The sequence below is a fragment of the Onychomys torridus genome, chromosome 5 (genome assembly GCF_903995425.1).
Source record: "Onychomys torridus chromosome 5, mOncTor1.1, whole genome shotgun sequence".
In the NCBI taxonomy this organism is placed as follows: domain Eukaryota; kingdom Metazoa; phylum Chordata; class Mammalia; order Rodentia; family Cricetidae; genus Onychomys; species Onychomys torridus.
In genome coordinates, this window is record NC_050447.1 from 84,790,637 (window position 1) to 84,862,725 (window position 72,089).

The following is a 72,089-nucleotide window of genomic DNA, read 5'->3' on the forward strand; positions in this document are numbered from 1 at the left end:
CTTTGGTTAAAGCACTTTTCCCATTTGTGAAGGATGTTCTCAAACTCATATTGGAGTATTGAATTGAATGTGTTCCGTGTGGAGACCTGTGGAGTATAATTTGAGGGACCCTCTGCCCCTGGAAATATCTGGATAGAGATGTTTGTGTTCACCCACTGCACAAACATTTTTAAAGCACCTACTGTATGCAGGTGAACTAATAATTCAGAGAGCAGACATAACTGTATTCTATTCCACTCCAGGAATGATCCTGACCCCTAGATGTCTTTTGACTGGGGGACTTGGGACTTTACAGGTGACATCATTCCTGGTCTCCTCTAGGTCTCCATACTTCCACCCTTATTGTGAAGAGGATGAACAAGTAAAGAAATAAGTGGTCTTTGCAACAGGAGGAAGGCCTTGGCTCTCCAAAGTGGGGTCATTTGGGTGTCAAGGGTTAGGGATGGCCAATGCTTGGGTCTCACACTTCTTCTGGTTTCTACTCATATACTGATGTCTAAGCATTGCCTGCAGGATGAGAAGAATTGCATGGGCCGGGTTCTTCCTAGTGGGGAGATGGGGGAAACCTTCAGCCTCAAGTGCCCCCGTGAGACTCTAACCTCATCTCAGCCTATGCCAGGCTGGTTTGCTCAGCTGTCCTTCATTAGAGCCCAAGAAAGGCTGTGTGGAGCTCCCTGTTCATATAGACCTCACAGCCCTACTCACTGTACTCATGTGCACAAGGGCTGAACACCTTCTGCCAGGAGCAATCCCCGAGGGTGGATGGGTCCTGCAGAGGGTGTAAGGAGTCGGTGGTAAAGGAAGTGAGCCAGGCTATGGTGGTTGGAAGAATCTTGCAGCTTGACTGACTAGCAGCCAGAGTGTTTCTTATTTATACAGATTTTAGTTAGCAGGGATACATTCATGATGTTCCAAAACATAGATCATATCATTTTTGGCTTTGGACATGTGGTATCAGTAAAATAGTACAATTTTTTTTATTTAAAATGTACACAGTAAAAACCAGAACATTTCCAAAATACTTAGCACTATCTAACATGTAGGAAAGAGATACTTTATTACCCTGTTGATGGGTTGAAAGGCTCTACACTCTCCCCAAATTGTCAGTATTGTTTTAGTTGAAAATGGAAATATCACAAAATTGATATCAGTAAATTAATACAAAAGATTATATTTTAAATGTACACAGTAAAAACAAGACATTTCCAAGACAAACTTTGGATGATATAATCTCTAGTAAAGAGATCCTGTATTACTTGGTTCACAGATTGAAATGCTCAATAATCTCTCCAAATGGTTGACATTGTTGTAGCTGACATCATTGCTGTGACTAAGTACTTCCCAGCAGCACAGGGAGGAAAACTGAGCTGTCTGTCAGCTTCAGAGGCCTTGGTCCATCATGATAAGGAGGGCAAGGTGCAGCTGAGAGGTTCACACCACACTTGGTCAGGAAGCAGAAGAGAATCAGGGTGCTCGGCTGGCTTTGTTCTGTGATTTTGTCCAGACCTCACACCGATGGGATAATGCTGTGCACCTCCAGTGTGGGAGTTCCCTCATCACTGAATCCTCCTCAGAAAGGCCCCCACAGGACACAAACTCACTTGCACTTCACCAATCTCCTGATGTTTTCTAAATCCACAAAAATCTACAGTATGTATTATCACACTTACATGTATCAGTCTAAACATTTAATGTGGAATTCTTGTAGTCAAACCTGACCCCTGTGGTTTCTCCTTCCCAAATACTCAGAATCAAAGCAGCAAAATAGAGCAAAGAGCCTGTTTGACAGCTGGAAAGGGAAGGGACCTTGGAGACTTGGCTCTGAATGACCGAGGGGGCATCCTTGCTGTTCTTCAGCAGCAGCCTAGCACAGGGCTGCCTACTCACTTTCAAAAAGAGGCTCCATGTTGCAGCCCTTGCCTAACATGTGCAAGAACCTGCCATTAATCCCCATCATCTCAAGAAGAAATCTAGTTTTCAGACATGTGTCTGTCACTTCCTACTTTTAGGACTTATCTGTGGTAGATTCGCAGGCTAGAGACACTGGCATTTACAATTCTATGTTTCCATTTAAAAGCTTGAAATGGGAAAAGCACATGGTGAGTCATGTGGAGGGCCTCTCTACAGTAAGAGTTTCCCCTGGGATTTTGATGTTGTGGTTGTGCTTATAATGGACTTAGCATATTACACAGGAATTTATTGTACCAAGAAGGTAGTTAGGAAAGAACCGTAACAGAATTGACATGTAAATGATACATTCACACTAAGCAGAGTTCATTGCGTTTCATACTTTTCTGTTGCTTTGATAAAACATCAGGACCAAGGCAATGTATAGAAGGAAGAGTCTACCTGGGTTTAGTTTCCAGAGGGAGATGAGTCCATCCTGGTGTAGCTGAGGCGTGGCAGCAGGAACAGGAAGCTGAGAGAGCAAACTGCAAGTGGTGGAAGCCTTTTAAGCCCAAAGTCCTCTCCAGTGACCCCCTTCTTCCAGCAAGGCTGTACAGCTTGAGATTCCTCAAACAGCATCACCTGGGCAGGTAGTCAACACCTGAGACTCTGGGGACAGTCAACCACAGCTAGATAATGGTACAAGTTGTATGAGTGAACAGATGAGAATCATCTCAACCAGTAAGTGTTAGGGAATTGTCATCTCAGTCTGGTAGAAACCTGGCTGTAACTGAATCTAACTCATGCTACCATGATCACGGTGAAGAATGCTATGTGTAATACCATCATCATAATCACTGACATTGTCATCACCAACATCATGATCATACATCTAGTTGAAGTTTGATTGAATTCAGTTCATACATTGGTCTTTAACATATAATCCTGGCTCTCTAAGTGTTAATCTCTGGTTGAATAAGGCTTCTGGATTGTAGAATGTGGAATCAGGGAGCAGGTTCTTTGATGGGCATCAACCTTTGTTCCTCCCCCTCCCTAGCAGCTTAGTCAGTACCAAGTTGAAGCAAGGGAGAACCAGAACATGAAGCTGAAATTCAATCCTAGCAGACCAAACTACATCTAACATTTGTGTTTTTTTTTTTTTCCAAATCATGTTCCCATATTTAGCTATAAACATGACACACACACAGCTCAGGTTCTTTATTTCCCAGTTAATCTTGTCATAGTCATTTTGCTCAAGTGCCATGTAGTTGTCCAAATGGTGATACTATTTTGTTGTCTCAGTTTATGCTTTTAATTGTTGAAGATGTTTTCCATGTTTCTTTACAAATTGTGCATCTGTTATATGAATGAGCTATTCACCCTTGATCTAGTTAACTAATAAAGCCTTAACTTTTGGCAAATTTGGTTTTCGCCTTATGTTACAATGCATCATATTTTGTGCCCTTAGCCATAAGACATTATTCTTATTTATGTGGCTTTTGCAGCATGTAAACTCCCAGGACAATAGACTTCTTGTTTCTCTCAAAGACAGATTTATTTATTTTCATTTATGTGTATGAGTGCCTGCATGCATGCCTTTGCATTATGTGAGAGCCTGGTGTCCACAGAGGCTAGAAATGGTATCAGGGCCCCTGGACCTGGAGGTACAGATGCTTGTGAGCTGCCATGTGCATCTGGAAATTAAACCTTGGTCCTCTAGCAGAGCAGTCAGTGGGCTTCACTGCCGAGCTCTCTCCAGAACTGACTATTTAAGGGAGTTGCAGATCAGAATCACACTCTCCACTTCTGCAGCTAAAGTTCTTCAGCAGTGTCATTGAGGTGAGTCTCATCCCCTTTGTTCTTAATCTCTCCAAATGATAGAAATGACAGGATGGGATTCAGAAGCCGAATGTGGCAGTCTGAAGATCTGCCTTATAAGCCAGAGACTGTCCATCTGGAGGCGTCAAGGGAGAGGAGCAAGATATGTAGCCCTTGTCTGACTGGCAGGTGGTGCTCCTGAGGTCTGACATGCAGCATACCAGGCTCCTCCTTCCCATGGCTAGATCTTTAGGGTGTTCTCATGGCTGTGTGGTCCCCTGTAGTTCCTCTTGAGTCTGCACATGGACACCCTCTCATTCACATGCTCACTCAGTGAGCTGACTTCCATAGTGGGAGGCTTCCATCTGTCAGGGTGTGGATCCTAGGAGCAGAGATGGGGATGATGGAGATGCAGAGTGACGTCAGAATGGGCTGTAGAGGGCGGGGGATGAGGACACTGTTTCCAGGAGTCCTGAGATTTGGGGTTGTGGGAGCTTGGGCTGGAGACTGCTTCAGAGATATCAGTGAAAGGAGGGGAGCAGGGTGACAAGGCAAGGAGGAGGAGTCCTTGCCTGGACCATGCTCAGGCTCTGATGCTGCCATTTGGCCTCTCAAAGCAACATTTTCACACAGGAAACTGATTTTCTGGGCAAATGGATGCTTAGGAAATTATCTTACATCATTGTCCAAATTGAACAGCAGAAAATAAATGTCAATTGAACATGTATTCAGGCTGAGGAGAGGGGAGGCCAGGAGGCAGGCACAGTGTTCTTGCCAGTGTCCTGGGAGGCTGAGTATAGTTTCTCTAAAGCTTAAAGCTTGAGACAACAGTTCTTGTTACTGCAGCTCCAGTCAGTGAGACCTGCTCCAGCTGCTGCACCCATAGGGTCGAGGGGCACCAGCTAGAGAAGCTTTAGGGCATCAGGAGAGATATATTCGGAACTTCAGTGCCCTGAGGTGCCCTCTAGGTCAAGCCCCGTGCTGTCCAAAATCTGCTTCCCGTTGTGGTGTGAGTCTGCTTTGAACAAAGTACATGATCTGTGTTCTACTGCCACCGGGATCTGACACTGTAAGAGGTCCCCAGCGTCCCCGTGAGCTCATGTGACTGGTGGAATGTTTCACGTGTACAGCAAGCGCTGTCAGCTAACGGTCCTGATCACGTGAGCGGAGGTATTGCGGCTATCAGGCTCTCCGTATTGTGGCTTTCAGACCCCGCACAAGAGAGCAATCCTGTGGGACTTACCCTAAACTACAATGGTCCGGCACTTGGGGCGGGGCTTATTCTAAGGCTTATGTTGGATAGGGAGAGGGGAGGGGCCATGTGGCCCTAGGCCTCCAGTTTGAGGTAGACCTGAGGCTTGAGGCATCAGGGCAGGTAATCTGCAGACTCCTTGGCTTCCCACAGTGACCCTAGTGGGAAGCAAGGTAGCAGCATCCTTACTGCTCAGACTGGTCCAGACTCTCAAAGGATACAGAGTCTTCAGAAAGTTCTAAGGCTGCCATCATGGGAAATGTCACCAGAGTTCAGGGCCAATTTGCACTCTGGAGAATTTGTGTGAGGGATAACAAGCACCACAGGTCAGGAGACCTGCGAATTGAGGGGCGCTATGTGTCATGAGGGGGAATGACCGCCTTCCATGGCTTTAGATCAAGAGAGCCCAGAGATCGCTGGCTCTGCCTTCATCCAGGATGATGGTTCTTGGGCATCTGGGACCTCCACAGGTGGGCGGGGAGCCCATCCAAACACTGTGAACAGCAACATAGTACCAGAGCTTCAATGGTTTCTGCTTCCTTTTGAGGACGAGTTTGTTACCATGTAAAAGTGATTACAGGGCTCAAGAAATTTTCCCAGTGGTTAGGAGCACTCTCCGCTCTTTCAGAGGACCTCAGGTTGCTCTAAGCACCCTGATGTGGGTGGTGCACCACTGCATACATAATGCTGGCTGCAGATCCTGTGGCTTTTCTGGCTTTGAGGGGACCAGCACTAGCAAGCGCACAGGCACAGACAAATAATTTAAAAATAATTCAAAATGACATTTTATTTCTTGTGTGTGTGCTTGCGTGGAAGTCAGAGGACAATTTAAAGGATTCAGGTCTCTCCTACCATGTAGATCTCCATGAACTTGTGTGGCTTGGTGGGAACACCTTACTCACTGATCCAGTCACAGGCTGTTCTTTACTGAGGTACTTTCAGGAAACAATGGAGTGGTGGGGTGGAGTGTCAGATGGCTGTGAGTTTTTCCCCCTCCTTATTTCACAGCATTTAATGCAGGGTCCCCCCCCCCCTTTTTTTTTTTTTGCTTTTCAGTCTGTTTTTTTTTTTTCCTCACATGCCTTTCACCCAATATTTTGTCTGCTTCTGTGGGTTTACTCAGAAAGCACTTGACCTAATAACTCTCTTCATCATATGATTTGTTCACAAGACCCGGAGCCTCCTTAAATTCAGTAACTTCCAATGGAGAAGAGAACCCATGGCTCCCATTTACCAAGTTCCAAACACCTCGCCTTTCCATTCCTTTCTCAACCTCAGGCAGACTATTGTCACTAATAGCTCTCAAAGCTCAGGAAACTGGAGATTCCTGTGGTTGCCACACGCCTGTCTGTTGCTCTCCATTCATATGTTTTTGTTGAATTTTCGCAGGAGAGCATTACAAGTTCACACCACCTGCAGGCTCTGCCCTCAAGCCCAGAGGGCTGTGGGGAGATGGAGCCACAGTTGGGTTTAGACCATTGACATTGACCATCTGCTCTTGGCCAACGTCTCTTAGCCTTGGCTCCATGTTTCTGAAAGAGGAGACTCCCTGTTTTCTGAACTCAGCTTTTCTATACTGACTGATTGGACATAAATGAAAGTGGCTTTTACAGTAGCCCCTTTGTAGTTCTTCAGTGAACTGTCAGGGAGAAAACACTTGTAATGAGCACACACTCGCTCCTAAAGGCACTAGAATATGCCTTTATTTCGTCATCACAGGTTAATTGCTTACTCACAGACAGACAACTGTGTGAGACATACTAGAAAACCCAAATATACATAAGAGTTTATACCTCAAGGCTGAGGACATTTCCTATTCAGTAGGGAAAAAAAAGAATTATTAAAGAAAGAAATGCCTTTTTAATTCTTCCTAGAAAAGCTACCTTTACATTTTTTTTACACAACAAAATCAGTGCTGGATGGAATTTTTAATAACATAAAAGTGAGAAATATGCCAGAAGAAAAAACAAATTCTTTTAAAAATGATTTATTTTTTATTTATGTGCATGTCTTTCTCTGTGTGTGCCATGTGTATGCAGGTGCCTGTGGAGACCAGAGAGGGTGTTGGGTCCTATGGAGCTAGAGTTACTATTGGTTGTAAGCTGCCTAGTGTGAGCTCTGAGGACGGAATTAACATCCTCTGTAAGAGCTTTAAGCTGCTGAGCCATCACTCCAGGCCCAGAAAAATCAAATACTTAATCATATAGTTTTCATTTTCAAATAATTTTCTAAGAATGACCTCAAAAGAACTTGTAGATTTTTAAAAATTGTGGTAATATTATTTATTTTGTTTAGATATTCTACCACAGTGAAATGAATAAATCTAAACAAAATCAAAACTAAAAGAAGGATGTTGAGAATTTCAACCTAACAATCTGCTCTGACAGATAAAGTAAGCAAATACATTCATGTATAAAGATCTTAAAGGTGATTATAATGTAGATGAACTAACAGTTATCTATCATCCATCCATCCATCTATCATCTATCTATCTATCTATCTATCTATCTATCTATCTATCTATCTATCCATCTATCCATCCATCTCTATTATTTTTGTTTTTAAACCCTGACTGCAGTTTTCCTTCCCTCCTCTCCCCCCAGCCCCCTCCCCATCCATTCCCCCTCCTCTGTATCTCTTTAGAAAAGGGCAGACTTCCCATAGATATCAGCCAGCCATGGTATATCAAGTTGCAGTGAGACTAAGCACCTCCTCTTCTATTAGAGCTGGGCAAGGCAACCTAGTATAAGGAATAGGGTCCTAAAAGCAGGTAACAGAGTCAGAGACAGCCCCTGCTCTTACTGCTAGAAGTTCTACAAGAAAACCAAGCTACACAACTGTAACATGTGCAGAGGGCCTAGGTCAGTGTCATGTGACCTTTTGTGCCTTTGCAGGTGGCACCACAGATGACAGTACATGAGGCTCCCTTCCCCTCTGTGTCTTTATGCTAATTATGGTCAGACTTTACCTATGCATGTACAGAATATATTTTAGGCTTTCCAAAATTACATTAATTTATGATAATTATATATTCAATCTATATTATGTATTTTGATTCATCCTGTTAGACATTTTCGAATGCCAAGAGTTGGGATTTCTTTGGGGGGTAGTGTTCTGAGACAGGGTTTCTCTGTGTAACAGTTCTGGCTGGCCTGGAACTTGCTTTGTAGACCAGGCTGGTCTCAAACTCACAGAGGTCTGTCTGCCTCTGCCTCCCTGAGTGCTGGGATTAAAAGTGTGCACCACCATGCCCGGCTAAGAGGTGGGATTTTTAAAAGCATTTCCTTTAGTACTATTAACTAGTCATATTCCCATTAGAGTGCCTGGAAGCCTAATTGGATTAATTGTGGTTTTCACTGGGGGGAGGGGAGGAGTTATGTATTTCTTTTCAGCATTGTTTTAACAATGCAAGTGATTTAGTGGCTTTCATTTTGCTCAAATTAATCTATAAAGAGGTGTATTAGAATTTTTGATGGCCTATTGTATTTTTATTTCTTATATACTTTACCTAACATGAAAGATAGCATGTTGTAACTAAAATAGAAACAGAAGAAACACTAGTTTGAAATGGTGCATGTGTACTAGGGTCACAGGATTATCCTTCTATGTGTAAATACAATTCTGTACTGAGCATTCACACAACTGAAATACAAACCTTTCATCTTCTGTAGAAGAAATGGTCATTTAGTGAGAAGCAACCACAGCTGCTTTGCTGTATGTCCTTTAACTCATGTCCCACTCTCTTAGTGACCCACTCTGAACTGGAGTGTCTTCCATTGGTATCTGGGTTCCTGACATCATCAATAGAAGAGAATCAAGTCTCTTCAGAATCCGGAGGAAGCATCCACATTCTTGGATACTACGTGCTGTATCCCCACAACTTGACTTCCTTAAATGTGAGTCTTTCCCACTACTTCCCCACCCTGCCCTGCTGAATAGGAACTGAACAGAGTTAAAAGCATTCCTTCATCTTGGACCTGTAGCACCTAGTTTTCTCCATTCCATCTTTCAATCAGGTCAGCTGCTTCAGCGTGATGGGGAACATGGATACAACCAGAGGGTTCCACAATCGTGGGTCCACTGTTGCACTTCCTTGGCAATGAAGTGAGATCCTTTGTCAGAAGCAATAGTATGTGGAATACCATGACAGTGGATAAGGCATTCTGAATGTCCACACATGGTAGTTTTGGCAAAAGCATTACATGTAGAAAAGGCACATTCATAACCAGAGTAAGTTCTACTCCAGTAAGGACAAAGTGTTTTTTACATGGAGGATGTAGTCCAGTGTAGTCAATCTGCCACCAGGTCCCTGGCTGGTCACCCTGGGGAATGATGCCATGTAGGCTTAGTGCTGTTGGCAGACCTGGGACTCAGAAGCCGCTGTAGCCAGGTCAGCCTTGGTGAGTGGCAGTCTACATCCATGTATAACTTTCATCTCTGCCACTATGGTTGCTTTGATCATTGGTCCATGGGACAGTGACAGGGATGGCTGGGGAAAGAGGCTGACTGTCCACAGAATGGGTCATCTTCTCTACTTGATTATTGAACTCCTCCCTCAGCTGACGTCACTTTTTAGTGAGCACTTACATGGGACACAAGAACCTCCATATCCTTTGCCCATTTTGAGTGATCTATCCACATAGTTCTTCTCCAGATGTCTTTCTCACTAACTTTCCAATCATATTCTTCCCAAGTTCTTGACCATCTAGCCAGCTCATTGGCTACAGCCCATGAAGCAGTGATCAATTGCACATCTGGCCATTTCTCCTTCCATATGAAAAGTGTGACCATGTGTACTGTTCAAAGTTCTGCCTGCTGTGAAGATTTCCTTCGACAGTATCTTCTAGGGTTCTCCTAGAGAGTTGTTATAATGCTGTGGCTGACCCCCTCTGAGCAGTGCCTATACAATGTGCAGAAACACCAGTAAAACAGACCCTTGTCTCTTCCTCAGTCAACAGTGAATAGGGCACACCTCATGAAGCTACGGGTACATGCTTGACAGAAGACACTATTGTAATAGTAGAAACCACAGGCATTTGGGCAACTTCTTCATGTGACTTGCCTGTGCCTTCAGGACCTGCTCAGGCTTTATCACCCATTTGCCACTTCCATTAGTTAATAGATTGCTGCTGTGAATGTCCTACTTAATGAGTTAGATAACACTCAACTCATGATGGGCAGCTCAGATTGCATGGTGGCTTTGTGGCCTGTTATCAAACTCTAGGTTTCCACTAACGACCACTAAACACTGCTTTTTTCTTGGTGGTGTGAGGGGCCATGTTCAATAACCCACCCTTCACCTTAGAAGGAAAATCTCTGCATGCCCCACACCACTGGACTTCTAAGAATTTCACTGAGGGAGAAGGCTACCCTAAAGTCTTCCATTTAGCCTTTCCAAACATTAGAGCCCTCCCTCCACAGATCAGGGAACCTGAGAATTCTGCCCACTTCTAAGTAGATCTATCTCAATTATATATCTGGAACTGGGGAGATAACCACAGGATGAGTTCAGGGACCCACTGGATCTACTGGGAGTCAGACTTCAGCCACAACTCCATTAATCACCTGAGCTCTGTAAGCCCCTACTTTAACTGGAGCGCTACAATGTGTTTTGGGGTCTCCTGGAATCAGTGTCAATTCAGAACCAGTATCCAATAGGCCCCCCAAAGTCTTATTGTTTCATCCCCCCATTGTACAGTTACCCTTGTAAAAGGCTGTAGGTCCCTCTGGGGAAGAACTGGAGAAAGGCCTTGGCTTAACTCTACACTCTACTCATCCAAATATCACACTGTAAACTTCTATCATAGCCATCATTATGTTTTACTTCTCAAGCATCTATGTTAGGATATGTGAAATTTAGTCCCCCAAAAGGGGGGGAAAGGCCCTACTTCCTATTTTGAGTGTAGAAGAAAAGATTTTAAACATGACTTTTTAGTTGTAGCATTTTGAGATCTTGCATTGAGAACATTGAGTATGAACTGGTAAGCCAAGATACAAAATAAATAAAATAAAATAAAATAAAATAAAATAAAACCCCACAGACTGGCAAAGACACCTGTTAAACCACATTCTTAAGCAAAATGGCTTTAAGTAAATGAACACTCCTGGCAACCCCTAAAACATGCCAGGGCTTTATCTGCAGGACTTAGGAACTTGGTGTATGCTGGCACAGTTATGACTTAGTAGATATGAAAATGGACTCCCCACTACACGCATGTGACTTTAGAAATATGTTTTCTTCTTAATGTAGATCTGGAAACCTTTTGGAAATGGAGGTTGTAGCCGACTCAAAGGAAGGAGTAATGGAACTGGAACATCACCGTGATCTAGTTACAGAAAAAACCAAAACCGTGGGCTATAAACTTTGTGGTCTTCAGGAGGAGCTTTCAGAAAAGAGAAATGCAAGACCCCAGTCACAGCAGGAAAAAGCGAAGAGGGAAAAGTATTCCTACAACTTAAAGTATGCAGTGCCAGCTCTCCTGCAGAAACATAGGGCGTCTCGCCATTGTAGTCTTAGTGTACAGAAGTCTTCACGGGAGAGCACAGTCTTTTAGGTGTGGAATTCTTAGAAATAACCCAACAGTCTGTCAACCATGTGTAATTAGAACGTAAAAGGTGCTCTTCCAAATCCCAGCTTAATGGGTGCATAGACACTCATTAGACTTTTCTAATAACCACATTCAGTGGTTTGAGGGCTTTTCATTTTAATTAATGCTGCAAGGAGCATCACTTTTAAAAATCTTTGTTCTCTCCTGTGGATTTTTAGTGTGTGTCCATAGAATGTTATGCTATTTTTTCATCCATCCACAGCCATTTCATCCATTGTATGTCTTTTCTTCAGTCACACAACAAACAAACAAAAAAAGAGCTATATTAAACTAACTCCAAGGAGTCATATTTTATTCATCATTTTTAATTTTTTCTTTTAAAAAGTGTTTATTTTTAAAAATTAGCTTACAAAGTAGTGGTCTCCATGTGTGACTTACTTCATCTTGACTGACTTCCCCCTCTCCTCACCTCCCTGCTCTCCCTTCCTTGTGTCTTTGGCCTCCAGTACCCTCCCTTCACTTTCTTCTGTTCCCCACCCCATTTTCTAAAGCCTCTTTCCCCCCTGTCTCATGGACCCCTTTCTGTTTTCTGTCTTTATATGTACTCCCACCTGAATCCACAGAGGCTAGGATCGACATGTAAGGTGGAATACACAGTATTTGTCTTTATGAGTCTAGGTTTCCTTAATATTATGTTTTCCAGTTCCATCTATTTTCTTGCAGATTTCACTTTTCTTCAGGGCTGACTAATATTCCATTGCATGTATGTACATTTTCATTGTCGGTCATCTGTTGATGTGCATCTGGGTTGATTTGATTTTTTTAGCTATTGTGCCTAGAGCAGCAATGAACATGGATGGGCAGATATCTTTGCGGTAGGATACCTTGGGTTGATGCCTGGATTCTGCTGTATTTTTAGTGTTTTGAGAAGCTTCCACACTGGTTTCCCCATCTAGTCTTCTACTGTGTTCCATTAGTGTGCATGTCTGTTTTGAAGCGGATATCCTGATGTTTCTATCGCAGAGGCTCTGTAGAATAGTTTGAGGTCAAAGCCTCCAGCTGAGTTTGTTTGGCCAGGAGTTTCTTTGGGTATCTGTGGTCTTTTGTGTTCCCACAGGAATTTTAGAATTTTTTCCCCTAGGTCTGTAAGAATATTACTGGCATTTTGCCAAGGATTGCTTTGATCTGTAGTTTGCCTTTGGTAGCACAGACTTTTTTTTTTTTTTTTTTTTTTTTGACAGCTTCCCAATATAAGTTCTGTCACCCCGGAGTCCAGACTCTTTCCAGCCTCTAGTCCCTTCTTCATGTTCTTGTTTCAGTGTCCTGAAGATTTCATTGTGGAAGTCTTCACCTGCCTGGTTAGGTCTATTCTTCTTTGTTTCTTTTAGTTTAGTTTTTTTTTTTTTTTTTTTTTTTTGAGACAAGAGTTTTTCTGTACACTCCTGGCTGTCCTGGAACTTACTCTGTAGACCAGGCTAGCCTTGAACTCAGAGAGAGCCTCTTGCCTCTGCCTTCTGAGTGCTGGGATTAAAGGCGTGCACCACCACTGCCCAGCAGTTGGGTTTATACTTTGTATAAGAACTTACTAAAAAAATAAATAACAAAATAAAACATTTTATTAGTTATTTGATAAATTCAAGTTTTATACCTTGTGTTTTGATCACATTAGACCCCTAACTCTCTCAGTTCTGCTCCGCACCCTCACTCACTTGTGCTAGGGTCACTATTGCTGTGATGGAACACCATGACCAAAAGCAAGTTGGGGAACAAAGGGTTTATTTGGCTTACACATCTGTAGTACTGTTCATCAGCAAAGGGAGTCTGGACAGGAACTCAGACAGGGCCGGAGCCTGGAGACAGAAGCTGACGCGGAGGCCGTGGAGGGGTCTTACATACTGGCTTGCTCCTTACAGCTTTCTCAGCCCGCTTTCTGTAGAACCCAGGACTACCAGCCAGGGGGTGGCCCTACCCACAAGGGGCCGGGGCCTCCGCCATGAATCACTAATTAAGAAAATGCCTTACACCTGGACTATGAGGAGGCATTTTCTCAGTTGAGGCCCCTCCTCTCTGATGACTGTAGTTTGTGTTAAGTTGACACAAAGCTAGCCAGTACACCACTCAACTTTGTGTCTGTTTAAACAAAACCAACCAACCAAAAACAAAACAAAACACCAAACCCCAAACTTTCAAGGCAAATTTGTGCTAACCAAATATTCTTGGATGTGTGGGATTCCACTGGAGAGAGGTCCTCTTCTTACCAGGGGCTACACCCTTAGAGAAAATGCACTCTTCCTCTCCCAGCAGCTAACAATTAGCAGTTGTTGCAAGGCTTGTGGTGGGAATTACATGCTCCCCTCCCCTCCCCGTGCTGGGATTTGGTCTCGGCTTGGGCTTGCACAGGCCCTGTACCTGCTGTCACAGCCTCTGTGAGTTCCTATGTGCAGCTGCCTCACTGCGTCCAGAAGGTGCTTGTCATCACCCACCACCTCTGGCGCTAAGACACTTTCTGCCTCCTCTCAAGTCTTGGGAGGGGTGAGGATGTGGTGCACATGTTCCTTTGGGGGCTGAGCAGTCTACAGTCTCTTATTATCTCCATTGACCACTTGTGCTTCTCTGTGTAATCACCATCTACCACAAGTAGAAGCTTCTCAGATGAGGGTTAAAAGATGCATTGATCTGTGCCTATAATAATAAATCATTGTGAGACAATTTAATACCATGTCAGTTTAGCAGCATAATAACAGTAGGTTCTCCACAGGGGTTGTGAGCTCTCTAGACTCAGGTGCTTGGCCTGATAATGGTGCTAGGTGTGGGTTTCATATTGTGGAGTGGTATTTTGATCTAATCAGTAAGTGGTGGTGATCCAGTCAGTAAGACTTCCATGATGTCTGTACCTCTGTTGCAGCAGTGGGCATGTGCTGCCGGGACAGTCCTTACTGTAGCTTGCTCTGAGGATACTGTGCATGGCATATTTTTCCAGATTTTTCTTCTTAGTAAGTTTGTTTTTAGTGTATATAAAAGCTACTGATTTTGTACTCTGCTACTTTACTGAAGGTGTTTATCAGATCCAGCGTGTTTTAGCATTAGGGTCCTTTAAGTATAGAATAGTATAGTTTGCAAGCAGGGATAGTTTAACATCTTCTTTTCTGTGTTCTATCCCATTTATTGCTTTCTCTTATTGCGTTGCTCCATCAAAACTTAAGGACTATATTTAATAAGAGTAGAGAAAATGAGTACCCTTGTAGTTCCAGATTGAGAGAAAATGATCTCTATTTTGCCCATTTAGTATTATGCTGGCTAGGTTTACATTCTTTATTGTGTTGTGAAATGAAGGAACATTAGTTTTGTAACTTTCTAGATTTTTATTTACTTTGAATGAGTTCTTCAGCATAGAACTAAATGGTTAAGGGACTTAGAAAGGGTGTTTAATCCAGATATGGTGCCTCATGTCTTTTATCCCAGCACTCATGAAGCAGAGTCAGGTAGTGGATCTCTGTGAGTTCAAGGCTAGCCTGGTCTACATAGTGAGTTACAGGTCAATCAAGGCTATATAATGAGATCTTGTCTCCCCAAATTAAAAACAAACAATACAAAACAAACTTTTACCTTTCTTTCTGTCTTTCTTTCTTTTTTTTTTGTTTTTTGTTTTTTGTTTTTGTTTTTGTTTTGTTTTGAGACAGGGTTTCTCTGTATAGCTTTGGAGCCTGCCCTGGAACTCACTCTGTAGACCAGGCTGGCCTCGAACTCACAAAGATCCGCCTGCTTCTGCCTCCCAAGTGCTGGGATTAAAGGCTTGTGTCACTACTGCCTGGCCCTACATTTCTAAATATCAAGAAAATGTTTCTTAATCCCAGTTTCACAAACAAATTATAAACTGAGTATTTTTCTTGAGCTAGAAAATGTTTTAAGTGTATGCATGTCTCTGGTACTGCTGTGGGTTCATCCCAGGCCTTTCACCAGCTTACAGGCCCAGTCTTACCCAAGAGGTAGTTTTAGTCTTTATTAGTTATTATGTGGTACAATGTTATTTATTAGGCAACACTGTTTGTCATGCGAGAGAAGCCATGAGGTACAACAAAACCCCTGTAAGAGTTTATTAGGAGAAGGAACAGAAGCAGGTGCTTAGGCCTACGGAATGACCACACAGGGAGAGAGAGAAGGGTAAGATGGAACCCACTTTTTATAGGTTCCCTCGAACATGCGCATATGGGTTTATGTAGCTATGCCAAGCATGCACATAGATTACATGATCACACTGCGTGCAAATTACGTGACCATGCAGTGCGTGGATTACGTAGGACATAAGTCCCTGGAATGAGTAAGCCTCTTACTTGGCTACTGGACAGTGCATGTGTGGTCATGTAGCTGGCAGAGCAGCCAGGAATTCTATTAGTCTTAACAAGCCAGAAATAAAAAGTAAACTGGAAACTCATCACTGTGTCCATAGCACCTCTCCCTCACACATAGATATAAGTAATTCAAATTTCTATGCTGAAAATTATTATTTTTATTAAGTTAATTAGTAATCCCTAGTGTCTAAAATGGTATTTAAAAATGTTTATAAAGTCTATAATCATCCACAAGATGAACTGAAAATGTCATAGAAAACATGTTTAACAAAGCAATAGCATCCAGGTGTGGAGGAACATACTGTATTCTCAGCACTTGAAGGGTAGAGGCAGGAGGCCCCATCACAACTTAGAGGCCAGTCTGAGCTATTGATTGAAATTCTGTCTCAAATACTATGTGGTAACAGACTTCATGGCCCACTCTTAGAGCTAGCAATGCCTGGTATTTGGAAAGTCTCAAGGGGTCAACATAATGTTTTGTGAAGATGGAATTTTATTTCTAGTAAATTTATAAACTAGCTCACAATTTTATAAACTAGTCTACAAACCTGTAAACAGTAACTTATTGTAGTTTTTTGTTTTGTTTTGTTTTGTTTTTTGGGATAATATCTCTACATAGCCCTGGCAGTCCTAGCCTAGAACTCACTACATAGAACAGGCTATCCTTGAACTTCTAGAGACCTGCTTGATTCTGCCTTCTGAGTGGGATTAAAGGCATGTACTACTATATCCAGCTAACAGTAACTTTTTCAAAATTATTTAATTTTAAATTATCTGGACTGATTAAGGAGACTGTGGGGCCCAGGGCAGCTTGGCTACAGCACTGCCATGACAGGCTCAGTAGAAACCAGCCAGAGAGTAGGCCTGAGTTTTGGTTTACTGGCAGGCAACATAGGCTTCCAGGAAAAGTCATAAACTGGCACCACCCAAGAATGGGCCAATCAGTATTCAGGATGGAAAATACCTAACATTCCAACCATTACAGATATCACCAGATGTCCCTTAGCCCAGCACACACCTATCCCCTTTTGCCAAGACACAAATGTCAGCCAATCAGGGGTCCTGAAATTTGGAAATCCTCTCACTCCAACCTCTACTATGATAAAAACCCAACCCCAACTGGGCTCAGAGCTCTCTGATTGTACCTCTGCATTGGACAGGCGTAGGGGCCACACACAGGCTTGAATAAAGCCTCTTTACTTTTGCATGCGGGTTTGGTCTCCATGGTGATCTTTTAGGGGTTTTCTCAATCTGGACATAACAGAATGTGTAAAAAAGAACTTTCAAGTTGCCACTTTACTGGGAAATCCATAAGATTAAGTAGAATTAGTTAGAAGAGAAACTTAGCCATTGGCAGAATGCTTATATCTTTACCTCCCAAGTGTTAAGTCTTTTGGAAAAGTTCTAAGTGAGAAATGAACAAAATTGTACCGGGTAGTAATTAACATATGAATACACAGATGACTTCAATAAAAGCATTTTTAATTGCAGATTTGCCTCACAAGAACAGAAGACTATGATAAATGCACAGTTGCCCGATGGCACATACATGGAAAACTTGAGAACCAAAGGACAGCAACACCTTGAGAAACTTGACGTAACACACCCTGGAATGTGTCCTTGGGCAGAAACTGAGGAAAAGACTTGGAATGAGGTGACTTAGTCTTTGGTAAAAATCTCCTATTTCTGACTTTGTTTCATCAATATAACATATGACATTCTCTCCCTTTGACACATATAGTTGTATTTTGCCTACGGACAGAGATACAACCTGAGAAACATGTTCGGCAGTTTCACTTGTAGAAACACCACAGTCCTGTGCTCACTCACACAAGCCCTGTGCTTATATCATCCCTGTGTGCTACCACAGCACTATGTCCAGCAGTCTTGTGGGACTACTGTGTACAAGTGGTCCATGGTGGACTGGAACATTCTGTGGCATGTGACATTTATTTAGACTTGAAACAAAATGTCATCTCATCCTAAAAGGAAATGACAAAGGTTTTGATTTTTCTTCATTGTAAATCTTGGCATATAGTAGATGCTCAGCATACATTTTCTAAATAATAGCATGAAAGGTAAGCCAAGGGCAACCCCTAGGATAAATGTCAGTTTAGGCATTTCTTATGCTAAAATAAGGCTTACTTAGCTTTGAAATTATGATGATGTTAGTTAAATGTTTTGTAATATAATGTTAATTCTTGGTACTGTCTCTGCCTGAGTTAAAGAACTTCTTTTGTTCTTTGATAAACTCAGCTGTCATTCAAACAACTGGAATCTGAGTAATTGTTTTAGGGTTTCTATTGCTATGACCATGGTGGGACATGACAGCATGCAGGCAGACATGGTACTGCAGAAGAAACTGAGAGTCCTACATCTGGGAGGCAACAGGAAGTGCTTTGAGACACTGGGTGGTATCTTGAGCATATATGAGAACTCAGAGCCCACCTCCACAGTGACACACTTCCTCCAATAAGATCAAATCTACTCCAAAAAGGCCATACCTCCTAACAGTGCCACTCTCTTTGGGGGCCATTTTCTACTCCCTGGCCCCAAAGGCTTGTAGCCATATCATAATGCAAAAAATGCATTCAGTCCAACTTCAAAGCCCCCATATCCTACAACAGTCTCAAACTTATTTAAAAGTCTAAAGTGCAAAGTCTCTTCTGAGATTCATGCAATCTCTTAACTGTAATCCTCTGTAAAGCTAAAATAAAAAAGCAGATCATATACTTCCAACATATAATGGCACAGGATATATATTACCATTCCAAAACACAGAGAGGGAGCATAGTGAAGAAATTCTGAACCAATGCAAGACTGAAAACCAGCTGGACAAACTCCAAACTCTGCATCTCCATGTCTGATGTCCAAGTGCTCTTCACATCTCCAGTTCCCTTCAGCTTTGTTGACTGCAACACCCTTCTTTCTCTTGGGCTGCTTCTACTCCCTGTGAGCACCTTTCCTTGGGAGATATCCCAGGGCTCTAGCATCACTATCATCTTGGGGTCTCCAAGGCAATCCAGGCTTCAACTTCATAGCTTCATGCAATGGCCTCTCTAGACCTCCATTCAGGGACACCTCTATAGACTGAAGTTTCTAGGTCCGGCATGGTCCCGCCTAGTCGTGCCCAGGCAGAACCGTTTTTATAAAGTAATTACTCAGAGGCTTAATATTAATTACAAACTGTTTCGTCTATGGCACAAGCTTATTGCTAGCTAGCTCTAACATATTAAATTAGCCCATTTCTATTAATCTGTGTATTGCCATGTGTTTTGTGGCTTTACCCGTGTTCTGTTACCTCTTGCTCCCCTGGCAGCTCTCAGCATCTCCCCTGACTCTGCCTTTCTTCTTCCTGTATCTCTGCTTGGATTTCCTGCCTGGTGTAGCTGGAGAGCTTCTCTACAGGTGCCACCAAGCCCCTGTGGTCCCATAACCCATTTATAAAATAAACATACAGACATTTATATTATTTAAACTGCTTGGCCATTAGCTCAGGCCTGACATTGTTTAGCTCTTACTCTTATATTTAGCCCATTTCTATTAATCTATACCTTGCCACGTGGCTTGTGACTTACCAGTGCTTTACATCTTTCTTGTCATGGTAGCAGCTGGCAGCTCTCTCCCCCCATCCTTCCACTTCCCACAATTTTCCTCCTACCCTGTCCTTCCTGCCTGGCTACTGGCCAATCAGCACTTTATTTATTTTAACCAATCAGAGCAACACATTTGACATACTTGAACATCCCACAGCAGCCTGGTGTTCCTTTTTTCCTCAAATATTTTTCTTTGGTCAGCTTGCTCCTTTTCATTATATGTCTTCATCATTAGCACCAGCAACCACACAACAGAGTCTGTACTAGGCTATTTTGAGATTTCTTCTGCTAAGGGAACGAATCCAAAACTCTTCACTTTAGTTTCAGGCAAACTTTTTGGACAAGGTCAAAAAGCAGCCACATTCCTCACCAAAATACCACAAGAATGATCCTTAAGCAATATACTAAAATTCTTCTCTGGAACCTCTTGAGCCAGCTCCCCACAGTTCAGATCACTCTTAGCACCACTGTTGTTGAGAACAAAGAGCCTTGTGCACACAGATAAGCACTAGAGAAGCCAGGAAAGTTAGACACGCAGCTCACTGCTTCAAAGGAATGAGTGTGGAGCTGCTCTTCTTGGAATGCTAGGAATGGTGTCCTTTACACCCTAGGGAACCTTTGCTGTCTGAGGAGACAGGCTCTGCCTTATCTCACAGAATTTGGGTTTTTCCTTATCTAAGATCTTTCCCCTAAATCTTGGGCACTGCTCTCTTAGGAGTGAGGTCACTTGTGCCTTACAACAGCCTAAGTGACTTCTGTGTCATCTTAGGACCAGGCCAACCCTGACACCCACAGGCATTATGTTTACTTCAGTCAAACTCCCTAGACCCTAAATCTTGGGCACTATCTCTGAGTCAACAGTACCCCTTTTTGTGAAAGAAGCCAGAAGTACTTTGTAAGGAATCTCAATGTAAACATGTCTTAATTTGTTGTGCACTTGGGACTGAGTTAATTGTTATCTGAATACTTTTTTTCCAAAATTGTACTTTGCTTAAATTCGGCTAAAGTAAAATGATCTGGGCCAGATCTAGAAGTCCTGGTCCAGGACCGGTTACAATAAAATTGGGCTTAGCTGAGATTCATTCTTTTTTTTTTTTTTTTTAGCTGAGGATCGAACCCAGGGCCTTGTGCTTGCTAGGAAAGTGCTCTACCACTGAGCTAAATCCCCAACTGCTGAGATTCATTCTTGTCTCTTTGTGAATCATTTTTCCTCCCTGGCTGCTGCAAAAAGCCTGTAGGGGAATCACCACACACTGTCTTCCATGTCCCTACTTTAGTAGGGCCCATTAAGCCGTGCTTAAAGCCTACTGCTTTCCTCATCCAAAGTACCAAAGTCCAAATTCCTCCAAACAAAAACATGATCAGGCCTATCACACTAATGTCTTATTCCTGGTATCAACTTCTGTCTTAGTTAGGGTTTCTCTTGCTGTGAAGAGACACCATGACCATGGTAATTTTTATAAAGGAAAAACATTTAATTGGGGGTGGCTTGCTTACGGTTCAGTCCATTATCATGATGCGACATGGCAGTGTGCAGTCAGACGTGGTGCTAGGAGAAGCAGCTGAGAGTCCTACATCTTGTATGAAACAGGAAGTGGTCTGTTACACTGGGCAATATCTTGAGTATACATGAGAACTCAGAGCAAACCTCCATAGTGACACACTTCCTCCAATAAGATCACACCCACTCCAATAAGGCCACACCTCCCAATAGTGCCACTCCCTTTGGGGGCTATTCTTTTTTGAAACCACCACAATAATATATGTGAGACTGTACTTGCTACTTAGTTTCAGCAAGGTTTTGTTTTTGTAGGTTGTTCTTGGTTACATATTTAGACTCCATTAGCCCCTTGGCCTCTCAACCTTCTTTATTCTTTGAAAATCACCGATCTATATATTGTGAATTTAATTCCAATGTTCTAAATGTTTCAGGTGGACAGAGTCATAAAATATGGAGACCATTACTCCTTTTAGTTAGCACAGTATTTTTGGGATTCATCTTCATTTCTTTATGTCACTGTGTAGCATCTCTTGTATGGCCAGGCACAGTGCCTTATATCTTTAATCCTAGCACTTAGGAGTCAGTAGAAGGAAGATAGGTCAAGTTCAAAGCCAGCCTGGCATGCTTAGTGAGTTCCTGGCCAGGACTACCTAATGAGATCCTGTCTCAACACACAGACACAGACAGACACAGACACACAGACCATTGTGTGGATGCACCGTGTGCCTGTTCCTTGATTGAGGGATATTGGTTTGCTCCATTGTTTGGCTCCTGCTAATAATTGGGCTGTGAGCGTTGCTCCACCGGTTCTGTAGACCTCTTCTTGTTTCCTTGCTACAGGGTTTTGCCCTCCCAGCCAGCTGAATTCGTGGTGCCATCTAGCTGCCTCTCCTCATGCTGTTCTTTCTGTCTTCTGCATTTACTCATCTGGCCTCACTTATTTAGGAGTGGCTCATCATTTTCTCTTCCACGAAGCCTTCTACAACTGGACTGATTGTCCAAAGTCCATCTAGAACTTGTCTGTTCAGAGCAGCTTATCCTTCAACTTTACATTGATTTAATTATTTCTGCATGAGAGAAAATGTTGTCGAAGTATAAATTATCTTGGGAGGAATATCAGATGATATATGATACTTTTCCTTAAATAAATTAAAAACATATGTGTTTAAATTATAGGATAAGATCCATATCATACCTCTGTATCATACCAATAATTTTCTCCGGAGAACAGGATATAGGGAAGCTTTTACTTTCAATATATTCTGAGAAGTGTAACATAAAATCAAATGCACTTAATGAGTAGGACACTGTTTAATGAAATGTCCTGTTTACCTCACAATGGGAAAATGTATACCTGCACTCCTGCCTTATGCAGCCAGAACTGGAGACTGTAGATGCTTAGCATGTAACTGGCGGGAAGGCCCCTGCAGAAGCTTCTTTTATGCACTATTCTGCAACACCGCAATACCCATGGGGTGTGGCTAGGCAGCCTCACATGGCAGTGGCTGGACAGACTGATGAGGACCTTGGATTGCACAATATCGTCCATCAGGCTTTAGCTTACCTCTGGGTCATGTCACTTCCATGTCCCTTATTCCGGCAGGTGCCATTGGCACTGCCCTGCACTATCACAGCCTGCTGAGCAGTCCTAAGATCCAGGAGGCATGGGCTAGTCTAAGCAAGCAGGAGTACTACTGTCCAGTTGCTGTGTGGCTTTTTCTGTGGAGCTGTGACGAAATGTCTATTCACACCAGAAACAACAACAATGGTATACCCAAAGAACAGTGCTGCCCAAGATGGGTTGTAATCAACATTGAGTTTTGGTGATCGCTGAAGAAGCACAGGGGACTTGGACAGCTGCATCACTGAAAATCCCACCCCAGCATAGTGACAGCTCAGATGTTCCCTGCACAGCATACAGGCAACTCTGTGGAAGAGTCTCGTCTCCCCGCCAGGTATTGTTTGATCTCCTGGAGGGGCCCCCATGGGTCCTGTAAGTTTTGTGGGCATCCTGAGCCTAGTAATTTTCATGAGTCTCTAGAGTCTTGTGATCCCCATTCTCCTCCAGGAAGGAATGTTGCCATCCAGAAGAAACCGCTGCACAACACTGGTATAATTGGCCAAATTTCAAGAAGTGCTAAGGATGCATTAGGGGTCTCATTCTTCATATGCTGCCACTGTCACTAAAGTGAGAAAGGACTCACCAGGAAGAGCTCTCCCCTTGCATAGTAGAATATAAAATGTAATCTTGATGCTAATGCCAGCATCAGATGTTATATGTAGCTTATAATATGCCATCTGTATATTTCTCAACAATATCCTCCATAATCCAATGTAGTGGTTCCTATCAATATCTCCATATCACAGATGAAGCAACCAAGACAAAACATTAACTTTCTCAGGATCCCTCACCTCATAACTGTCGAGTTGAAATGGAGACCCAGGCATTGTGGCATCTGTGTAGCTACTACCCCTGGAAATGATCCCATGAGGCATTGTGGCATCTGTGTAGCTACTACCCCTGGAAATGATCCCATGAGGCATTGTGGCATCTGTGTAGCTACTACCCCTGGAAATGATCCCATGAGACATTGTGGCATCTGTGTAGCTACTACCCCTGGAAATGATCCCATGAGGCATTGTGGCATCTGTGTAGCTACTACCCCTGGAAATGATCCCATGAGGCATTGTGGCATCTGTGTAGCTACTACCCCTGGAAATGATCCCATGAGACATTGTGGTAGTTTAAATGAGAATGCCCCCACAGGTTCACATATTTGAACGCTCAGTCATCAGAGAGTTCACTTTTTGAGAAGGATTAGGAGGTGTGGCCTTGTTGGAGGAAGTGTGATATTGGGAGCAGGCTTTGAGGTTCCCAAAGCCCATGCTAGGCCCAGTCTCTCATGCCTGCCATCATGTTCACCACTGTGAGAATGGACTAAACTGCTGAAAGTGTAAATGTTCTCAGTTAAATGCTTTCTTTTGTAAGAGTTGCTGTGGTCACGGTCTCTTCCCAGCAATAGAACACTGACTAAGATGTCATCTAAGGAAGGCATCATGTTAGTTTTTATCATCACTGATATGGCTGCTCAAATTGTAGGTCAGTGAGGAGATGTTTGGAAGGAATATATATTTACTCTATTTTACTAATAGTTTCAACTTGAGCATCTGATAAAACATAATTCAAAACTATTGATGTGTTTCAACATTAGTTCCAGGGTCATAACTATTTCTGGGTAAAGCCAGATAGTGTGATATTGGGCTTTACAGATCACCAGATCCATGTAGCAGCAGTTCTGCTGGCTCGTCAATTATAGCACAGAGTGACTGTGGACGACATGCAGAGGAAGGGTCTGTCTGTGCTCTGATGAAATCTGAGAAGGACCAGAATGTACGTGTCTAATTGTAACTTCTCCCTGTTCTTTGTTCTAGTTGCAAGAAGCCCTGGAGATACTAAAAGCTGCCAAGATGATCTGCCATAGGATTCAGAGGTATGACTGCATGCAGCTTGCAAAGACAGCTGGAGCGTTTATGAGGCACACAGGCAGAGTAGTGTGATCAACACATCCACGCAAGCAGAGGTGCATGTGTGGAAGGCCAGGGTAAACTTTCTGCTTCTAGTCACTTGACTTGCATTACACAGTTGCGTGGGGTGGAAGGTAACTGAGTGGCCGAATGTGTATTTGCATGCATAAGGCCCTTGTTTCATCCACATCCACAGAAACAAAAGGAGAAAGCAGTTATCCACAAGATCTCTAAACTTCACAGCACAGCTAGGAAAATGATTCATCTACCACGTATCTTGTTTTTCAAAGAATTTGCAAAATTGCTTTTACAACAATTATTTAGAAATTATGTCGTATTTCAAATGCACTTGTGAGAACAATTCCTTTCAAATATTTAGGATTGAACTTGAAAATTCCGACTTAATTGTCACAACTGAAAAGCAAGCCAAAGAAATGGAAGCTCTCTGGGAAAAACTGTTAAGTGCGGGAGCCCAAGCGGTGAGTCAGTTTCACTGGTTTCTCGTTAGTGTCATTAGGATGGAAAGAGATGCTGTTCTTTCTTGAGTAGTTTTCCATAGGAGCATGTTATCTGGTATGAAAAGGCATATTGATAAAAAATTTGTTTTAATTATGTTGCTACTATTATTAGTAGAGGTGTAAGACCTCTGGCTTTATAGTCATTGACCGAATTAATAAAAGTAATGATCTTGGTGTAATTTTTAATAAGAACTAGTGATGGTCCTGTTTCATATATCCAACCATTGATGGGCACACCCGCTGATTTCTGCATTTCGGCTGTCATCAACAGTGCTGTTTTGGACATTGTTGTGAATATGGCTGAGCTTCTGATAAAAGTTGTAAATAACTCTTACATTTTGTAGTGGCTAGGAAGGGCTCCTGCGTTTCTCTTATTGCCAGCCTCGCACAGTTAGCTCCTGCACGGGTTCTGCTTGCTGTTGCTGATAAAACACGGACCGTGCTGGCTGGTGTTGTGTGTGTCAACTTGACACAAGCTAGAGTCATAGGAGGAAGGAGCCTCAGTTGAGGAAATGCTTTCATGAGATCCAGCTGTAAGGCATTTTCTCCATTAGTGATCAGTGGGGGAGGGCCCTGGCCACGGTGGGTGCTGCCATCCCTAGGCTGGTGGTCCTGGGTTCTATAAGAAAGCAGGCTGAGCAAGCCATGTTAAGCAAGTTAGTGAGCAGCATCCTTCCGAGGCTTCTGCTCCTGTCCTCAGGTTCCTGCCCTCAGGTTCCAGCCCTGCTTGAATTCCTGTTCTGACTTCATCCAATCTGGAAGGATAGGCCAAATTAACCCTTTCCTCCCCAGCTTGCTTTGGGTCATGGTGTTTTGTCGCAGCAATAGAAACCCTCACGGAGACAAGGACCAAAGCCAACCCAGGGGGAAAGCGTTTATTTCACCATAGAACTCCCCAGTCACAGTCATCACGGAGGGAAGTCAGGGCCAGAATTTAAGGCAGGAGCCTAAAGGCAGGAACTGAAGCAGAGGCGTGGAGGAATGCTGCTTACTGATTGGCTCCCATGACTTGCTCAGCTACATTTCTTAAGCAGCCCGGGCCCACATGTCTAAGGGTGCTACACCCTCAGTTGGATGGGCCCACTTATGTCAATCAGCAATCAAGAAAATGCCCCACAGACCTACCCCAAGTTTCCCCTTTCCAGCTATATCAAGGTGCTGACCGAAGCTAACTGTGACAGCTTTGGGGAATAAGTGACTTACAATTTTTACTCCTCACCAAGAACAAATACTAGGTCTTATAGAAGCCCTTTTTTTGTGCCAGAGAATTGCCCTTCCCTTCCCTCCCCTCCTCCTTTTGGGGTTTTCAAAAGGAAAGTTATGTCAGTAAAATAAAAAATAGACATGGTTTCTTGGCTGACTTGGACCTCATAGAGTAACCTAGTACTGCTAACACTGAAAGGTGGATGTATTGCTAATCCCACCAGTTGAGACTAAGAACACTACCACAATTTAAAGCCAAATTTGAAGCAAGCTTTCATTAAATACTGGCCAGGTGGATGGACTTGGACCAAGTCCTTTTCCGGTTTCCCAGAAAAACATGGCCCCATGTCACAGTTTGCAGCTGCTTAAGTATTTCCCATCAGGTCCAAGCAGGGGCAAGCATACATCCTGATGTGCCTCCAGCTTACGTCCAAGCAGGGGCAAGTGTATATCCTGATGTATTTCCTGCCTGTGACCCTCTACCCACATGTGATTAAGCACATCTGGTGCAGATGGGTTGAACAAACTTGTTTAGGGGAATGACAACATGTGCCTTGTTATCTCCCATAAACAACAGCCTCCAACATTTCAGGAACTATCTGTCCTTAGGCAAGCGGCTTACAAATCAGAGGCATTTTTGTTTCATGGATCTCTTAGGCATAGTAATTAAAATGTAAAATGTAAAATTGGTTTCCACAGCATCACTAGGATTGAAATATGATTGCTATAAAATGAAAACTGTATCTAAACACCAAGCTGAGCGGCATCCTGGCATCTGAGTTTTCCTTCCTGGAAGTTGACCCCTGTTGCATTGTGAGCGCTGAGAAGGCCAGGCAAACATCATAATAGCCTGCCCTAATAACTCAGTTAAGAACTAGGCCTCGGTCCCTGCTTTTTGGAACTGAACAAGCAGTTTCTAAAGAAGAACCACGAACGAAGTGTAATATGGTGCAGGGGAGGGTTTGGCGGGTAGAGCCAAGATGCCCTGCAGTGGGTGAGGCAGATACGCCATGCAGATGGTGGTGACTGGAGTGGAAAGTCACTCACACCCCAAGCACTGCATCCACGTGGAGAGAGGGTTTATTACAATAAAAAGATAGACAGGGAAAGAGGGAGAGAGAGAAAGAGAGGGGAGGGAGGGAAAGTGGAGGTGTGCACACCTCATGGTGGGGGAGGAAGGGAGGGGCAGAGAGAGAGAAGAGGGGGGAGTTTTCCTCTTAAAGGGGGTCAGGAGGACTGGGCAGATCCCCAAGGGGTGGGTCAGAGTACTCACACAATCCCTGGTGCCCATGACACAGAGACAAGGGAGACAGGATGTAACAGCCTGGGCCACTGAGCCAGCCCCCACAATCAACAGCTCCAGGTAATAACCAAATAAGGACAAAGTCTGGGACTTATCCAGACCTGCTCAAATGTGGAAAACTGTGGCCCTGACCAACTCCCAACTAACCCTACCCAATTAGCAGTTACTACACAATTGCCACTCGCATAAACCAATCATAGCTAAGATGAGCTTGCTTCCTTGGACACTCCCCTAGTTAGGCTTAAAAGGAGCCCTCACTTCCCTCTCAGGGTTGTTGCCAGTTTGTCTTTGCATGGGATGGTATGATGGCAGTGCAGACTCCATCTTAGGGAAGGGCCATCATCTTAGACCACCTGCTGGACTCAGTTCCAGGAAGGACCTCAGGAATGCGCCATGACAACTGGAACAGATACAGGACAGTATGCTGCTGCAGCCATTCTGTCTGCCGTTTATGGCCCTCGAAGATATCCAGACAATCCTGCTGAGCAGCCCTGATAATTCTGCTCAGTAAGTTGTCATTCCCCTCCAAAAGTCCAACCCAAGAGTTTCAAATGTGGTTTTGCTGAAAGTCTAGACCAACAGTTTAAAAAAAAAAAAATCACCTTGACCCATATCCCTTCTACCTGACCCCAAGATGCCAAAGCATGTAATTCCCGGCTTGTGGTTTTTCCCTATAAAAACTCTCTACCTGGGCCCCGCTGCCACTGCCGTATTTCCCTCCATCTGCTGTGTGGTGGCCCAGGTTCGAACCCAGAAAATAAAAGGACTCTTATGTGCTTGCATCGGAAACTGGCTCCTTGGTGGTCTCTAGGGTGGGATAAGAAACACTCTTGCTGATTGTATAATAGATGGTGGTCTTTTGTGGGGCTTCTCCAGGACCTTAACAAGCACCACATTGGACTAATGAAGTAGTTGCTCTCTGTAATGGTTAACATTGGTCACCAACTTGATAGGATCTTTAATGCCCTAAGAGACACATCTCTATACATCCTGTGATGCATTATGTTGATTAGGTTAATTGAAGTGGGAAGTCCTGTCCTAAAAGGCAACAGCACCCTTCCCAGGGCTGGGATCCTAGATTATATACAAAGGAGAGAGTGAGCTGGGCAACATTCTTACTCTCTGCTTCCTAACTATGGATACAATGTGACCAGCTGCCTCAGGATCCTTCCCCTGTCTTCTCTGACATGGTGGCTGAACATTCAGAATGTAAGCTAGTCCTTTCTCCCTTAAGTTGCCTTTGTCAGGACACTTTATAATAGCAAGGGGGAAAGTAACTAATACATCCTAACTATTTTATTTAAGTTTTAATAGCTAGAAATATGCAGACCCATTATACAGACACATCAGTGGAGGGACATTGGTATTGACTGTTCTTGATGTTCTTGTGGGGTTCCTGGGCTGGATTCAGGTCATCAGGTTTAGGAGCAAACACTTACCTGCTGAGCCATCTCTTCAGCTGTTTTCTTTTCTTCCCCTCCCTTCAATCTCCCCCCTCCCCCAACACTTCCAAGACAATAGCCCATTTTTGTATCTGAGTTCTTTTCTCGGCCAACTCCTGACATGGAGAACTCCCAACACCCAAAGCCCTCTCTTATTTTTCTGGGTTTCTCTCAACCTAGACCAGCAGGCGGTATGCTTGCTAAGCTGGTTCTTTTAAGAACTTTGTCCCATGGAAATCATCAGGTTCTGTGCAACTTGAAAAGCTACCTCTGCAGATCCTTTAGAGGTGAACTTTGCCTCTTGGGCTTCCTAGGAAGTGGTTCTAGAACATTGCCGTGAGAATTCTGAAACCCCAGAACCTGTCTTGGATTAAGGAACACTCTAAATCCTTAGGATTTAGCTATGAGCGGTTTTACAGTCACCATCACGGTGTCATCTTTAGACCCTGTGTTCCCTGGATTGAGTGTTATCTCAGAAGCCATTTATTTTAGCTTTGTGTGCCAGTTGACACGTGGGAGGACAAACAAGAAACAGGTATTGGACTCAGCAAATCCAGGCTCTTCGCTCAATCATCTCTCTTCAGCTCAGCTTGCATGTGGATTTGCTCTCAGTGCTGTGTAGCAAGATCATCCCTTAGTCAGTCTCCAAGCCCTTCTAGTCAATCTCCTGATGCACCAGCCAGCATCTGCTATCATCATCCCTGAAACCCCTGTGGTTTCCATCTTTCTTTTGTCCCAAGGTATATACCACACTTAGCTTGTTTTTTTTTTTTTTAATTTTTAATTTTCTAAAATTATTTTTGTAATTTCTCACATGTATATTGCATAATGACCACTCTGACCCTCAACTCTCTCCCCATCCACTCTTTCCCCTCCCTACAAATCTCCTTCTCACATTTCTGTATATCCATTTGTTTTATGACTCTGTAAGATTAATTAGGGCCATTTGTGACCATGAGTTGGAGCCTGGTGGGCTCAGCAGGTTGCAGTGTTTGTGATTAAAATTTCTGGATTGATAGACTGCAACCCACAGAAACAGGGAGGCTATATAGCAGGGGTGTCGCGCCCGCCTTGACCAGCAAGGATGACGCAACACCGGGATCCTTCTTATCACAGTTTAATCAGGCCCTTGATTAATTGCATTGTCTTTCTCTCTCTCTCTCCGGGGCAAGCCTCTCCCAGCACCTAAGTAGGGCTGGGCTGCCAACCCCAAGCAGCCACGTGGGCACTGTCCACAGGTTCACGCATATGCCAGCAGCACACGAATCCAGCCATAGCCAAATAAGGAGCTGTTTACCCTAAAGAGTGTTTGCCATCGGGAAGGCAGAGGGTAGAAGCCAGAGCCATCTTTAGGGTGCGGCTACACGCAGCTCTCTACACAGGGGGGACCCTACGATAACTGTGGCTTATAATAAGTTTTGGTTTTATTCAATTACTGGGCAAGCCTCAATGAAACATTTCACTATTAGGATAAGAATTTATACTGTATCAAGCTGATAATAGAAAAATAAATTTTAAAAAATTTCTGGATTATTTTATTATTTTTGGAACTATGAAATTACACAGGAGCTAACACAGGGTAATTTATGGCTGAAGATGCAACTCGGTTCGTCTAGTTTGTGCCAGGGTCAGTTTTCAAAGCATAGCAATCCACACCCACAGAAACCACACACACACACACACACACACACACACACAGAGAGAGAGAGAGAGAGAGAGAGAGAGAGAGAGAGAGAGCGCCAGCATGTGCAAAGAATGCAGCACAGATACTTATTAGTCATATTTAATACAGTTGATATTGAAGAAAAGTATTTTAAACTCCAGTACTGGTTTTCTTTATTGAGTTATTTTTTAGTAGCATTCAGAGAACCTGTGACATTTTCACATACATATGTCATTATCTGTTATTGCTATTTCTCCAGATCCCACTGTCTTCCCTGTATCCCCTTAATCCTTTTTGCTGGTCACTTTATTTTCTTCAGAGTGCATCTTTTCAAAATGTATATTTCATTTCTGTCATACTTATAGCTGCTGAGTCATGAGTCTACACTGAAAACAATTCAACAGTTCACAGTAGCTACTTGATTCTGATTTGTAAAAATCCCCCTTTGTGATGAGTCTTAGGTGGAGGCAGCACCCAAGGGCGATCCAGGGAAGAGGAGGCAGGATGCTGCTGCCGAAATGGGGAGTCAGGCGGAGCCGACGGAGCTGGCATCTGAGCTCTCCGCAGTGAGAATGCAAGGCGATTCTTACAAGATGGAAGTGGAAAAGTACAAGGAATTGTATCTAAAAGAGCTCAGAAGTAATAACGCCTTACTCTCACTTCTTCCAAGTAGGTGAGTGGGAGAGAGACATGCTGAGGAGAAACCAGTCTCAAGGCCTGGTCATTAAAGCTCATTCTCAGTGAACCAGGTTCCTGGATTTGTGGATTGTGAAAGCTAAGTAGATATTGTGGCTCTGGGAAGTCACGTTGGCAAATGACCTGACTTTGAAATGTTAATCCAGGACACTTCTTACTCCTCTATTCTTCGTTATACGTCTATGTTCCATCTTAGTATTCTCACCGAGTTGATTTAATCTACTGATTTTAGGCGAGTGTTTATGAAAATTCTCTAGTTACCACAGTTATTATTATGATTGGATTATCAGTGTTTCATAAATATAAATATTAAATGCTTAATGACCTTTGGAGGATTATAACCTAAACCCAAGCTGTCAAGTGCTGCTGGCACTACTCCTGGGCACATTCTGGCATTGGTAATTTAACTTGCCTGTGGTTCAACATCACCACTAGAGGGGGCTGCAGAGTTGCTACCCTTCAGCATTTTTCTCTCCCGGACTGCATTATTGGGATACAAAAAAGACCAACCCTGAACTGAAGGGTGCTGTTGGTTGTTTTTGTTTTTTGTTTTTTGTTTTTCTCTTTTGGGGGGCCTGCCACCCAGTTCCTAAATAAATCACAAACAAGGCTTATTATTCCTTATAAATGCCCAGCCTTACCTTGGTTTGTTTCTCGCCAACTTTCCTTAACTTATCCCATCTACCTTTTGCCTCGGGCCTTTTCCCATTCTTTTACTTCTATAAATCTTACTCTTACTCCGTGGCTGGCTGTGTAGCTGGATGGTTGGCCTCTGATGTCCTCCTCCTTCTCTCCTTCCTCGATTTTTTGTCCTCCCAGATTTCTCCTTCTATATATTCTCTCTGCCGGCCGGCCCCTCTTATCCTCTCTCCTGCCTCTCTGTTGACTGTTCAGCTCTTTATGAGACCATTAGGTGTTTTAGACAGGCACAGTAACACAGCTTCAGAGAGTTAAACAAATGCAGCATAAACAAAAGTTAACACACCTTAAAATAATATTCTTTGTTCTGTGTGGGCAGGAGTGTAAGGTGGACAGAAAATGCAGCCCCACCTCCACACCTTGATAAGGGTGTACCTGCCTGGGCTGCTTCAGTTTCTTATTTTAGCTGCATCTTGGCCTCCCTTAGACTCTAAATTCCTCCTCAGTGAAAGAGGCTTGATTTCTTCATATGGGAGCATCATACAGAGGGCAGAAGCAAATGCTTCTGGGTGTCTTGTCTTTTTTTTTTTTCCTTCCTCAAAATTGTAACCCACCAAGTCTAACTTTTGTTGCCCGTGTACTCATGGGATTGGGGCCATCTGCTGGATGATTGGTCCACCTACCAGGGGCCACAGCCTTAGAGAAAACTGATTCACCCTCAGAGCCGTAACTGTCAGTAGCACCTCTGGTGTGGGGCCTTGAAAACCCCTCTCCCACGTATGCTGGGATGTGCTGGCTTGGTCTTGTTCCGGCTGCTACAAGTTCAGGAAGGCAGCAATCCTGCTGTGCCTAGAAGACACTGTTTGCCTTAGTCCTCTCTGACCTCTGGCTCTTACGCTTTGTCTTTCTGAGTTGTTCTGAGATGGTCTCTGAGCCCTGTGGGGAGAGGATGATAAAGGCTCAGCACTCCATTGACTCATCCTCTGTACTTTGGCCAATTGTAAGTTTCTGCATTAACATATCTGAACTTAGATAATTCTCCAATGAGGTCTGAGGGTTGCACTAATCTATACAGATTTAGAGGGCAGTTTTGTACTATGTTCATTTGGCAAAATACTAGTAAGGGTTTTACTTCTTGGTGCCTATGAGCTCCGCAACCATCAGTTCTTGACCAGACGCATAGCATCACATGTGCGTTTTTCTCTTGTGAAGCGGACCTGATGTCCAATCAGAAAGTGGTTGGTTACCCCGTACTTCATGCCACTGTTATCTCCATGGGCACTCCCCCCACCCCATGCTGATCATTAGTGTAGCTTGCAGGATTCACAGCTGGGTGAGACAGGTGATGACTTTTCTTCCCAATCAACCTGCATAGCACCTTCTGGTACCATGAAAGCTAGCCGGTGGGAGGAAGCTTCCTGGGAGTACCAGCTTTGATTTCTCAATGCTTGTGTGAATGGGATAGTTTCCCTGATTTCTTTCTCAGCTTGTTTGTCTTCAGTGTGTAGGAAAACCACTGGTGTGAACTTTGTAACCTGCCACAATGCTGAAAGTGTCCACTAGCTCTAGGAGTTTCCTGGTGGGGTCTTTGGGGTCTGTCATGTGTAGAATCATGTCATCTGCAAACAGGAATACTGACAGCTTCCTTTCCTGTGTGTGTCCCTCTTATTTCCTTCTCTTGTCCTATTGTTCGAGCTAAGATTCCAGGCACTGTTGAACCCACAGCCTTGTCTTGCTCTGTGGGAGTGCTTCAGGTTTTCTCCATTCCCTAGGATTGTGGTTATTGGTTTGCCATACTTAGCCTTTGTTTTTTCGCATGTATTTTTTCCATCCCTGTCTCTCCAGGGTTAATCATAAAGGGTGTTGGATTTTGTGAAAGGCCTTTAATGCACCTAATAAGATGATCATGTAGTTTCTGTCCTTGGATATATTTTTGTGGTCAGTTTTATTTAATGATTTACATATGTTGAACCATCTCTGCATCCCTGGAGTGAAGCCTACTAGACCTCTCTCTCCAGCCCTACTTGGGAGGTGTGTGTGTACATGTGTGTGTGTGTGTGTGTGTGTGTGTGTGTGTGTGTGTGTGTGTGTGAAGGGCATCTTTCTCTCTCACCCATGCCACCACATGGCAGATGGGGTGGTGGGATCAGCTCTCCTGCTCACATACCCTCAGGGTCTTCTCACCTGCATCCCCAACCACAGGGTCAGCTCTTGTATGCTGCTCAGGTGAGGTGCACGCCTGTGGTGATGGGTAGGGCCATCTTTCCCTGGGGGCCATCTCTCCTACTGCAGTATCTGGTGAGAGGCAGGACCAGCTATCCCAGGGCCAGTGAAGGGTGGGTGTGGCTCAGCATATCATGGTTCCAATGACTCCCTGTGCTAACATGGACCATGGACATCATCATAGATCCAAGCTACAGAAGGACTATGGACCTAGATATGGCCTTTGGCAGCAACATGGGCCCAGACATCACCATGGTCCTGGTGGCAGCATGGCCCTAGGGCACCAACATGGTCTCTGACCAGAACCTGGGCATCTCCAGAACCCTTGGTAGTAACAGGAGCCATGGACTCTGGATGACTCCATGGACACCTGGATGATACTGCAGTAGGAGCCATGGACACCTGGATGACTCCATGGCCCCAGGAGGCAGTACAGCCACCCAGATTGGCATGGCCTCTGTAGCAACATGGCCATCAGACACCAACATGGCCCCAAGTGATGGCCTAGACCACAGGCCTTCACACTGCCTGAAGTGACAACAGGAGCCACAGACATCAACAGGCCCCCTTGGCCTCAGACAAAGACCTGGACCTTGGCAATAATCCAGGTCTGGACATCGCCTTGAACCCAGGTAGCTAGCAAGCCATTCACATCGGCCTGTTCCTAATCACCCCCACCTCTTCAGATCTGCCTCTCTCCCCGGCCCATGAACCATTGCGCCTCTGTCTTTTCCATTTCCCCACCCTGCACTTACTCACTATAGTGGTGCCCAACCACCCGGCACCAGGGCTCTTGGTTGGGTCGCAGGTGGTGTCTGGCGGATTCCTGCCTGCCCCAGCCACAAGGCATGGTGTGAAGCTGTTGCTTTTCTTTTCTCATGTGCTCAGGCCTAGAAACCTCAGAGAGTGCTTGGTATGATGGTGACCAAGAAGTCTGGGGCAGGTGAGTGCGGTGGGGGTTGGGCATCTCTGTCTTCCACTGGCTCAGGCCAGGAGAAGACCAGACCCAGCTAATTTTGGTCGATTGTGCAGGCTTCATCCTTTCCCTTACTCTGAAACCAAGAAGTCTGGGCAATGGGGTAGCCATCTGTGTTCTCTGCTGGCTCAGGCCTGCTTGAGAATTATTATTATTATTATTATTTTTTGGTTAGGCTTGCAACTATTTTAATTTAACTTTTTCTTTATTAAGAAATTTTTTATTCATTTTACATACCAACCACAGATTTCCCTCTCTTCCTCCCCCCTCACCCCAGCCTTCCACCTCAATCCACCCTCCATGCCCTCCTCCAAAAAGGTAAGGCCTATCATGGGGAGTCAGCAGAGACTGGTACATTCAGTTGAGTCAGGTCCAAGTCCCTCCCCCTGCATCAAGGCTGTGCAAGGTGTCCCACCATAGGTACTGGGCTCCAAAAAGCCAGTTCATGCACCAGGGATGGATCTTGGTCCTACTTCCAGGGTCCCCTTAAGCAGATCAAACTACACAACTGTCTCAATTATGCAAAGGGCCTAGTCCAGTCCCGTGGAGGCTCCTCAGCTGTTGGTCTAAAGTTTCTGAGTTCCCACTAGCTTGGTTTGGTTGACTCTGTAGGTTTCCCCATCATGATCTTGATGCCCTTCTTCTTCCATCTCTTCAGCTGGACTTCTGGAGCTCAGCCTGGTGCTTGGCTGTGGATCTCTCCACCTGCTTCTATCAGTTACTGGATGAAGGCTCTATGATGGCAGTTAGGGTATTTGAGGAGGCCCACAAAGGTTTCCTAGTGAGATCTGAGCTTGCTTTACTCAGCAGAGTTGCATTAGAGGATTGCTTGACCATGTACATGGTTTCTAGGTGTTGGAAGGGTCTACACTTGCTGAGCTAGCAGGAGGTCTTTTGCTCCACCCCTTGGCATTCCTATAAATAGCCCTTTAGAAGAGACAGAGGGGCCAGCGGATATGATCCAGGCCCTCCCGAGGCTATCCTGTGTTTGTATCTGTTTCTCTCCCCTCTGTCCTTCTGTCTACTATCTCTTATCTCTCATTTCTCAAGAGCACCCTGGGGTAAAATGTGGGAGCTGATCTCCCAGATAGGCTCCCACAGGTATTCACTGATCTGATTACTGGGATAAGCCAGTATCACCCTTTCCACTATTGTTAGTAGTCTAGGCTGGGTCATTCTTGTGGATTCCTGAGAACTTCCCTGGCACCCTGTTTTCCCCTAGCCCCATGATGTCTCCCTCTATCAAGGTATCTCTTTCATTGCTCTCCCACTCCATCCCTGTTCCAGCTCGACCATCCTCTTCCCTTTTGTTCTCATCCCCCATCCCCTCCCCTCTGTTGCCCACCCCCTCACTCCCAGTTCACTCATGAAGATCTCATCCATTTCCCTTTCCTGCGTGGGAGATTTTAATTACTGCTTCTATCTCATTTGTAGTTTTGTATCTTTTAAAATTATTTGCTTTATCTTGGTTTAATTGTGGTAGGTCAAATACATCTAGAAATTCACTCAGTTCTTCCAGATTTTTCCAAGTTAGTGGGCTATAAAAAATTTAAACTACATTCTCATGATCCTCTGAATTTCCTCTGTGTCTATTGCAATCTCTCCTTTTTCACATATAATTATATTATATTGAATTTTCTTTGTATCTTTTGGTTAACTTGGTTAAAGATTTATTAATTTTGTTTATCTTTTCACAGACACAAGTCTTTGTTTCATTGATTCTTTTTATTGTTTTTGGTTCATTTCTACTTCACTAATTTCTGTCCTGATCTTGGTTATTTCCATCAGTCTGATGCTCTGGGGATTGGTTTATTCTTTCTCTAGTTCCTTAATGTTTGTCTCTTAAGATCTTTGAGTTTTGAAATGTAGGCATTTAGAGCTGTAAGCATCCTTCTTAAGAAGACTGCCTTCATTGTGTTCCACAGGTCTGGGTACATTGTTTCCATTTTCATTTAATTCTAGGATTTAAATTTTTTTCTTCTCAGTTTCTTCAAAGACCCACTCACAATTCAATAGTGTGTTGCTACATGAGTTTGCATATTTTCTGTAGTTTCCCCAGCTATTGATTTGGCTCTATGTCATCATGATCAGGTAGAAAGTTCGACATTGTTTCAGTTTTCCTGTATTTGTTGAGACTTGTTTTATGTCTTAATATATGACTTATTTTTAGAGGAAGTTCCATGAGTTACTAAGAAAAATGTCTATAATTTGGTGTTTGGGTGGAATGTGCTATAAATATCTCTTAGGTCCATTTCACCTATGATATCATTTAATTCCTGTTTCTTGATTCACTTTTTATATGGATGATATGTCTAATGGACATATTTCCTTTAAAAAAAATTTTTTTTTGAAAGAAAGTTTTTTGTGTAACAGCCCTGGCTGTTCTGGAACTCTCTTTGTAGACCAGGCTGTCTCAGAACTCTTGGAGATCCTCTTGCCTCTTCCTTCCAAGTACTGGGATTAAAGGCATTGTGCCACCACACCTGCCTCATGTATTCTTAACTTTTATTAGTTGTATGTATTTTAGAAGTACAACATGATATTTAAATATGTTCATATGCAATGGAATTATTATAATTACTAAGTATGCCATTATCTTGCAGAGTTACCCTTTAGAAATATAAATCTTCAGAGGCGCATTAAAACAATTTTAACTGTTAAGCCACATATTGTTGATGGTGATTTTTCTTCATCCTATACTGTTTGATTCACTAGTTGGTTCAGCATGTCCGTAGAAATAGACATACTGGTTTTTGTTTGCTTGTCTTTTGAGACAAGGTCTCACTCTGTGGATGAGGCTGGTCGGGAACTCAGTAGTCCAGTCTTGCCTCCTGTATCTACTTTCTAAGTGCCAAGGTTACAGCAATATGCTTCTATGCATAGCGGTGTGTCTTGAGAACAATCCTAAGCCAATAATTGTATGCAGTCGGTGTCCTGTCTCAGTTTCAGTGTTAATGTACCATTCTACTCTGATGTCATCGTTCTCTAAGAAGCAAGCTGTGTAAGAACCCTGCAGTCATTTGAGGGAGCACGAGACACATTCAGTGTTTACGTTTTCCAATCTGTGCAGGACTTGCAAGTGTCCAAAGGGGTTGAGAGCAAATCTTGAGGAAGGGATGAGGCCGAACAACTCTGCAATGGTGACTCTTGTAGGACCTCACCCCAAGCGCCCTCAAGTGGCAAATCTAACAAGCAGCAGAATGAAGTCACAAGGAACTGCACCCCACACCTCTCAAAGCCCAAAAGGCAGCTGTGAATTCACGGGAAATCCTAGGAGCTGGGTGAGTTGAGTAATCATTCTTCCTTTGACTTTTAATGTCCTGGCATCACTTAGTGCTTAATTTGGGTGAACTACTGATTTTATTTAGTTGACTTCTGCTTAGTAAGACAAGGTCACAATAATGTTCATAAGGAAAAGAGGAAATTTATAACTAAAAAAATTCAGAGGAGGAGTTGGTCTAGGGGGAGAGGTTGGGAGGAGTGGAGGGAGGGGAAACTGCAGTTGGGATGTAATGTATGATCAAAGAATAAAAGTAAAAACAAACAACAACAACAACAAACTTGCCCTAAGCTCCATTTTCAGTAGATACTGCTCATCGTTTGTGTTAATACTTGTAAACAGATAGACACAGATTGGCTTCTTAAACTCTACCCTTACAGTAGGGGTTAGAAATAGGTGTGAGTGGGGTTATAGGAGTCCTGACGTGTTTTAACAAAGACGTGCAAGTCTTCTTATTAAAAAAAAAAAAAAAAAAAAAAAAAAAAAAAAACTTTCTACTAATTTCTTTCTAAAGTCTGAGGATCAGGAAAAAGCAAGGAGGAAACTGGTCAGCTCAGTGCATTCTCTGCTCCATGCTTTGCGCCGAGAAGCAAGGAGGACAGCATTATTAGAGAAAGAGCTAACTGGGTAAGCTCCTGTGTTTCAAGTTCTTCAACCGTTGTTTGACCTGACTATAATTGTATGAAAATCTCTCCACAAATTCATACTGAAAGTACAGCACTCTACCATGGACTTCAGGTACCCAGTGTGCATCCTAAACCTTTTTGAATGTCAAAATCTTACATTTACACTTTAATGATTTTAAAAAACAGTAAGAATAATGCCAACTACATTCTTCCTCATCTACCTTGAATTTTTATTTCTGCGGATTTTATCATCCATTTCCTTTATTTTATACTAATAACAACTTGATTCAAAAGAAAAGAGGGTCAAGTTTGTTTCACATGGATTTTCATTATCAATAATTAGTACAAAAAGCGGGAACATATACTACAATTATATCACACAAAAAGATTTTTATTATTAAAACTTTTATTGTTGAAGGTATCATATATACACATAATATGTTTTGATCAGATCCACCTCCATGTCTCTCCTTCCATCGTCTCCCTGTGCCTCCTCCATCACATCTTCCTCCACACTTCATGTACTTTATTTTAGACATGTCAAGTCTCTTTGTGATGCTTATATGAGGATGGGTGTAAGACCATCTACTGGAATATGGCTAGCTTTTCAAGAACTGCATTCTTAAAGAAAACTGTTTCTTCTTCCCCCAGCAGCCATTAATTGCCAATAGCTCCTCATCTAGGGGTGGAAGTCTGTGAGCCCCTGTGCTAGAGAGTTTTATGCCAGCTTGACACATAAAGTCATCTGAGAGGAGAAAACCTCCATTAAGAAAATTCCTCCAGAAGATCAGGCTGTAGGCAAACTTGCAGGCCATTTTCTTGATTAGGGATTGATGGGGGAGGGCCCAGCCCTTGTGAGTGGAGCCATGCCTTGGCTGGTGGTCTTGGGCTCTGTAAGAAAGCAGCCAAGCAAGCCATGGGGAACAAACCAATAATCAGCACCCCTCCATGGCCTCCTCATCAGCTCCTGCCTCCAGGTTCCTGCCCTGCTCCTATCCTGGCTTCCTTCTATGATGGACTGTGATGTGGAAGTGTAAGCCCAGTAAACGCTTTCCTCTCCAACTTGCTTTTTGGTCATGGTGTTTCATCACGACGATAGGAACACTACCTAGGACAGCCCCTTCTGTTTTTGCTGGGTCTTTGACTGGCTTGATCATGTGCAGGTCTTGTGCATGTTGTCACTGCTGCTTTGAGTTCACGTGTGCAGCAGTCCTGTTGTGTCCAGACAACACTGTTTTGCTGCATGCAGATATCCACTACTATGGTTCTTGCAATCTTTCCTCTTTCTCTTCCGAGGTGGTCCCCAAGCCTTGGAAAGGAGAGAATGTGGTATATATGTCTCAGTTAAAGTTGAGCACTCACAGTCCCTTATGCTTTGCATCTTGGTCACTGTATTAATCACCATCTACTGCAAAAGAAGTTTCTCTGATGAGGGTTGAGAGACACATTCATCTATGGGTATGAAGATAAGAATGTAGAGGAAATTGATTGTGTCACTATGTCCATTTAGCACATTAATAGTACTAAGTTTTCCCTTAGGGCCTATGACCTAGCCAGGCGTAGATTTGGGACCAGTTAACAATAGTAGACATGAGCTCAGTCTTGTGGTGTAGGATTTAACTGTTGCACCAGAGGACGTTTCATGACCAGTGGACATTTCATGACCAGTCATTACTGTAGCTCTTAGGAGTCATGGCTGGGTAAGACTGTTGACTACTTCTGGTAGCATGCATAGACTTTTTCAGGTAGATTTCTCCATGAACCATGCATGAAACAAGTAGGTGGTGTCTCCAGCAATAGGTTTTTCTATAAGGTTCTGGAGAGTAACTAAGAGCAATGGCAAGCATCTGTAGTGTTTGGAGGAAGTCTATGGTACCCCACTGGTCAACACTTCAAAAAGAGGTAACCCATACCTGGCAATGGGTTTTATTCTATAGATAGTCTATGGTATCTGGGAGGGGCATTGTTTCCTCTTTACAGTGTAACTCCATTTAAATTCCTTATATTTATGTATATGCATATATTTTATGAAGTTTCTATGGTGACAGATTTTCATTTGTCATTTTCAAGGGCCTACAGTTTAGTTATCTCTCCCAGCATTCCCTCCTCTACACTGCCCTCCCATCCCCAACTCCATTTAACTTTCCTATTCCATTACCCCTTTCTCTGCTTCATGGTATGTATACTCTATTCCTCTTCCCTTGAGATCCACAAATCCAAAGCCCTTGACTAGTTTCCTGCCTTCTGTGGACACTCCCAATTTAAACACATGTATCTACAGAGTCAAAGCTAGCATCCATGTATAAGACAGAACATGCAGCATCAGTCTTTCTGGGTCTGGGTCACCTCATTCAGAATGATTATTTCCAGTTCCATCCATTTCCCCAAACTTTTGATTTTTCTTTATAGCTGAATAAAATTCCATTGTGTATAGGGACCACGTTTTCATTATCCACTCATGAGTTGATGGGCATCTAGGCCTTTTTCATGTTCTAGCTATTGTACATGGAGCAGAAATGAACATGGATGAGCATTTATCTCTGTACTAGGATATAGGGTCTTTTGGGACTATGCTCAGGATCATTTCTAGCATTTTGAAGAATATCCACCTTGATTTCCATAATGGCTGTACAAGTTTACACTTTCACCTTCAGTGAGTGATTGTTTTCCTTCCCCACATTCATGCCAGCATTTATTGTTTTTCTCTTCTATTTTTTTTTAAAACAAAAACCAAAAACTTAGCCTTTCTGAATTAGGTAAGATGAAATCTCACATTAGTTTTTAATGTTCATTTCCCTGATAACTAGAGATACTTAACATGTAAGGTATGTTTCTCAGCCATTTGTATTTCTTCTTTAAAATCTCTGTGTTCATTCTACATCTTAGTTACTGTTCTATCCCTGTGAAGAGACACCGTGATCAAGGCAACCCTTATAAAGGAAAACATTTAATTAGGGGCTTGCTTAGTTCATTATTATTACGGCAGGGAGCATGGTGGCATGCTTTGTGCTGGAGTACTAGGTGAGAGCTACATCTAGAATCTGCATGTGGGGGCAGAGGCAAGGAGAGAGAGAGAGAGAGAGAGAGAGAGAGAGAGAGAGAGAGAGAGAAGATGGAGACAGACAGAAGGTGGGGGTGCTAGCATGAAGTGAAAAACTTCTTCCAACAATGCCACACCTACTAATCCTTCTCAAATAGTGCTACTCCCTGGTGACTAAGCATTCAAATATATGAGCCTATGGGGGCCACTCTCATTCAGACTACCTCATTCTACTCTCTGACCCTCATAGACTTATAGCCATATCATAATGCAAAATGCATTGAGTTCAACTTCAAACATCCCCATAGTCTTTCAGTCTCACTCACTTGGCCCCTAGCTCAATTGTTTGCATCAGCTTTCTGTTGTTGATGGTTTCGTGCTGTTTTTAATTGGGTTGTTTGTTTTCTAGGTGTTCAGGGTTTTTTTTTTTTTTAATATTCTTTGTATATTCTGCAAAGCTGATAAATAGTTCCCCCACTCTATAGGCTGCCTCTTCACTTGGCTGATAGTGTTCTTTGCTATACAGGAGTTTTTGGTTTCACAGGGTTCCATTTATTGTTGATATGAATGCCTGCATTATTGGAGCCCTGTTCAGAAAGTGCATCCCTGTTCCAATGAGTTCAAGAGTATTCTCCCACTTCCTCCTCTCTCTGCTTGTATGCCTGTGCATCACATGGGTGCCTGCTGTCCTTGGAGGCCAGAAGAGGGCATTGGATTCCCTGGGACCTGTGGGTGCTGAGAATTGAACCCAGGTCCTTTAGAAGGCAGGCAGTGCTCTCAACCACTGGGCCATCTCTCCAGTTTTGGGATGTTAATTTTGTAACCTGTCACAATGCTGAAAGTGTAGCTCTAGGAGTTTCCTGGTGGGGTCTTTGGGGTCTGTCATGTGTAGAATCATGTCATCTACAAACAGGAATACCTTGACAATTTCCTTTCCTATGTGTGTCCCTCTTATTACCTTCCCTTGTCCTGTTACTCAAGCTAAGATTCCAGGCACTGTTGAACCCACAGCCTTGTCTTGTTCTGTGGGGTGCTTCAAGATTTTCTCCATTCCCTATGATTGTGGCTATTGGTTTGCCATACTTAGCCTTTATTATGTTGCCATGTTCTCTCAATCCTCATTCTTTTCAGGGTATCATGAAGGGCTGCTGTATTTTGTCAAAGACTTTTCTCAGCATCCATTGATATGATCATGTGATTTCTGTCCATGAGTCCATGCGTGTGGAGAATTACATTTATTGAGTGCTCCATTTTTTTTTAACCTTTTCTTCCCACTGCTTTCCAATTTTCTACAGGTTCCATTTTGCTGGTGAGGCTTTCCACTGAAGTCTTCTTTGGCTTATTGAGTTTTTCATTTCCAGCGTCATTTTAGTTTGGGTTCTCCAGCAGTTCTCTGCTTAATTCTATTTTGTGTTTGCCTTGGCATCTGCATTTCATTCATTTCTTTGCTTTTATTTCTTGGAGTGTGTTCATATCTTCCTTGAGTTGTTTGGACATGGTTATAATAATTCTTTTATCTGAAAGTTCTCCCAGGCTGTTCTCATTGGAGTCCATTATTACAGGATTGACAACTTGTGGAATAGACGTGTCTTGGATTTTTCTAAGTTTCTTCTTTGGGGATGGTACTCTATATCTGTATTTGTTGGTTTGGTGTGAGTGTGGGCCTGAGGTGATGGTCTGGGGATGGATTACCTGTCAATGTGGGAGCTAGAGGACCTAAGTTCTATCTCCAGAAGCCACTAGGAAAAAGAGAGAATTGAGTCCTGGAAGTCATCCTCTGACTTCCACACATGTGTGTCCTCAAACAATAAATATAATATTAAAAAAAACTTTTAAAGAATCTTCAAGTCTATTTTTCTAAAAAAGACACTTAACTGTAATTCTGTGTGGTGTAGGGAAATAGAAGAAAGGGGTGTAGATGTCAATACAGATGTGTTTCTCTCAAGTGTTTTCAGTCTGCAGTTGACCTCGGTCAGAGAGCTTGTAGACACAGAAGGCTGAACTGTGTATGGGGCCATATGTACAAAAGCTCATATATGTCCTGAACACAAAGAATGACACAATCTCATGCTTCCCCTACCAGACCAAAACCGAAGTGTTTTCTGGGATCTCTGCTGCCCCCATATACAGCTACCATTATACCTACTCTCTGAGTAGCTGAATTTGTTTGCTGAGTGTAATTAGTATTCTCTTCCCACTTAACTATTTCTGTACATGGTTTTTATTTCATGTGTTTAGTCAATATTGTGTTAGCAAAGCTTTGTAGTTTAAAAAACGTCTCAAGTCTTTACTCTGTGGACTTCCTCCCTTTCAAGCTTTTTCTGTCTTACTTCCCCTCTCTATAGAAATTTTGAGGACCCTTTCTGTTTATTTTCAACTATGAATGTTCTTGATGGCTTGTGTTTTGTGCTGGGACTGTGCTCAGAATGTGGCTTAGAAACACAGCCTCTAGTACTGTTCTACGCCTCCCAGCCTCCCGGATGCTTTCTTGTGTGTACTTTCTTTTCTTTTTGTAGACCATATTCTATCATTACCAAAGCATGTTTTTATAAATATTTTGAAAACATTATATAGAAGTATACTTATCTTCTTCATCTTGGCTACTGACTTCTGGGTTCTAGCTAATAGTTAATGTTCTATGTTAACTCACTGAAATGGATAGTAATTATTATAAAATTCTGTATGTAGTTATAATATTAACTATGCATATCAATTGTCCCGGCTAGTCTTATGTCAACTGGGCACACACTAAGAGGAGGGAACTTCACTGAAAACTGCCTCTGTGAGATCCAGCTGTAGCAGGCCAGCCTGTCAGGCATTTTCTTAAATTAGTGACTTATGGCCAGCCCACTGTGAGTAGTGTCACCCCTGGGCTGGTGGTCCCAGATTCTATAAGAAAGCAGGCTGGGTTGGGGATTTAGCTCAGTGGTAGAGCACTTGCCTAGCAAGTGCAAGACCCTCGCTTCGGTCCTCAGCTCTGGGAAAAAAAACGAAAGAAAGAAAGAAAGAAAGAAAGCAGGCTGAACAAGCCAGGAAGAACAAGCCAGTAAGGAGCATTCCTCCATGGCCCCTCATCAGTTCCTGCCTCCAGGCTCCTGCCCTGTTTGAATGTCTGTCTTGTCTTCCTGGCTTCCCTTGATGGACGGTGATTCAAGATACACATGCAAAATAAATCTTTTCCTCTCGAAGTTGCTTTTGGTCATAGTGTGTCCTTACAACAATAGTAACCTAAGTAAAACATCAATTATCTAAGATTATAATGTAATCCAAATGGTTTCAAATAAAGTTGCTTTGAGACAGGATTGTGATTTACAGACGTTTCCTATATACAATAGGGTATAACATTTATTTAAACAATTACTAGGTATTTACTCATTAAAAAACTTTCTTCCTTTGCCTTCTTGCAGAATAAAGAAGAACTTGAATATGGCCCCAAAGGAAGGACACAGGTGTGACGGCATAAGACATATTATTCGCAAAGTTTCTAAAGCCAGTCAAGCTGAAATGAATAGTCCAGTTGGCATGCTAAGACTTGAGGTAATATGTAACCAGTTGTGGGATCAAAATTACTTAACCTTGGGAAAAATAAATGTCTGAAAACTTGTAACAGCCAATGAAGACTGAGCTATAGTATTACATACATGATTTCAGGGAAACATGTCTTTTTTCTTTTTTTTAGAAAGGCACAGTATTGATTTTCTTGTTTTAAAATTGGTTTCTGAATAGAGCTAGGCAGCACACCATGATATTGTTAAGATTCACAAGTAGGAAGCCAAACTTTCTGGTAACAGCTTTTTTGGGTCACAGTTAACATGCCATGAAATGTAAACACTTATATTGCAGAATTAATAGCTGTTAGTGCATGTATAATTAAACAATCCTCACCTTCCATATTCTTTAATTTAGGGGGAAATTCTTACAAAGGAAGGATACTGTTCAAAACCTTTTGTGTAGTTGTAGAGAGATTTCCTGGGCTTTTGTGCTTCTCATCAACATCATTTAATGATGTTTAATCAGGGCTGTCTCGGTGTTTTCCAGTTCTTTAAGGAACCCTGACTTCTATAGTGGAAGCCATTCTCTTACGGAGTCTTTTTCAAACCAATCTTTTCCTTTTCCCTTTTAAACTACTCGATTTAGTGGCTTCAGACATTTATTTCCTTTCTGAATCTGTGGTTTGGGAAACTCTGGAGTGCTGTCTGTCTCTGCGCCTCTCAGCTGAAGTTGGAACAGTGTGGTGCCCAGGGTGCTGGGGCCATCTCTGGTTGCTGGAGATGTTGCTGTTATCTGAGGGTTCCTCTTTGCCTGGGGAGGCAGCGGGAACCAGTACAGGAACACCTGGGCTGGAAGGCCGTGTGGGGTGGCAGCTGGAACCTCTCCCCTTCCTCACACTGTGGGCTAGCTCTGTGGCTTGTGTCCTCACGGGGTAGGGTGCGGTCCCAGGGCAGCATTCTGAGACTGTTTCCTAATTTAATGTTTGAAAGTTGTGTGAAATCTTTTAATCAGTCTCTATTCTCTGTGGAATAACTGTGAAAAGATGGCCTGTCCAAAGCCAATGTGTTCTGCTCTTTTGTCTGCAGTGGCTTACCTCTCCCACTTGACCATTTCAGTACCTGCCACTGTTGAGTTGCCGTGACTTCATGATAACTCGAGGCACAAGGTCCTATCAGTATTATCAGGTCCAGGAGGGGCTAAGGTCCCTGGGCTGCGGTTACTGGGAGGGGCTGAGATCCCTGGGCTGTGGTTACTGGGAGGGGCTAAGGTCCCTGGGCTGTGGTTACTGGGAGGGGCCAAGGTCCCTGGGCTGCGGTTACTGGGAGGGGCCAAGGTCCCTGGACTGTGGTTACTGGGAGGGGCTAAGGTCCCTGGGCTGTGGTTACTGGGAGGGGCCAAGGTCCCTGGGCTGTGGTTACTGGGAGGGGCTAAGGTCCCTGGGCTGTGGTTACTGGGAGGGGCCAAGGTCCCTGGGCTGTGGTTACTGGGAGGGGCTAAGGTCCCTGGGCTGTGGTTACTGGGAGGGGCTAAGGTCCCTGGGCTGTGGTTACTGGGAGGGGGGGGGGTAAGGTCCCTGGGCTGTGGTTACTGGGAGGGGCTAAGATCCCTGGGCTGTGGTTACTGGGGGGGGCTAAGGTCCCTGGGCTGTGGTTACTGGGAGGGGCTAAGGTCCCTGGGCTGTGGTTACTGGGGGGGGCTAAGGTCCCTGGGCTGTGGTTACTGGGAGGAGCTAAGATCCCTGGACTGAGGTTACTGGGAGGGGCTGAGATCCCTGGGCTGTGGTTATTGGGAGGAGCTAAGGTCCCTGGGCTGTGGTTCCTGGGGGGGGGCTAAGGTCCCTGGGCTGTGGTTACTGGGAGGGGCTGAGATCCCTGGGCTGTGGTTACTGGGAGGGGCTAAGGTCCCTGGGCTGCGGTTACTAGAGTACTGTTCTCTGAAACAATTTCTCTCTACGCGGGGATTTCAGAGCTCAGGAGATCAGCCGGCATCACCCACACACTATATTCTGCTAACCCATCACACCCTTCCCACCTCACAGACATAGATGGGAGATACATAGGAGGTACTACCCTCATGAGACTTCAATGAGAAATCAGCCCTCAGTGTGGGGATGATTCTCCAGGGCTCTTGGCTGAATCCTCTGGGTACTTTCTTCTACTTCTTCCTTTTTTTTCCCTAGAAAGAGAAATTGCCTATGTTTGTATCTGAGTACAGAGAACTTCTAATGTCCAGGGGCCTCATTCACTTCTCTCTCTCTCTCTCTCTCTCTCTCTCTCTCTCTCTCTCTAATAAATATGTGGGTATATATTCAATTATACATATATGTATAGTTGAAACTGTTTTGGATGCTATTAATCCAAGTGGATAAGCTGTGTTTTGTTACTTCATTTTTTTCAAGGGATTGAGTCTTCTTGATTTTTATTGGGATTCATGATACTATAAGGCCACTTTTGCAAATCTCTCTGAGATAACTTCTCACCTTGGAATGCCTGGGGCACCGTACCGCACAATGCCTCCAAGACTGTTGTAACCTTATGGTTTATCTATGAACTACAGCACCAGTTTACACGGTTCTGAAGTCTTAGCATGTAGTCCTAGTCGTGGTCATGGGTGGGTCTTCATACCATGTTTTCTCAGCAGCAGCCTGGGTTTGATGTCATTTCAGGAGACATTGATTTTTGAATTATGTGGCGATTTGGCTTGTGTGGATGTTACACACAGGAAGCAAGCATTTGAGCCAGTGTCTGCTGGCTCCTTTATGTGTCACCTCTCCTTCCTTCTCACATCAGTTCCACTCCCGGCTGCCCTTGGCTGAGTCCTGGCTCTGCCAGACTTCCTTATCATTTCCCACTGGCCTTGAAGTCCTTACCACTTCTAGTTTTTCTAAGCCTAGGGACTGCCACACTCATACCTTGCTCTTCTTTTGATTATTAAATAAATTTATTTAGTTTACATCCCATCCACAATTTCCCCTCCCTCATTCCCTCCCAATCCCTCCTCCTACCCCCTTCTGTTCCCACCCCCAATCCACTCCTCCTGCTTTTCTGTTTAGGAAAGGGCAGGTCTCCCAAGAGTGTCAACAAAACATTTCTTATCAAGCTGCAGGAAGACTAAGCACCTCCCATGTATTAAGGCTGGGCAAGGCAACCAAGCATGAGGAGTAGGTTCCCAAAAGTCAGTAAAAGAATTGGAGACAGCTCCTGTTCCCACTGTCAGGAGTTCCACAAGAGGACCAAGCTACATAACTGTAACATACATGTAGAGTGCCTAGGTCAGACCCATGCAGGCTCCCGGGTTGTCGGTTCAGTCTCTGTGGGCTCCAGTGAACCCAGGTTAGTTGATTCTGTAAGTTTTCTTATGGTGTCCTTGACCCCTCTGCCTCCTACAATCCTTTCTCCCCCTCTTCTGCAGGATTCACCAAACTCCACCTAGTGTTTAGCTGTGGGTTGTTTCTGCATCTCTTTCCATCAGTTGCTAGATGACACCTCCCTGAAGACAATTGGGCTAGGTACCCATCTGGTCACAGGAGATGGCCAGTTCAGGCTGTCTGCTGTTGCTAGGAGTCTAAACTGGGGTCTTCCTTGTAGATTCCCTTGTGTCAGGTTTTTACCTGACTCCAAAGTGCCCCCCCCCATTTCCAGTAGTCTCTTTCGGTACTCTCTGCCCTCACCCCCAACCTGATCCCTCATGTTCCCTTCACTACCCACCCTCAGTCCCCTCATGAAATCTCATCTATTTCCCCTTTCCAAGGAGATCTGGGTGTCCCTATGTGAACCCTACTTGTTACCTAGCTTCTCTGGGGCTGTGGATTGTAGCATGGTTATTCTTTATTTTATAGCTAATATCCACTTAGGAATGAGTACATATCATGTTTATCTTTCTGGGTCTGGATTACCTTGCTCAGGATGATGTTTTCTAGTTCCATCCATTTGCCTTCGAATTTCTTGGTATCCTTGTTTTTGACAGCTGGTATTACTCCATTGTGTATATACCACATTTTCTTGATCCATTCTTTGGTTGAAGGACATCTAGTTTTTTTCCAGGTTCTGACTACTACAAATAAAGCTGCTATGAACACAGCAGTTGAGCAAGTGTTCTTGTGGTATGATTGAGCATCTTTGGGTATGTGCCCAAGATTGGTACAGCTGGGTCCTGTGGTAGATTGAATCCCAGTTTTCTGAGAAACTGCCACACTGACTTCCCAAGTAGTTGTAGAAATTTGCACTCCCACCAGCAATGGAGGAGTGTTTCCCTTGCTCCACATCCTCTCCAGCATGAACTGTCACTTATATTTTTTATCTTAGCCATCCTGACGGGTATAAGATGGAATCTCAAAGTCCTCAAATCCAAAGAAACACTGGTCTTTTTTGATTTGCATTCCCTTGATGGCTAATGTTGGACATCATAAATGTTTCTCAGCCATTTGAGATTCTTATGTTGAGAATTCTCTGTTTTGATCTGTACCCCATTTTAATTAGATTATTTGGTTTGTTGATGCCTAGTTTCTTTAGTTTTTTTTTTATATATTTTGGAAATCAGCCCTCTGTTAGATGTGTGGTTGGTAAAGATCTTTTCCCATTCTGTAGGTGCTGTTTTGTCCTATTGATGGTGTCCTTTGACTTACAGAAGCTTTTTAATTTCATGAGGTCCCACTTATTAACTGTCAGTCTTACTGTCTGTGCTATTGGTGTTTTGTTCAGGAAGTTGTCTCCTGTACCAATGTGTTCAAGATTATTCCCCAATTTCTCTTCTATTAGGTTCATTGTATCTGGATTTATGTTGAGGTCTTTGATCCACTTGTATAGTTAGAGTTTTCCTGCCTGGCCCAGTCAGGACAAATCTCTCTTACCCACCAGTCCCACAGTTGCTCAGACCCAACCAAGTAAACACACAGAAACTTATATTGCTTACAAACTGTATGGCTGTGGCAGGATTCTTGTTATCTACTTCTTCTATCTTAAATTAACCCATTTCTATTAATCTATACTTTGCCACGTGGCTTATGGCTTACCGGTATCTTTCCATGTTGCTTGTCATGGAGGCGGCTGGCAGTGTCTGTCCTCCCCAGCCTTCTACCTCCCACAATTCTCTTCTCTGCTTGTCCCACCTATATTTCCTGCCTGGCTACTAGCCAATCAGCATTTTATTTATACAGTGATATCCACAGCACACTTGGACTTGAATTTTGTGCAGGGTGATAGATATGGATCTTTTTGCATTCTTCTACATGCCAACATTTAGTTATACCAGTACCATTTGTTGAAGATGCTTTCTTTTTTCCATTGTGTATTTTCGGCTATTTTATGCTGATACCATGTGGTTTTTATTACTATAGCTCTGTAGTAGAGCTTGAAATCAGGGATGGCGATACCTCCAGAAGTTCCTTTATTGTAGTACCTTCTTCTTAAATTACACTGTTCACTATTAAAAATCTCAAACTCCTTCTTGTTAATTTTTGTATGTATTACACAAATACTTACACAAATGTAAATCAGATTTGAAGATGTGGAATGGGAGAGGGATTGCCTAGCATGTGCCAGGACCTGCTTCCAAACCCCAAGTAAGAGGATGAATCTAAATAGTTTATAACTTTATGAGTTTATTTTAATTTGAACTAGTGTGCGTGTGACTGAATGTGGGTATGTGCATAGAAATGATGGTACCCTTTGAGGCCAGAAGAGGGCAGTGTATCCTCTGGAATCAGAGTTATAGGAGGTTGTGATCTGCCAACCAAGGACTGGGAACCGAATTTGGTCCTCCATGACAGCAGAAAGTGCTCTTAACCCCGAGCCATCTCTCCAGCCCCTATAAATATAAACCCTTTAACAGCTGGTGCTGACTTTACATATTCAAACCTGCAGCATACTTTCTCATGCACTTGAACTGTTCTGAGTTACTGATGCAAAACCAGAGTATTCAACTCAGACTGGGTCATTGGATTCGGGTTTCAAATAACACACCACTTTCATTTGTTTTAGGGAGAAGCAGCAGCAAAAGAAAACTTAGTGTGTGTCCGAGAGAATCCAAGCGCCGCAGTCCTAACTCAGATGGAACTTGACATGAAAGATATTGAAGCGGCCATCTCTGAAGAGAACACCCAAGAGCGCTTGGTTAAAAGAGAACTGGAAATCTGGAAGAAGCTCTATCGAGGAGAGATAGAGAATATAGATGGCATGCCATTGGAACTGAGGGTGTAAGCTCCTGGCTCGCCATGAAAGCACAATGCTCGGGGAACCCGTTCGTGAGATTAGTAGACTGTGAAAGCTTTCTAGACAGTGTAATTCTGGGAAATGTGTTGATAAATGAGCCTCCTTTAAAATGTTGGTCCAAAACAGTTTTTATTTCTCCATTTTTCATTACATATGGCATGTCCTACTTTACTGTTCTCACAGAGTTGATTTAATCACTTTGATCTTTAATTGTTTATGGAAATCTCTAGGTGACAGTTTGTATTATTGTAAGTTGTATGATTATAGATTAAATTTTCAGAGTTCCCATAAATATAAACAGCAAAAGTTTAACTGTTTTTGGAAGATTATAACCCAAGCCTTCATTTGCTACTGACGCTCCTGGGCACATTCTGGCATTGGTAATTTAACGTTCCTGTGATTTTCATTGTGACCACTAAAGGGAGCATGCACAGTGGCTGCATGAGTCTCTCCCCGAGAATGCTTTGTTGAACTACAGGAAAGGACCAACCCAGAGCCGAAGGAAAGCAGAAATCCCAGAGTGGGTAGAGTAAATTCCTTGTTCAGTACGGGCAGGAGTGGGTGGCCAACAACCGGCCACTGCTTTGGACCTCAACTTCATGTTCTGATCCTGAGACCCAAACACTTCCAGCCTAGGAGTGGATGAACAGATGAAGAAAACTGATTATTTTCCTTGGGGAGTTCTAAAAATATCTGCAGATTAGTTTAATAAATACAAATATTCTTGCCTGTTTTTCCAGTTTAGTTCAATCAATTCTATGTATTTTAGGAGTAAAAATGATTCATTAATAAATTTATGCCTAATGAAATGCCTACTACTATAAGGAAATTGACACACCTTCACCTTATATACTTCTAAGTACAAGTATTTTCTTTTTTATTGAGTTAGTTCTTGGACAACTTCATACATGCATATAATACATCCTGGTCACTCTATCCTGCCACCCGTACTCCCTCTCATCCCTATCAATCTCCTTTCTTCCCTACTTGCCTTTTGGGACCCCTGTAGTTGAACCGGGGCCTCCTATGTGACCATTGGATTTGGAACCTGGTAATGTCATGAATAGGCACACAACTGAAGTCAAGGATTCCTGACTCCCCTAAATAGTTCAGCAGTGAGGGGTGGGGTCCCCTGAGCCTCTCAGGTATCACTCTTTTTTTTTTTTTTTTTAAAGTACATTGGTGTCGGATCTTGGAGCTACAGACAGTTGTAAGCTGTCATGTGGATGCTGGGAATTGAACCCGGGTCCATTTGGCAGGGCAGTCTGTGCTCTTAACCGCTGAGCCATCTCTCCAGCTCTGGGGGTCCCATTCTTGGGCAGACCTGGTGCAGGCATCTGCAGTTGTTGGGAGTGCTTGACTGTGATGTTTGTCCTGTTCAGAAGACAGCATTTCGGAGCTTTTCTTCCTGATTTCCGTTTGCAGTGTTTCCCCAAGCCTTGGAGGGAGATGGCAAAAATGTTGTGTTTAGGAAGAGCAGTCAGGCATCATTTCCTCTCCGCACGGTAGGTACAGTGCTCCCAGTGACGCTCTGAAGGGTCTTCTCTGAAGATCCTTCCACAGGCCGCAGGGCTCCTCCTAACGTGTTCTGCTTCGCGTTTCATTCTGGAACCTCCTCAGAACCGTATAGGCCTCTTTAGAATGATTTTGAACCTACAGTTGCTTACAGTAAGCATGCTCCGATAGGTTTTCAGTGTTGAGACATCATTACTCAATGAGATGCCGCACTTCTTATGACATTAAAATCTGCTCCTCTAGGAAAAAATGAGATTCTCAGTTTCTGCCCTTGGCAACTTCACAGCTCTATTCCAAGTAAAATGGAAGGCAACGCGAACCTCCGGGGCACTGGGAAGCACCGGTCTGAACTGCTCCAGAAGAGCCCAGCCTTCAGCTCTCTCCCACTGAAAGGTTCAGAAGAGTGTGGGAGTCCGTGGAATTTTCCTGTCAAGAGAAAATCCCCTGATGATACCAACTGCAAATTCAGGGCAGCTGGGGACATTCCTGACTGGGCTTAGGGTTTTTCTTCTGGGTTTCAGCTTTCTGGTATGATTCTTATTTTTAATTTATTGAAATACTGATCTGTTTAATGGACTTGTGTTTGATTGCATATGACCACAATAATGGGTATTAATTACAAAAGAAAACAAAGTTTGAAATTTACTGAAAAGGGCCTGGGGCTCTCACTGTCATGAGATGTACCATTCTTAATTTAATAAAAAAAATTTAAAGGATATATTTAACTTTTTTTTTAATCCACACTTACATTAGACTTTAGAAAATAATGTTACCTGTAACCACAGGCATACCTGAAGTGTCCTGGCTCAGCTTCTCAGAGGCATCAGGCTAGTTATGCATTATAACTGTCTTAGAGCTTGCCTGTACCTTTCCAAGTTCACTACCTCAGTCATAACTGAATGCTTAACAGAAAGACACATAGCTTGTATGGATATTTGTGTTTAAAGGAATTTGAGATGGATGCTTTTTCTGAATTAAGTAAAATTACAATACTAAAAAGACTAACTTTTTTTGCCATTTTTCTTAAATAAAATATATTTCAGTTGCTCTTTACTGATCACATCTTTGCTTATATAAAATATTTTATTGCTGCATACTTTCTATTAAATACTTTATAATATACTTTTAATACTAATTATATTTATAATTAATAAATAGTTTTCTATTAAATACTTTTTAAATACTTTAAGCAAATAGTTGAGGTTTCAAGATGAAGTTCACATAATGTCTATCTTGCCTTTGCTTGAATGAACAATGGCTCAGGTAGCTGTGACACCAAGAACCTTTAAATAGCAGGTAGGGCAAGAAGTGAATCACTGCTCTCTACCCAGGAAGCCCTACAAGCCTGTACATAGCCCCATCCCCCGGAGCAGACCGGAAAGCCCCATCCAACCTTACAGTGGCCATATGTGTCATCCTTCATAATAAACGTGTGTTGTAGAATATTATTCAAGGCATGTTACTTTTGCTTATGCTCTGGGACATTTATTTAATGATGCAAAGATGTGTTTGATTAAATAAAATTCAGGAGGCTGAGTCAGCAACTAGCTGACAGGAAGTGGTAGGGAGGAGCCTACCCTATCACTTTTTAAGTGGACACTAGGAGAAGCACAAGGGCTTTTTGTAGGAAACGAGCAAGGAGAGAAGGTGAGCTACTTGCTATTTGTTATGCCCAGATCTCAAGGGATCCCCTCCCTCTAAACAACAACAACAACAACAACAACAAAAAAAAAAACACCATGGAGATTAAATCCCATATGTAAAAGCAAAGAGCCTTTATTTCAAGCTCAGAGCTTGGACTCTGTCTGAAGCATCAGTGAGAGCAGAGAGTCCAGGTGGGGTTTTTAATCATAGCAGATGTTGGGGTGAGGGGATTTCCAGGGTTCAGGACCCTGATTGGCTGACATTTGTCTAGAGTTATAGGGAATGTTTGAAATGTCAGGTATTTCCCCTTAGATGCAGGCCCTCCCTGGGTGGGGTCAACTCATGGCTTCTCCTGGATCCAGGTGTTGCCTGTCAGTAAGCCTGTCACAGAAGCTGTGTTGGGCCTCTAAGCCTGTCGGGGCAGCTGTGTGGTCAAGCTGTTTTGGGGCTTCTCACATTATTCAGCCTATCTGAGGAGCAGATTCCACCTTAACCTTTGATTCTTGAGTTCTTTAGAGGGACAGAGATTTAGTTAAGTTCCCCTCATAACTTTGAGAGAGTCAGTGCCTGAGGGAACAGAATTCCCTCAGGCTACAGCTCTTGCAGCCTAACCACTGCTGGAAGCCGAGGAGTTGCAGTTGCTGGTTCAGACAGTCTCGACAAAAGGCAGCAACCATTTAAAACAAAAAAAGGGCAACATTAGTGTTTGACCAATTTTTGACCTAGAGAAAAATTTCATAAAACATTTCAATAAAATACAAAAATGCTGCGTGTGATTTTTACTCTTTGTGGTTATTATTAGATTATCTGTTTCTGTGTGCATTAGCTCATAGCTTTGGTAGCATTTTATCTTAATGACCAGAACAGTAGTACAGGCCTGTGTTAAATGAGGCCTCAACTTTCTTTCCCAGCTCAACGTGACAAAATCACAGACTTCAGAATGTAAGCCTCCTTGAATGGTTTTACATTCAAACAACTGAAAAGGGAACAAACAAATGCTGTTTTCATTCATAAATCACGGGAGCCCAGGGAACCAGTTTAATTACTGTTTTCTGACATAATGATGAAATCCTAGCTAGCTGACAAGTCTCGTGATTTTGTTAGCATCATTTCTTATTTTCTGGGGACAAAAAAGAGGATCTGGGTCTAAGGGCTCCAAAGCTGTGAATCTGGACTGCTCCATGCAAAAAGAGAAAAAAAAAATCAGTTGCTTCTCCAGGAGTTGAGTACGACACAAATGTGAAATGCCCTCCATAGCTCCTAGCAGAGAAATCAGAGACCGTGTGCATTGCTTTATAAGGTGATGGTATTGTCTTTATTAAAAGCACAACAAGGTCCCCGTTGTAATTTAGACAGAGTTTGGAGGTGGCATGGGGTTTGGAGGGAGAAAAGAATTCCATAGTCAGAGAACACCTTTTGCCTGTGAGTTTGTCTATCAACTAAAGGATGAGGAGGCGCCAGACATATGGCATTCTGGATAAGGAGGATAGTGGCCACACCTGTTCATCAGTTAATCTTCATGTCCTGCAATAGCCAGTAAAGGGAAGTATGTTGTCTTAGTTAGGGTTTCTATTGGTGTGAAGAGACACCGTGACCATGGCAACTCTTATAAAGGAAAGCATTTAATTAGGGCTGGCTACAGTTTCAAAGGTTTAGTCTCTTATCATGGTGGGACATGTTGGTGTGCAGGCAGACATGGTGCTCCAGAAGGAGCTGAGAATTCTACATCTTGATCTGCTGGCAGCAGGAGACAGTGCCACACTGAGTGTAGCTTGAGCATATGAGACCTCAAAGCCCGCCCCCACAGTGACATACTTCCTTTAACAAGGTCACACCTACTTCATCAAGGCCATACTTCCTAATGCTATTCCTAATGGGCTAAGCATTCAAACACATGAGTCTGTGGGGGCCACACCTATTCAAACCACCACATATGATAACTAACCATCATTTTTATTCTGTTAAAATACATGCAAGAAAAAAAAAAAGAAAATACATGCAAGAGAATGTGCAGGTGTAACGTTAATAAATAAATCTTCCCTTACAAATGGTTGGCATTCTTTTAAGAAGTTTTCTACTAGTTGAGAAAGAATTACACACTAATTTGTGAATGCTTTCATTTAAACATGACCTAGAGAACAGTTTTTTCTGGGCTGGAGAGATGGCCAAGTAGTCAAGAGTACTGGCTGCTCTTCCAGAGGACCCAGGTTGGATTCCAAGTACCCATATGGCAGCTCACAACAATTTGTAACTCCAGTCCCAAGGGATCAGACACCCTCTTCTGGCCTCCTTGTGCACTGAACATATGTAGTGCACAGACATACATGTAGGAAGCACACACAAAATAATAATAAAAATTTAAAAACATTTCTTATGGTCATTTTGTTTAAACATTTTTTTTTCCAATTAGTAAGTATAAACCTTTGTTCTTAAATGAAACCAGTGTTTAAATTTTTCTTTTTTTCTTTTTGAAACAGGGTTTCTCTTTGTAGCTTTGCGCCTTTCCTGAAACTCGCTTTGGAGACCAGGCTGGCCTCGAACTCACAGAGATCCGCCTGCCTCTGCCTCCTGGGTGCTGGGATTAAAGGCGTGCGCCACCACCGCCCCGGCTAAATTTTTCTATAATTATGGTGGTGCACACCTTTAATCCTAGCACTTGGGAGGCAGAGACAGGTGGATTTCTTTGGGTTAGAGGCCAGCCTGGTCTACAGAGCCAGTTACAGGATAGCCAAGGAAACACAGAGAAATCCCGTCTTGAAACCTTAAAAAGGAAATACAAAGATGTTCTGTTTCCACTTGACACAGAATATTCTTTATTTTCTCTTCCAGCCGACTCTCCTGCTGACACTAAACTAGCTCCCGTCACTGGAAATAGTTCAGATGTTTCATTGTTGTAGTAACAGTACTCACCCGAGCTCGCTCAAATATTCAGTTTTTAATGACACCGTCTCCATTTGGGTGGAGGAGGTCAGAGTTGGCAAAGATGGATGACGACAGCACTCAAGCCGCGTCTTCTAGAAGTTCCAAAGAATGAGCTTGGGAACGTTGTTCAACGTGTTTGGAGAGGTGGTTAGCCGCAGCACAAAGAGAAAGCATGGAACAGAACGGGTGGGAACATCTGGAGTCCCTCCTAGAGGAACTGCCTTGCCTGCCCATTGGTTATTTTTCTAAATTCTAATAAAATTGTTCTTGTGTTTTCATTTGAGTCTGTCCTTAAATTCTTATATTAATGAGACTAAGAATCCCAAAAGGAGACCCCGATTTCCCCTTTATCATAAACTGGGGTGGGGGTAGGGGTCTTGGCTCCTGAAGACCCACGTGCAGTGGTGGAACGTGTATAATGTGAGAATAGAAAGTGTTGAGTCAGGGCCTTCAGGACCTCTGGTCCCTTCACACCTCATGTTCAGTTGTTGATAACCAATGTCTGTTGTAGAGAACTTAATTTCTGCACAGCCACTGTCCTAACAAACGGCTGGCACAATATAAGACCTTTGCCTACAGTATCATCTGGAGGTTTCCCCTTCAAAATTCAGGTGATGGGGGGCTGGAGAGATGGCTCAGCAGTTTAGAGCACTGGCTGCTCTTCCAGAGGTCCTGAGTTCAATTCCCAGCACCCACATGGTGGCTTACAACCACCTGTAATGAGATCTGGTGTTCTCTTGGGTGCAGGCACACATGCAGGCAGAATACTGCATACATGATAAATATATTTTAAAAAAATTCAGGTGACGAAACATAATGGCCAATTGGATGGCTTTAAGAGGTGGGGTTTCAGGGGCTGACTAGGCTGAAGGTCTCCTCTCTTGCAGATGGGTGTGGGCGCCATTAAAATGGGGGGTCAGTGGTGGGAATTGTCCTTTCTTCTTTTACCGTATGGTCATCCACCCCCAGGATTAGCTTTTCAAATAATGGAACCTACTGGTAATATTTTGGTCCTGGACTCCCACCCAGCCTTTAGAACTGTAAGAAATACATTCTGTTTTCATAAATTTCCAGTCTTTGGGATTTTGTTGTAGAAAGCAAAGGAACTAAAGTGTCCTCTATAAACTTCTCTTAGGGCAGGGAGATGGCTGACAAAGAGCTTAGCTGTGTCAGGACTGACGACCTGAGTTCTGTCCCCAGAACCCACGAAGGAAGAGAACCAACTCTGGAAAGTTGTCCCCTGGTCTCCATACTTGCTGTGACACCTGTATGGCCTTACTCACATGCACACATCACACAGACACACACACACAGACACATATAACACACAGACACACACACACACACAAACACGCAGAGACACATACAGACTAACATACACAGACACACAAACACACAAACACACAGAGACACATACAGACTAACATACACAGACACACATACACACAAACACACACAGACACATACAGACTAACATACACAGACACACAAACGCACACAAACACACACAGACACATACAGACTAACATACACAGACACACAAACGCACAGGCAAAGACATACATACACTAAGACACACACACACATAGACACACACATACACACACAGACATACAGAGGCACACACACAGACACAAACACACACAGAGACACAGACACCTTCCCACAGACCCACGGACCCACAGACCCACAGATCCACAGACCCAGACACTCCATACACACACATACACAGACACACATAAACACACAAACACATGCACACAGAGACACATACATACATACACACATAGACACACACAGACACTCCATACACAGACACACACACACACACACACACACACACACACACACACACATTAAAAGCAAATTTTCTCTTCTGGGGAGTTAGCAGGGGGATAGACTGTGAACAGTCCCTGTGGTTCCAGCTGAGGGAGGTCTGAAAGGGGTCAGGGAGGCAGTATGTCCCATTTCAGCCTACGAAGTGCAGTTCCGTTGTGGCAGAAGGTTTGAACCTTGGGCGACCTGCTGCCTGTGGTGGGAGGTGACAATCCGGCTTGATGACGGCCACTGGGAGCTGTGGGTGGCTTTGGTGATCCTGTGAACAGGTCTGTGTGGCAGAGGCATGTAACTTTCTATGCTCGCTCAGTTACTCGGGTCGAGTGAGACAGGTGATTCTCCAGGGAACAGATAAAACTCATGCGGTCCTGAAGGAGCTGCACCTACTGCAGGGGAAGAGTGTGAGAACCCGGTGAGGTTGTTAGCAATGGTCCTGCATAACCACGAGATGGCGCCAACTTTCCATTGTAAACGTTTCACACCTTCAGTTTCATCCCCCCCCCCCCCCCCGCAAGATTGTAGTTGTTGGGTGGTTTGGTTACAATCTTCCCTAGACTATAGATGTGTAGATTATAGCAATTTCGTTCGCAAAGTTCAGGGTGTCACACTCAAACCCAGAGATAGGCAATTTTTGAGACTTCTTCCCTCCGTACAATCCTTCAGGTTCATTTTATTTTTACAAAACGGAGGCGCCACCTGATGGCAGATCTCAGCCTGCCAGTGAGCAAAGGCCGTGACTCCGTGTTGTTTAGTTTCCCAAGCGTTTGTGAGTTCTGATGCCGAGACCAACGATCATCGCCGCGGACTGTTTCCAAGTACTCTTGTATTACTTTTTCTTGATTATTCCTTAAGCGGAATTTGGATTTTTGAGAGTGTCTACAAAATGAAATTTAGCTGATCGTTCTCTGATCACACTGTGATGGCGGATTTTAAAGCGACTCGAGTCCTTCAAACCCTGCCTGCTGTATGCATGTCTTGATTCTGGGGCTCAAACCCCTGCTGAGGTTGAGATGGGGCCTGGAATCCTCGAGGAGATGGTTTCGGATTAAGCATGTCTGCTATGTTTCTTTATTTTTTTTCTTTCCCTGTGTTAATTTACAAGCGTTAGAACATCTGCTCAAAGGACTTGGCCAAAGAGGGCTTTATTTTTTTTCACTCAATTGCTAAGGTCCACAGGTAACCTGGCATCCGGCAGAGTGGGGCTCTGGCCTTGATGTCATTAGGGGCTTGATGACTTTTCCCTGTGTCCTCCTCCGCTCCCACTGCCTTGGCTTTGTGTTCAAGCTGCTCGTTAGATCTTCCAGGACTTCAAAGCTGTTTCTTCGAGGCCAGCAGATGATTGAGGAAGTTCTAGTCTCTGAGGAGACCAGTGACAGCCTAGTGAGGATAGGCCACCACTCAGATGCACACCCGGGAGCCCAGCCCTTGGGCCAGGAGATGTGCCACACTCATGAGCCTCTGCCTGTGTGGCTTGGTCCACCCTTGAAGTGGTGAGAGAGTTCACCAAGCACATGGGGTTGGCTTGAAGGTGTACTCTCCAAGCTAAAGTGGGGTGGGTGTGGGGGCTGATATGAGAACTGGGGTGTCAGAAAACTTGACCGTAGCCCTGAACCTCAGAATGAAAAGTACTAGGTTCAGAGGAGTTGTTTAAAATTCCAAAAATATTATTTTAGTATTTTTATTTATTTATTTTTGGTTTTATGAGACAGGGTTTCTCTGTGTAGTTTTGGTGCCTGTCCTAGACCTCACTCTGTAGCCCAGGCTGGCTTCGAACTCACCAAGATCTGCCTAGCTCTGCCTCCCCAGTGCTGGCATTAAAGGCGTGCATCACCACCTCCCGGCTTATTTTAGTATTTTTAAAGCTTTGGAAACCGACCAAGCTAGCACACATGTGGCTGACTGCATCACCTCCTGAGGCTGACTTGGGGAACGGAGGTAAGCCTCAGGAGCTGGGGAGGGTCTTTGTGGCACCCTCCTATGTTTCCCCTTATTGAGAGCATAGCTCTCCAGGTCTTCATCGAGGTCACTTGGTATTCCAGAACTTTCATACACTCCCTGACCTCTGGTGGTGTGCTTGCTGTAATTGAAGTTCTGACTATTGCCTTTGAGACTTTCTGCACTTTTAACTTGAAGAATAACTTGATAACATTGATGGGCAACTCCTGGATGTCTTGTGGGAACCACATGGATGTGGCTGTCTTCCTCAGCCCTGTGACGGAAAAAAAGAATGAGTGCGGGGCAGAAATCGGAATCTTGGGCACACAGGAGGAGTATGTTGGTGTTTTCTGATTCTTACCAAGGATCCTGACCTACTTGCCTAATCTGTGCTCTACAAATATGACAATTGGTGACGGGTGTGGCAGTTCTGCAGCCCTGTGGCAGAGCGGTACCAAGGGTACTAACGCTTCTCAAGTGGCATCTGACCATCGCCTAAAGGTCCACCTTTTAGAGGGTAAGGGGAGCGGCATTGCTGCTCATGAGAATGATCTGATGCAGAGGCGTTTGCCAAGAAGGAAGTGCTCTGGCAGGATGCAGTTAACTGAGATTCTAATTAACATGAGTGTGAGGAAGCCTGGGCATGGTTTAGAGACCAGATGACAAGATGTCCCTAAGGATGCAATAGTGGTACTTATATTTTGGTGGTTACCAACAGGTATCTACATGGACTTATAGCTCTGAGGTAGTATGAATGAGAATGGCCCCATGCTTGGTTTCCAGTTGGTGGAACTATTTGGGAAGGATTAGGAGGTGTGGTCTTGTTGGAGGTCTTGTATATTACTAGGGGTGAGCTTTGAGGTTTCAAAAGCCCACACCATTCCCAGTTAGCTCTTTCTGCTTCAAGTTGTTGTCTCAACATGTAAGCTCTCACCTGCTGCTCCAGCACCCTGCCTGCCTGCCTGCCTGCCGCCATGCTTCCAGTTATGATGGTCATTGACATCCTCTGAAATGGTAAGCCCAATAAAATTACTTTTTAATTTGCCTTGGCCATGATGTCTTAGCACATCAATAAAAAAAGCAATGAAGATAGGCTTACTCGTTAGGAGGGAAGTCATGCCTGGTACTGGAAACTCAGCCAACTCTCTGGGGGTAGGGTGGCCAATGAGGAGAACCGACTATTGCCATTTTCCTAAACCAGCACAATTCCTAACTTCATTCTAAATACTTACTCTTAGGTAAGTATAGCTCTCACTCCTCGTCAAGGAAGCTTCTCTTTGCAATAGACAGAGGTCATTAAAGAAAACTACAGCCAGTAAAAATGTAGAGAACAACTGGTCATGGGATGCCTAGGCTCAACTGATACGTCTACAATACAGTTCCTTTACCTAAGGCTCAGGGAACATGGAGGAAGAGGGAGTGGAAGATTGTAGGAGTCAACAGACCAGGAAATCTGCTGTGAGGTTGTGTCTCCTAGAAATGGCAGGGGTCACTCATGATACCTCAGCAATATGGCTGCCTAAACAAGACCCAAATAAGTACAGCACCAGCAGACAGGCAAGTGTTGAAAGGAGACACTTTGTGTACATGGCTCCATCCTAGACAAAGAACTACTGGCAATGGAAGACTCTGAGGGGTGGAGACTCAGCCTTCCCAAGGGGTGATTCCCCTAGATGGTTATCCAATACCAAGTGGTTAGTCCTGAAATAACATGCATACAAGCAAAAATGGCCCAACAGCTTCTCAACGTATTCCTTTGAAGATATTTTGGAGCTTTTCCAAATGGCTAGTGGTTATGGTAGCATCTTCACTTAATGACTGGGGTTTCAGGGTTGAGTTACGTGGTAGATAGTCCCCCCCTTTAAAGGAAGCATCCATGGAGGATCCCTGTTGTCTCTGTCACCATCCTTGCTCCCTGCTATGCTGTGTAGATTGTAAAGTCAAAGAAACTTTAAAAAGGTCCTGCCTCATAAGGCAGTAAAAACCAGGCAAACACATCCATTTCCCCCAGTCCTGTTACATGGGTTCTCTATCTGCACCTGCATCTTGGTATATGTCATCATCCTCTTCCCTTTTTTGTAGTAACTGAGTGAAATCTGATGTCAATTTGCACTTCACCTAACAGCTTGGATTTTGTTGCTTGTTTTCTTCAGCTGGGGATCAATCCTGAGGCACTGCAGATGTTAGTCTAGCACTCTACCACTGAGTCACACCCTAGCTCAGCTAGCCTGGGTCAGGTATCATTTTCCACACTCTTTTCTTACAGATGAACTTCTAGATACTGTTGCTTTCATGTACTAAAACTAGGCTAGTTTTATATCAACTTGACGCAAGCTAGCGTCATTTGGGAAGAGGGCACCTCAATTAAGATAATGTCCCCACTAGATTGGCCTCTGGGTAAGCCTGTGGTGCATTTACTTGGTTGATCATTGGTATGGGAGCTCACTGTGATGGTGTGACCCCTGGACTGGTGGTCCTGGGTGCTATAAGAAAGTACTCTCAGCAAGCCATGAGGAATGAGCCAATTAGCAGTACTCCTCCATGACTTCTGTTTCAGGTCCTGTCTCCAGGTTCCCAGTCTGACTTCCCTCCATGATAGACTATGATGCCGACATGTAAGTGAAATAAATTCTTTGATCTCCAAGTTGCATATGGCCATAGTGTTTTACCACAGCATAGAAACCCTAAGACATCATCTTATTAGAGCTGTACCTAACACCCTGTCAGAGCCTAAAGCAGCAGCAGTTTGTGATCTTACATTTCTAGAAAGCAGAAATCAGCCTCACTGTGAGAAAAAAATCATCAAGATTTTGGCTAGCGCACATTCCTTCCAGACACTTTTTTTTTTTCCCCAGAGCTGAGGACCAAACCCAGGGCCTTGCGCTTGCTAGGCAAGCGCACTATCACTAAGCTAAATCCCCAACCCCCAGACACTTTCTAAGAGGACAGTTTCCCTCATCTTTTCCAGCTCTAGAGGCTAGCTGCTCTCCTAGCCTTTGGCCCATTCCTTTGTTCTCAAAGGCAGATTCCTTGATTCTACATCTCCTACCTCCCTTCCCTATTTTAAGGAATTTTGTGATTACATGGGAACACATGTTCTAGCTTCCATTCCTTTCCCATGATGAATAACTTCACAAAAAGTAACATAAGAGAGAAGAGTTTACCTGACTCACCATTCCTGGGTATTATTGAATTATTTCAGGGAAGCCAAGGCAGAAATTTAAGACATCCCTTTTACCTTAATCAGTGTTCTGTTGCTGTGAAGAGACACCATGAGCACAGCAACTCTTAGAAAGGAAAGCAATTAATTGGGGATTGGCTTACAGTTTCAGACATTTAGTCCAATATTATGTTGTGGTGGGAATCATGGTGGTGTGCAAGCAGTCACGGTGCTGGAGAAGGAGCTGAGAGTTCTACATCTGAATCCACAGGCAGGAGGAAGAGATAGACTCTGGAACTGGCTTGGGCTTTTGAAAGACCAAAGCCTGCCCCCAGTGACACACTTCCTCCAACAAGGCCACACCGGCTCCATTAAGACCACACGTTCTAATCCCTGTCAAGTAATGCCATTCCCTAATGAGTCATTCAGATACATGAGCCCATGGGGGACATCCCTGTTCAAACCACCACAACATCTATAGTCAAGAGCAAGAGAGAATAAACTCAGAAATTCTTCTTGCTTGCTGCTCATGCTCAGCAAGTTTTATTCCCTCTTACAGAGGTCAGGGCTCTTATCAGCACATGGATTGGTGCCACCCATAGTTAGGGTGATTCTTCCTCTCTTGATCAACAGTTGAGACAATCCTCTATAGACATGACCACAGCCAACCCACTGTAGATCCTCAGGTGATTCTAGCTTGTGTCAAGTTGACAGGTAAACTGACCAGCACTCCAGGGTATTTGCTTAGAGGAGGTCAGCTGATTATTAACCTGATTTTACCTGCAACTTTGATTCCCCTAGACAATGTAACACACACTACAGGTTCCAGGAATGAAGATGTAAACATTTTGGAGGGACCATTGTTTTGCCTATTGTAGATATACTTGTGGTCTATATGTTTATACTATACAACTTGGTCTGAAATTTATTCAAGAATTTACCTACTCAATAAATATTTAAGAATTTGCCATGGAAATATAATATGTGGCCTGCAATTAAGAAACTGATAATTCAAAAGTATCTTTCATTAAATGTCATAGTTGTGTTGTTTAGATCCAAACCATAATCTATCTCTGTCCCTTAAGTGGAAATACAGGTCTTCCATGTCAGCTCTTCTTTATGTGTAGGTACAAACATACTCCACACTGGACATTTCTGTTGCTGTGATCAAACACACTCATAACAAGAAACTTAGGAGAGAGCATTTATCTGGCTTACAATCCCAAGGGACAGTCTATCATTGGGGGAATTCAGGGCAGGAGCTTGGAGCAGCTGGTCACATTCACAGTCAAGAGTAGAGAGAAATGAGTGCATGGTTGCTTACTTGTACTCAGTCCCCTTTCTACATGTACACAGGCCAGGATTACCTGCCTAGGGAATGGTGCCAACCACAGTGGGTAAACCTTTCCACATCGATTAATGTAATCAAGACAATCTCCCACAAGCTAATATACTCTAGACAGTCCCTCATTGAGGCTCCCTTCCCTTGACTGTGTCAAGCTGATAATTAAAAGTGACCACCACATCATCTGACTCCATATCAAAGATAGACCCAACTGCTTACATCATGGGGAAACCAAGATAAGTATGGTAAAGTACATGCAGGACAGAAGATGTTTCCATCACCTTGGGTCTGACACACATACTCTTCTTCACACTAATCACCACAACTTGAAGGTTTCTTTCTTTAGCTAGTTGAGGATGACAAAGCCAAATGAAAGCAAATAGCTATTGTTGATGGGTACCTTTCAAAATTTACTTTTTTCTTCTAGCAACAAGAGCAGAGTGAGAAAAACACATGTGAAGGCTGAGGCTCTGCCCAGGAAATGAGCTGCATAAAAGGCTTTATTCTCAGACACCATCACGAGAATGACTTTATTGGAAGTAGAATTGGATGAGGAAATAATGGAGTTTTTTTTTTTTTTTTTTTTTTTTTTTTGAAGGAACACAAGGTGCTTTTGAACATTCCTCAAGCTCACCAGAAACTAATCCTGTTATCACATTATACATTACAAGAAAACAGGATGGAGGTGTTTTGAAAATACTTCTATGTGGGGCCTGTGAGATGGATCAATGGGAAAGGCACTTGCCACAGAGCCCAATGGGTCCAGTTCCTGGACAGAGCCTGATAAGCTGAGTTCAGTTTTCTGAGACCCACACAGTGGATAGAGAGAACTGACTCCTGGAAGTAGTTTTCTGGTCTCCACATGTGTGCCATGGCATGCATTATGCAACACACTACATAAATAAAGAAATATAATAAACATATTTGTAAGTAGATAAATTAAGTCATCAATTGGACAGAAAACTTGCAAAGATTATTTAAAAAGAGTACTGAAACAATTATAGATAATACTTGCTATTTACCAGGAAAGGAATTATGTACTGTGTTAGCTTTTATTCATGTTTTTATTAGGAAAATTTTGGCAAGGGCCTCAATAATGTGCTTCCCTTTAACTGCCGCCCCCCACCAGGTTGTGAAGTGAGCCATTGCTTCTTTTTTAAGTTGTCATAATTCTGTTTCAGAAATATCATGACTATCATTTGAAATGAACTATATTTATGGGTCAGCAATCTGAAAAATTCATAACAGCCTGCCCCCTCCTTGACTTTTTGAGTCGCACCACGGGAGATGGCTCACACGTCATTTCCATCAGAGCTGATGAAAGATGCAGGTGTGCCTGTCCAGGGAGGGCCATTGGGAGCCTGGTATCCGAGTAACAAACATCAAATAAGATGGCTTTGGACACATAGCCAGTGTTGGTAGGAGATAGAAACGAGGGAAGAAAGTCCTGTGTTTGCTGATGTGGGCGTGTGTTTGTGTGATGTAGTTCATTATCTGGTTTAGAGAAATAAAACCCCGATAAAAAGATCACCATGTGAAAAACAAAAACAAAAACAAAATAGCCCACTAGATTCTGTTGAAAAAGAAAGGTAGGAAGAAAGAAGGTGGTGTAAAGTGAAATCTTACAGTGCCAATAAATCTGGGAGGGGGGGGGGCGGTCCAGGTTGGTACTGCAGTGTTGTGTGGTGGATGTGACCACTGGTTGTTACCTCCTCTGGTAACTGGTAATAGTTCTTTGAAACTTTTGCATGCCTACTAAGAGCCTACTAGGCTTATCTAATTTTATTCCAAAGGTCTATTCCTTGAATAAATGATTTTAAACACCACCACCACCCTCTCACTAGCTTCATCAGAGCAATTGATTTTTGGCTCAACATTTCTTTGGCTTTAGGTTTTTATTGACTAGCTGTGTGTTTTTCCCATTAATATCTCTTCTGTGATTTCCATAGCAGTTTAACACCTGGCTTCCAGTCCTGGCTATGGAGGAGGAAGACTTGGTCATTATATCATCTCACTCATTTCTGGATCTTTTAAGATGGGGCCTTGTTGATATTCCTACTCATGTCCTGAAAGGCGGGGGTTCTCTGAATGATTTGACAGTCTCATTGGCTTCCTCCTGAAGCTATATGCAACGTGCACTCTGTTAAACCAACATCACTGGGGAGGAATAAACTGTACTCTCTGAATCCATTTGGGATGCCTCTGGACATCTGGCATTCCAGCACCAAGCATAATCACCTGCTTTGCCTGAAAGTATAATCCCATGTTTTTACAACAGTTCTCTGTTGCTAGATATTGCATTTTGCATATCCCCCAAGCCAGGCTACCTGCCAGTGACGTGTTGTGTCTGGTACAGCAGTTTCTCAAGAAGGGACAAATAGTGCACTGAAGCTGAGGAAAATGTGCCTTTGGGTGGATTTTGGTGTCACAAAGCAGAATTCTTTTATTTTCTCCTGTTTTCTTTAAGAAAGGAAAAAAGTTCTCTATAAAATAAACGTAATGATGCCATATAAAAGAATCTTCCAGCCTCATCCCACACACCAGAGGCCTGGAAGGCTTGAGTGTTTGTCGAGGGAAGACTTGTCACCACACAATAATCATCCGTGGGCTGCTTCATTGGAAGCATCCTCTGGGATATCAGCTGACTTTTATCTTCTCATTCCTAAAACAATGCCTATAGTGAGCCTTTGGATGTAATACATTCTGCTGAAGTCACTCACTATATAACTTATCATCCAAAATCCATTTTGTTACTAGTGTTGAGGCTGACTCCAGCTGATTTTGGAAAAGAGAAGAAAATGATGACTACAGAGGATAATTTGTGGGACGGCAGGACTTCCTTTTCTTTAATCCACTCTCTGGGCTAAAATGCATTGCTATGATTATAAGAACGAGTTTCACTTCCCCCACTTTGCTCATATACCCTGCTGACGACGCCCTGCTCTTTCACCAATCGGTGCAGGGCATGATGCCGATTCCCGAGTCCACACACTTCTTTCCGGGAGGGAGGGGCCCGCACTGTCTTGCTGGCTCTATAATTGCTGTTGCATTCCACTAAGATAGTTATTGCCTTCTAATACTCTATCTTGGGCATTTTCTTTAAAGATCTGCCACCATGCAGAAATGGGAAATGTCTGTGAGATGAATGACCAGCCCACTTTTAATGCTAGTCATTTAATGTCTGCATTTAGCCCAAGAAGATAATACTACTGAGTCTAACGAGAAAGAAGCATTGGGCCCAGAGGGGTGGCTCATGGTTAAGAGCTCCAGCTCCAAGAGGACGCAATGTCTCCAGCTAATGTGGACACCTGCACTCATACGCTTATGCATACACCCAAAGTTACAAATAATAAATAGGAAGACCAAGAGGCAGGATGTGTGACCAGCTTCCTCCAGCTCCCCCTCTTCCCATGCTGGATCTGCTTAGAATCGCTTGTCCTCGCTGGGTTGGAGTGGTTGACAAGGGACGCAGTCTTGGGGGCCCTTCCTGGACAGTCCCTGTCCTGCCTCTTGAAGACTGTCTGGGCAGAGGGGTTGTGTGTCTCAGTAACTGATTGACACTGACCCCAGCTGATTTCGGAAAAGAGAACAAAATAATAACTATGGAGGATAATCTGTGGCACAGCAGGCAGAGTGATGTTACCTGTTGCACTGCCAGCTGGTGACAAGAGTTTCCTTTCTCCTCAGTTTGGTCACATCTGTGCTCACGACACCCCCGCTCCCTCACCCCCACGGAGTGCACAAGTGCTGAGGAAATCCTGCAGTTCTGAAGCTTTTTCTTTTCTGATAAAAGAATATACTCTTTTAATTATCTACGTAAAGAGAAAATGGGCTCTGTTGTTGTCCACTAGCATCAAATGGGCTCTGTTCTTGTCCACTAGCATCAAGTGGGCTCTGTTGTTGTCCACTAGCATCAAATGGGCTCTGTTCTTGTCCACTAGCATCAGAGAAATAGTAAGTTGCTTTAAATCAGCAAATGCCAGAAACATCAGCTTCCCTTCTGCATAGAAACGGATAATAAGGAATCTTTTTTTTTTTCATGACTCAGGGCAGCAGCAGGATGTCTGAGAGGAGTTTTGATGAGGGCACGGTGATGATGGTGTGCTGTTGGAAAGCCTTGATGGTCAGAGGTTGCAGTTTATTATGGCCTGGCAGCTTTTTCCAAAGCTTGGCAGCATGGGGACTCCCTCCCCACCAAAACTTCCTGATTTCCACCTGCCCTTATCTGGAGAATGTCCCTGGGTGTGGAGGATTGACCTATCTGAAAGTTGTCTCTAAACCTGGATGTCTGATTTATCTCTAGGGTGACCATTGGCACAGTTTCCTGCTGGAAGCTGTCCCCCTGCTGCACAGATGGTAACGAAGATTTGTAGTAGGAGCTTTGCTATAGGACCCTGCCGCCACATAGGAAGCCTTACGGTAAGCATGTGTCACTTAATGCAAATTAGGGTTTGTCCCTAGGCTTCCCAATCCTATATATTCTTTATACTCTGGAATGAAGTTGAGCTGATTCACTGACATCATCTCCCAGAGGGCTTTCTCCTTCCTTCCCGCAGCCATCTGTACCCTGTTCCCCGCTTCTGCTCCCTCCGCCCTCATGGACCAGTGCACCGATGATCCAGAGGAAGAAGCAGAACCACAGTGAGCCAGAGGCCTTGAACCAGACCAATGACTCACTGCAGTGGGTGGGGCTGATTGGACAAAGAGGTGTACTGCGTGACACATCGCAGCCCCCAGCGCCACTAGGATGAATCTAGAGGTGTTGGAGAGATGGGAAAGATGGAGAAGTGAGGTTTATTTGTTGTTTATTTTGTTCTGTTTTTAATTAATCTTGGAGGGATTTCTTTTGGGGAGGATGCTGCAGGGGTGAGGGGCATATATGGAGGGACTGGGATGTGAGTGGGATTGGGGTGCATGATGTAAAATTCCCAGAGAATCAGTAAGGAATTACATTATAAATTACTGTGATTAGGCTCACCCCATTGCTCTCTCATGTTCCCCTCACACTCCTGCCAATTCTCTTTTTGTCCCAGCTAGTCTCCTGGCTATAATGAGTTTAATTAGGGATGTTTACAGCAACAGACAGAGGTTATTTACAGGAATGCGGGCACCTTACCAGGGGCTACACCACTGAAGAAAATACCTCCTGCCCCTAGCAACCACTATGTGTCTATGATGGAATGTTGATGGGCCCAACCCCACGGATGTCTTGTGTGGGTAATCACAGCCTCCGAGAGTTCTAGAATGCAATGGGTAGCCTCCCACTCCTTCCTCTACCTTCTGTATTCTTTCTGTCCCTCCTCCATGATGCTCCCTGAGCCACGAAGGAGGTTGAAATAGAAGTACTGTTTAGGGCTGAGCACTCGGCAGTCACTCACCCTCAGCTTTGTGATGAGTTGTGAGTTTTTACAGTAGACACTGCCCACTGCAAACAAAGCTTCTCTGGCCAAAGCTGAGAGCAGCACTGGCCTATAAGAGTAATCACACGTTTTCAGAAGGAGATTTGACAGGCATGGCATCTCTACATAACAAGACAACAGAAGTAGCTTCTCCACTAGGGCTCATGAGCTTCTCAGTCATGAGTTTTTGGTGAGGTCTATAGCTGCTCTTTGAATTCATATCTGGGTGTCAAGCATCACTTCTCCCAGGCTTTGGGGCCATGAGCAAGTAAGATAAGGGAAACTTGGATACAGCTCTGTAATACAATCTGATCACTGAGGTGGCTGCTCAGGGAACAGGGGCAGTGGACACAGCAAAGATACCTAGACAGAGGCGTGGTTCACTCCCAGAGCAGGATGGAGTGCTACCATCAGCTTGTCTGGGCTTGGTTACATTTCTTCAGTCATCACTCAGTTGATAACCAGTTCTCAGAACTACACATACCACTTGTCACTTTTTCCATGGTTGGCAGCCACACAGCATCAGAAGTTTAGTAGTAATTGTGTT

At 43.6% G+C, this 72,089-nt stretch overlaps 1 protein-coding gene across 1 annotated transcript; it reads left to right on the forward strand.

The window, feature by feature from the left end:
* The first annotated feature begins 15,703 nt into the window (after positions 1–15,703).
* LOC118584605 lies at positions 15,704–51,774 on the forward strand. Its single transcript, XM_036188881.1, has 9 exons — positions 15,704–15,786; positions 17,346–17,508; positions 24,384–24,442; positions 24,856–24,955; positions 31,067–31,278; positions 38,210–38,420; positions 38,934–39,046; positions 45,493–45,622; positions 51,556–51,774. Exons 1-9 carry the CDS (start codon positions 15,704–15,706, stop codon positions 51,772–51,774), a joined length of 1,290 nt encoding a protein of 429 aa, XP_036044774.1.
* Positions 51,775–72,089: the final 20,315 nt, after the last annotated feature.

Excerpts from the sequence above, each read along its gene's own strand:
- LOC118584605 (XM_036188881.1), top strand. The coding sequence starts at position 15,704 with ATGCGCATATGGGTTTATGTAGCTATGCCAAGCATGCACATAGATTAC. Across the intron at positions 24,443-24,855 it reads ATCTGCCATAGGATTCAGAG|GATTGAACTTGAAAATTCCG; the intron begins GTATGACTGCAT and ends TCAAATATTTAG. Across the intron at positions 45,623-51,555 it reads TTGGCATGCTAAGACTTGAG|GGAGAAGCAGCAGCAAAAGA; the intron begins GTAATATGTAAC and ends CATTTGTTTTAG.